We start from the raw sequence: 72,089 nt of genomic DNA, 5'->3' as shown, positions 1-72,089 counted from the left end.
TCAACACAGCCGTACTCTAGGGGAAACTTGAATTATGGTCTATAACTCTACCTGCTAGAGATGGGGCCAGAGGAACCACATGGCTGTCGCTCTGCCTTGAGTTTGTCCAGCCACAGTCTGAGTCTCAGTTCTCTATCTTAAAATGAGGGGAAATTCCTTGGAATTTCCTACTTCCCACAGGCAAGGCTGGGGATTCACAGGAAATCAGCATGAAACCAAAAGCAGCCTAGAAACAAAGTCATAAAAGGAAAAAAAAAGAATAAACCAGTATTTCCTGAAGCCTGCACCTCACTTATTTGAATTTTCCCAAGGTGCTTTGTCCCATTTAAACTCCCATCTATGTTTGGGAGTGGGCGTGGCAGTGGAATGACAAAGGCCATGGAACAATGACTGAGTATAAGGGAAATGGGAAGGGATCCCAGGCTAACTTGGAGCCCTTGAACAAGGAGAAACCCATTCGGGATCTGTTGGGCAAGAAGGACACTTTGGAGAACTTGGTGGTCTACTAGTCTGGAGAAGAGTCAAAAGAAAATCTAAGAGTAATTAAGTTGAAATCCCTCTTCTAGATTTTTCTCTTTGGTAAGTCAAAGCAGAAGAATATGGACCCAGCAGACTGTTTCAGAGCTTGAGTGTAATAGAAGATAATAACCCTCAAGATAAAAGGGGGAAATAGAGTAAAATTCATTCATTCAAGACTAATAGATTGGATATGGAAGATAAGAAAAAACGTTGAATCAAGAATGATTCCTAGATTTGGGGTTCAGGCAACTAGATCGAAGGAAATGCTATGAGATAAGGGAGGCTGAGGGAGAATCAGGGCAGATGGTACATCAGGTTCCTTTCTGCACAAGTTAAAGCTGAGAAACTTGTAAGGCATCCAGATAGATACTAAGTCGACTGTTGGTTATACAAATGTGAGGCTCAGAGAAGAGGTCTGATTTCAAATTATATTTTTGGGAGTCATCAGAATAATGGTGGTATTTAAACCCATGAGAATGGATTTGATCATCTAGGAAGAGGAGAAAGGAGGGGAGGGGAGGAGAAACTAGAGCTAAAAGACCCAAGGATTTAGATCGCAAGCGAAGAAGCCAACACCATGTTCAGTGACTTCATGCTGGCAGCTTGAAATCAGTCATGATGGGAGTATTTACACCATGGAAACCAGCAAACACTACTAATGGGGACTTTTACCTCCTCCTGGAGAGCCAGTTGTTAAATATTTCCAGCACACCACTGAATAGTGTCATGTAAGATGTGACACATTATGTATGCCAAAGGGGAAAAAAGTTAAGGTCAAATAAACTTTGGGGAAACACAACTTACCTCTCTTGGAAATTCCTAATGCACATTAGCAGATTAAAGACTCAGAGAAATCCTTCTATAAAGAAATCTATTTAACGTTTTTCTTAATAAACAAAGAGTTTTTCAAACTTATTTAGCAATAGAATCCTTTTTTGTAGAATCTCTGTCACTGTCACATGAAGTTCATGCTGCTTTGGACTTTTCTTTTTACATAAAACTAAGTTGTTAGCATTGACATAGAGAAAGAATTGGCCATAATAATTCTGCTGTTCATTCCCATGGCTATTTCGAGAGGTGTGCAGATGATGAATGTTTGCAGCCATCCTTGTGACTGCTGAAAGACACTTATTATTTACGGCCAGAGTTCTGGGTGGTGATTGCTGTCATTAATAATGATAGTTTAGCCCCAAGGCTGGGGAGACAGCAGATCTGGAGTCTCTCTGCTTAGCCTGACATTCCTGTGATACAGGAGTAGAGCCTGTAAAGCTCAAAGCACTTAGTACCAGCATGGGGAGTGCTAGATTTCAAATTCTTTCCTCAGTCAAGAGCCGGCGCTTGGGGGCCCAGGGCAGGGGTCTCATTCTAAATGTGGAAACCACCACTGGCTAACAGATTGAAGCAAGGAGCTCCTGGGGACCCGGTGGGACCGAACAACTATGTTCATTAAGGGATCCAGGAAGTGGCCATGGGGGTCTTGTCCATCGACAACTTGGCAGGACACAAAGTATTTTACCAAAAGGAATCTCACAGCTGGAAGGAGCAGGTGCGGGCAGAGCAGAGCCAGTGCAAACGCTGGAGAGAGATTAAGGCAGGAAGGAAATTGGATTTTCCCAAGTTCCAAAGGGGAGGAGGAGAAAAGTGGTGAGAGAAAGAGAGAGAGGGACTGAAATTGATTTAGGACTTGAAATAAATATTCTTAACCAGCAAAGGGGGTTGTCATTTTGCGTTTTAACAATTTAACAGGCCCAAAGCCCCAGCATTAACTGAATCCATGCCTTCAACAGAGGGGGAGGTTATCAGTTGCTGAACAGGAACAACTAAAACTAAACAGAAAATTTTCACATCCTCATTCCCCCAGGAGAAGGACCTGGTGCCAGGAAAATTGCCTCTCCCAGCTGACCCTCCGCCCACCCAGTGTTCCCTGTCTCTGGACAAAGTGACTCGCTCCCAGCCCTGGCCTTGGTGGTGGCCCCATCCTGTAGCTCTGAATGGATATCAGCAAGTGGCAGGTTCTCGCCAGGGCAGAGAAGAAGCAGGCCAGTACCAGAAACCAACAATCTGCAAGGTTTTCCTTCTAGACAAGGATAAAGTGGAAGGTGGCCACGTTTCCAGAAATCTATGGAGTTCTGTCTCTAATTTCCTTAGGTTCAACTTGGGGCCATGTTTCCTCCCCCTCTTCCTCTAACTCCAATTATTTGGAAGTAATGTTTTATTTTCTAGATTTGATTCACAAAACAAAACAAAGCAAAACACACACACACACACACACAAACCAAACAAACAAAAAACATAAGAAGGTCAGCTAGATACAATGGCACAATAAATCATATTTTAAAAACCAATAGAAGGTCATGAGATGTGAAAATAAAGACCTGTGCACATTCCAAAAAAGGCAGGGTGCTTCATCCATACACTCGTGAGTCACCTTATGGCTGAGAACACAGCCTTTACTTATAAATACTGAGGGTCCCAAATGGTCTTTTCCCTCCTGGATGTTTGCCCCCCAGATGTTATCACCGCAGAAGATTTTGGAAGGGGGTTCATGTGCTTGCATTTTAAGACAACAGCAATTACATTGGAAAACTTCTCGTTATTATTCATATTTAATCTTTAAATTGTGATTGACATTCTAAAAGGTCATTCTCACATACATTATTGTGTTTAGTCCTCAAAAGAATCCCATGAGTCAGGTGATATTATGATCCTCATTTTCCAGTTGAAGAAACTGAGGCCCAGAGAGCTTGAAGCAAGCAGGGCCCAGGTCACACAGCTGGTAAGCAGATCTGTGTGACTCTAAATCTCATGCTCCTTCCCCTTCCCCTCGCCATAATCCTTTGGAAGGCAAGCATCCTGACAATGTACTCTGCAGGGCCCCCAACACAGAGACTTGTGCAGGCAACTGTTTAGTTAAAGATGGAAGAGGAGGGCCCCTTTTCCCACTGCCCCTAACGTTACCCTTGGTTTTTGTTCACCATCAAACCCCTATTTGCTGTGTCTCCTGTCTCTTCATATACAATGTACCCTCCTCAACTCCCAAACCCATTCCATATGCCAGATGGCTGAATTTGCTGGAGTGGCCAGAAATGTGCAAAATATACAGCCCCAAGACCCAGACCCAGTCCTTCCTTCCCTAATAGTCCTGCCAGAAAGCACAGGGCCCTTTGGGCTGGAGGGTGGAAGAAAATGACAGGGAAAATTGAGAGTACCCAGCAAATATTTGTTGAACTGATTATTTTCCAGACAAGTCCACTGAACACATCACATCCTATATCTCGCTCTCTCAGGCTTCTAGCCAATGTTTACCTCCTTCTCATTTTTGTCTGACCCCTTTTTAGTCAGGACCAGAACCTGGCTCCAGACCCCAACCAGAAAAGAGATGAATTCAAGCTCACCTGTGAGACCTGTGAAAGGACCACATCTAGACTTTGCCCCTTAGATCTCTCTTTATGCGGCCTCACTCTCCTTGAATCCCTTCCCACATCTAGCCACTCCCTCATCCAGGAATCTGCAGTGGCTTCTCACTGACTCTAGGCTTAACTCCAAATTTCTCAGCGAGGCACTTTACAACTCCATACCATTTGAACACTATTCATGCCGTGCATGCATGAATATATTGGATGTATGTATAGATGCATGGATAGATGGACAAATGAATGGATGGATGAAAGGACAAATGGATCTAATACTCAATTTCCTGTTAGAACATTTCCCCTGTGCCCATGAGGGAGCAGCAGTCTTCTGCCTCTGAGAAAAATGAAGAACCCTATCCCCCTTTCCTGCATATCCCCTTCCCACACGCACACACATTTACCACTATTGACATCTTGGTCTCTATAGTTTTTATGGCTTGTAATCTATCCTATCAGCCAGGGGAAGAGCCACCCCCTAAAAGGTGAACTATCCTGGAGCCTCAGGCCCTAAGACTTCTAAGAGTCATAAACAATGTTGACTCAAGTAACTTACTCTCAAGCCTCTACTGCCTGGTTTATAAAATTGAGGTCTTCATATGGAGCAGAGTTGAGACCTCAAAAGCCCCTCTTTGCTTGGAAATAAACAGTATTCCTCCATTTCTTAGACATTAGCCATCATTAGACATTAGAAAATACAGCTGCTGAAAGATATTTGGAAAATCCCCCAAAGTATCTATTTGCAAACGCAGTACCCTTGAGTGTAGCTGATGGATCATGACCTCTGCCTAAGGCTGGGAGTGTCCAAACTGAGCAGCTCCTGAAAGGGGCCCCAGGGTGTACCAGTAGATGAGCAAGATCAAGCTCACCCTGCTGCTGCTCCTGCAGCTGGGGCCATGTAGGGAGGTGGTCTGAGCAACCTGAGAGAGGCATAGTCTTTCATCACCCGCCTCTGCATTCCCTGAACTTTGGTATCTCTGGACCATAGTGCACATTCTCCTCCATAGTCAAATTAACCTAATGTCTCTCTTTTATCATTCTTAATCTTTTTAATCATTCTAATGAAGAGCTTTGGGGCCTCTTTACTGCTCCCCACTGATCAGGAGTTGGATTTTTATTCTTGTGAATTGTGAACAAGAGCTCTATTTGTTGTTGCTTTTTATGAGTACACACTCCTTCCCTGATGACAGTTGCTTAATAGGCCAAGGTGAAGAAGTAAGTGATTCTACAGATGCTCCCTTGTTTCCTTCTCAGACTTCTCACTCACACACTCCCTATGATGTTTCCATCTGTGAAACAGGAGAGACCCTTACATGACCCCTCAACTACCCCGAGCTCGAAGAAAGCCTGTTCCCAGACTGGTCCAGCACTGTTCTAGTGGATGCATGAGCATTGGCCTAAAACAGAACACTGCATCCTGAATCAAATGGAAGCTGGCCTAGAGGCTCTAAGTGGCCAAGGACAGAGCATGAGGGTTAGGAATCAGAGGCCTGTGTTCCACCAGAGCCTGCTCCCAGATAAGTCCTTTCCCTCCCTGGGCCTGTTTTCCTTCTGTAGAGGAGGGACACTCGACTTACTTCCAATATCAATGACAATTATAAAGCAGCTCTGAAAGACCTACTACCAGGAAATGTAAAAGCACATTATGAAGAACGGTGTAGAGAAGATCTGGTTAAATGGAAAAATACTGTGTTCAGGTAAAGATGTCAAGTGTCCCAGATTAATCTGTAAATTTAATACAATCACAATCTTCAGGAAACTTGATGATTCTAAAATCAATATGGAACAATTGCATAAGAGTAATCAATACAATATTGGATAAAATGAAGACAAAGAAGAACGCAAAAGGAAATTCACCCCACCAAGTAAAATAATTATAACACCTTAGAAATGTTTAAAATGTGGTATTGGTTCAGGAATAAATGAATAGGTCAATGCAACAGAACAACTACAAATCAACTAATGTGTGCCCTCCCAAAGAAGCCCCTACCCATGTCTTAATCCCTGGAGCCTGTGAATATGTTATATTAGGTAGTATATTAGTTTGCTAGGGCTGCCATAACAAAACACCCTAGACTGGGTGGCTTAAACAACAGAAATTTACTTTCTCACAGTTCTGGAGGCTAAAAGATCAAGATCAAGGTGCCAGCAGAGTTGGTTTTCTCTGAGGCCTTTCTCCTTTGTTTGCAGGTGACCAACCTATTACTGCCTCTTCACTTTGTCTTTTCCTCTGTACTCATGCATCCCTGGTGTCTCTTTGTGTGTCCAAATTTCCTCTTCTTAAAAAGACACCAGTCAGATTGTATTAGGGTCCACTCATATGACTTCACTTAATCTTAATTACCTCTGTAAAGTCACTTTCTCCAGATACAGTCACATTCTGAGATACTGGGGGTTAGTGCTCCAACATATAAATTATGGGGAGACAGGAATTAGCTCATAACACACGGCAGTGGCAGCGGGGAATTAAAGCTGCAGATGGAATTAATTATCTGACCTTGAATGAGGTGAGATTATCCTGGATTATCTAGTTAGGCCCAGTGTAATCACAAGGGTCCTTCTAAGTGAAAGAGGGGATCATGAGACTCAACTTCAGAGTGATGCAGCATGAGAAAGACTTTACTGGCCATTGCTGACTCTAAAATAGGAGGGGGCCATGAACCAAGGAATGTGGGCATCTGGAAAGAGCAAGGAAACAGATTCTCCAGTAGAGCCTCCCCAGAAATGCAGCCCTGCCAATACCTTGATTTTAGCCCCATGAAACCACTGCAGACTCTGATCTCTAGAACTGTAAGATAATAAATTTGTGTTGCTTTAAGCCACTAAATCTGTGTAGTTTGTTACAACAGCAATAGGAAACTAATACATCATGTATATAAAGGAATTAAGATATGATAAAAGCATCATTTCAAATAACTGGAAAAGGATAGGCAATTAGCTAGTCATCTGGTTAAAAATAAATCAATGGAATCAGATTTCTATGCCATGTCATTCACAAAAATGAAGTCCAGATGGATTTAAAAACCTTAACAATCTGCACATAAAAGTATTGGAAGAAAATATGGGAGAATGTGTTTATGACTTTGGAGTAAGGAAGAGGAAATACATAACAAAAAATTAATAAACTTTACAATATTAAAATATAAAACATTTGTTGCAAAAGACACCATCAACCAAGTCAAAAGGCAAGCAAAAATGGGAGAAACACATTTGCAACATACATACCCTTTGAATTTTGTTGTTGTTTTTCCTTCTTGAAAAAAAAAACCTCCATGGGAACACAAGGCTTTGTTTGACTGAAGTGAAAAACAAATTATGGTTTCTTAGGACATTTCTTCCCTCTATCTTTCCCACCTTCTCTGGCTCGATTTCCTTGCACACACCTGTGGAGTCAGCTAAGTTCAGCCAGTGTTTACAGGAAAAGACTGCAGAAAGGATAACCTATTTAGGACTTGCTGAATGAGTGGCTGAAATTGGCTCTTTATTTCCTCTTTTTCTCTGCTTCCTGGGCACAAAACTGGACTGCATCCTCCAGGCTTGCTTGCAGTTAGATGTGTCCACCTGAGGCCTAGACAATGGAATGTGGGCACATGGTCTTTCTTCTGCTGCTGACTTGATACAGATGAGGGTGCAAACTTGGAAGCCAGTGCCGAAGTTACAGACCCAGATGGAAGGAACTTGCATCCCTGACTCATTGCCTAGAAGAAAGTCACCCAGTGATCAGAAACACCCATATTGGACTTATGAGAGCTAGAAGGAATTATATTTAAGTGACAAGACATTTTTTAGTTTGTGTTTCTTTCAATCGCTGAATTACGTTAATTCAGAAGCCAACCTGACTTCATTTGGCAACTTTCTTGGTCTGACATCTCCTCAATAGCCCAACTGAGCCTAACAATTCTTTGGGTTAAATTACCTCTTTGAGGGCCTCCCTGGTGGCGCAGTGGTTGAGAGTCCGCCTGCCGATGCAGGGGAAACGGGTTCGTGCCCCGGTCTGGGAGGATCCCATATGCCGCGGAGCGGCTGGGCCCGTGAGCCATGGCCGCTGGGCCTGCGCATCCGGAGCCTGTGCTCCGCAACGGGAGAGGCCACAACAGTGAGAGGCCCGCATACCGAAAAAAAAAAAAAAAAAAAATTACCTCTTTGAGAAACCACAGTGACGTTTTGTCTCATGACTGGGCCCTGGAGCTGCCTGCAGTTCCTCAGTCACTTCAATGGTCCTGATAACACAGAATGAGCAAAAGGGATGATCTTTGTCTCCCTCCACCCAGCAGCCTTGCCCTCCCTACCTCTTGCCGCACCCAGACAAGAAGCAAACCGTAAAACATGTCCCTGCCTCCTGCTGGCATTCAGTGGACCTCACCCAGGGCTGCAAACTGGAGATATGAGGACCCAGCAGAGTGTGTTTTGTCCCCTGTGTCCATGATGTCATTGCTTGGACAGCCACATATCAGACATCAGCTCCACCCCAAGAAAGGACAGGTGAGCCACAGAAACAAATTCCTTAACACTACCCTCTGACACCTCTTCCAAGTGGTCACCCCCTTCACCTACTCCCTCTGATCCAGCTTATACACCAGAACCAGGGACACACATCCTGGAAAAGGGGACTGCTGGAAGACTGGAAACTCCTCAAAGACCAGGCTTTGTTCATCTGTGTATCCTCCATCCCAAGGCACACAACTCCAAGTGCACAAAGACTCACTTGCATCTGTATAGCTCTTTAGAGAATGTCTCTTTGTGTCCAGTCTCTTTGCCTTACACATGGCAGACATTGAGTAAGTCTACCTGGACTGGATTGGAATGGAACTGGATTGGGACCGAGCTGTCAACTGAAAAGTTAACTCTTTCCCTATTCTCCCAGGGAGAGCTGCTTTTTATTCCCTCCTCTGTGCATCCACAGCTCTTTCTTGATGCTTTTGTTTGGCCCTCACCATGCAAAATTGCAATCAATCTGTTTCCATGTCTGCATTCCCAATATACAATGAACTCCCCAAATACAGAGTCGTCGTGTCTTTTTCATTTTTGTATCTCCAGGCCTGGTACCTAGGCATTCCAAGGACAAGTAAATAAATTAATGAACAGACCCTGGCCTGATGGAGCCATCTTTCCACCAAAAAGGAATTATAGCTCTAAGTCCGTTAACTTTTAGAGACAGAAGAATAAGAAACAGAGTATCTGAGCACTTAAGGGAACCTGAAAGGGCATCAATTCCATCCTTCCAATGCAGGAAATCCCTCCAGAGGATTCCAGATTTGAACCTTTGATTTAAATAGCCCCCAAAATCAGAAGTTACTGCCTTAATAAAACAGTCCCTTCCACTGTTAGACAGCTTTGGTTGTTAAAATGTTCTTCCTCCTAGTCAGCAAAAGCCTTCCCCCTGCTAACCTCTCTGTGGGATCAAGTTGTGCCCTCTGGAGAAAACATCTCTGAAATACTCCTAACTCATCACAGAGATTCTAGAAGCTGCCACGGTCCTGCTCCCTGGGCCATCTCAGATCTGTCACTTCTGGTAAGTATCATGCACAGCCAGGGAGTTCCTTTCTCTGCCTCCAGCTAGGATTCTCAAAGATATATCCTGTTCCTTTTGGAAGAATACCCAGAGGAAAGAAATCCAGCCTGTTCCTCTTTGTTTGTTCCTGGTGCTGAAACATCCTAGAGAGCACTTCTAACTTAAATTCTTTTTACTGCAGTCTCTGTTGCTTCTTTCAGTAAAGAAAGAGAACTTTTGGCCCCTGTTCACTACATAAAGCCTAACCAATCCCTCTCTTTTCTTCCTCCCCCAGCACATGTCCTTGGCAACACAGTCTTCCCTTTTATGAGCTGATTCATAGGTTTTGGGTAAACAGAGCCCTCCCTTAAGCACCCTCCATGACCACGTGTGGCTGAGCCTGTAGCATCCCAGTGACCAATGCAGCCAGGAGGTCGTGACTCCGCGCACGGTGCCAGCAGGCCCCAGGACACATCCCGAGGCCCCTGTGCCCGCAACGTCACCACTTGGACAGCCACGTGTGGAAGCGCCACTTCCACTAGGGAATGGAAGGACGTGAGAATCAGCAGGTCCCTCTGGACAGACCTATTGTGGACTCCAACTCTCCCCTGCTGACCAACCCCGAAGAGCACTGGCCCCCATGCCATGAGCTTAATTACTTTGCAAGAGGACATTTGTAACTGGACTTCCTCTTTGTTCTCAGAGGAAGCTAGGAGTGGGCACCAGAACAAAGGCGGGTCTCTGCAGAACACGGGTGAAGGAATTCACCCATGCTGTGAATCTGGGTCTGGGCCCACGTGTGCAGAAGACCAGGAACACGGGGGCTGCGGGAGCATGAGGATGGGGCTCGGAGGGGACTAAATCCCCACCTGAGTGGTCCAGCAGCCCTCTCCCTGGGCTCCCACTACACCCAGCCCTGTCTGAACTGATTTGTGGAGCCCTAAAGGAAAAAATGCCTTGAGGGCTTCTTTCCTCCATCCCCCTGATCCTGGTAGGTCATTCTCTTAAAAAGGAGTCTCGGGCTTCCCAGGTGGCGCAGTGGTTGAGAGTCCGCCTGCTGATGCAGGGGACATGGGTTCGTGCCCCAGTCCGGGAGGATCCCACATGCCGTGGAGCGGCTGGGCCCGTGAGCCATGGCCACTGAGCCTGTGCGTCCGGAGCCTGTGCTCCACAGCGGGAGAGGCCACAACAGTGAGAGGCCCGCGTACCGTAAAAAAAAAAAAAAAAAAAAAGGAGTCTCTTTTCTCTTTTTGGAAAATGCATTGGGTTGGAGGGAGTGTGAGGTTGTGTTGCTGACCCAATCTAGGACTTTTACTCTCATTATTAGAATAATCTTCTTGATGTCTGGCCTCCATCCCTCCAGCTACTTGATGATGTGAGTCTATGGAGACTCATAAAAGGCTATCGGGGCACCCTTCAATGTACAGAATGCGATTGGTGGGCCCCTCACTCCCTTGACTCTCCCTCCTGACCTGTCTGGGAAGAGATTCCTTTGGTATAATAATTCTCTGCGGTAATTCTCTGCAGCAGTACTAGTGAGGGAGAGGTCTGGGTGTGATCAGTGCGCTACTCTGAGAGACCTGAACCAGAAAAGCCCGCTTCTGCTGAGGACTGAGGGGCTCCTTTGGTTCCAAGTGGCCAAGAGGGATGAGGAAAGAGGCAGAGAGAAGACCTAGATGTGGGGAAGAGAAGCGAGAAAGAGGCAAGTGTGAGAAGGAATGCCAAGATGCCCACCCAGCCTTGACAATCTACCAGCTGAAAGACAACACCTTAGAAATGGTCATCTTTGCCACCAGCCTCCCATTCCCTGGGCTCTATGTGTTTGTGGTTACCCAAAATTATTTTCTTTCTGTGATGGACATACCTGCTTTCTTTTCTGAAGGGCACAATCTGCACACCTGTGAGTCATCTTCCTGTGTATGTCACAGCCATTTCTAAATCGTGCGTTGGCTTGCTTTTCTCCAGAATGGCTCTCTTTCCTCTCACTTTCTTGCCAGAGATTTAAAAGGAAATTTAAAAGGAAAGGAAACTCATGAACTGAATGTTTAACTTAAGCTAGGACATGAGAGAAATGTTTTACATAAATGTTTTCATGTCCACCTGCTATCTACCCACAAAGGTGTATGTAATTTTATTATCTAAGGGGAATACACATTTCTCAGATGAGGAAACTGAGGCTAGGGAAATGAAATGAGTAGCCCTGGGTCACAGAGGTTGGGCCTTGGACCTGTGAGACTCCAAGGACAGGCCTTCATGGTCCCTCTCTCAGCTCTGAGTCCCTGCTACCAACCTTGACCTACCCTTACATCTCCCATATTCCTTTAGCCCTGATACTGATCTGAGCACTTGACCTGGATCTGAGCAGAAGGAAAAACAGCATCCTGTGGCCAACTTGAAAGGCTAGAGCTAGAAACCCTAGCTCTGGGTCAGAGCCGGGCCTGAGACTATGGGCTGTGGAAGCTGCCAGGAGGAGAGGAGGTGTCTGGATAGAAACGTTAGCCACATCACACAAGGCTTAAGGGCCAGGAAAGGGCCCCAACTCACTAACAGTTGAGCTTCTCTAAAAATCACAGTGTGCAGTGGCCTGGACTCAGCCTCTGTAATAACCAAAGTGATGTCAGGAAGACGTATTTCCCAAATGTGGTAGATTCTCAATTCTCTGTTTTCCTCTTTAAAGCACAACTGTGAATCCTAAAGAGATCTCTGAATACAAGAAACATGCAGAGGCTATAGAATCACAGACTACCAAGGCCAGACAGGATCTCCAAGTTCATCTAGCCAGAACCCCCTGGGAAGTTAGCAGCTCAGGGAGGGAAAGTCTCCCCCAGGTTAGACTGTGGCAGAAGGTGGACTGAACCCCGAGTTCCCTGAACTGCCATCCAATGGTCCCACCATCAAAAGACACATTTAGGTTCCCTCCAGTTCCGGGATCCCTCAACTGCCGTCCAGTCATCCCACGATCAGATGACACATTTAGGTTCCCTCCAGCTCCGGGATGCCATGGGGGTAGTAGACGTGGCTGTTATAGGAAACCCCAAGGAAGGCCCAGCACTCACCCCTATCTGGAAGCGAAGTCTGTCCCTGCCTCCCCCTCATGCTGCCCAGCTTCCTAACAACCCAGCATCTCCTCTTCCACAGGACCCAGCCAAAGAGGACTTATGTTCCCTTCCACATACACCAGGCTCATAAATACACAGCAGAAGCTTGTCTGATTCCCAACTCTTTCTGTGTCACCTGAGTCAAAGGAGACAGAACAAAGACCCTGTGTGTTGGGTTCAAAATGGGCAAGGGGTGAACTCAAGGGTAGAGTTAGGGTTCATGGAGTATGATGGGGGAGGCCAAGGTCTCTACCCAGAGCGATAAGAAAATTAAGAACCGAGCTTCCCTGGTGGTGCAGTGGTTGAAAATCTGCCTGCCAATGCAGGGGACACGGGTTCGAGCCCTGGTCTGGGAAGATCCCACATGCCGTGGAGCAACTAAGCCCGTGAGCCACAACTACTGAGCCTGCGCGTCTGGAGCCTGTGCTCGGCAACAAGAGAGGCCGCGATAGTGAGAGGCCTGCACACTGCAATGAAGAGTGGGCCCCGCTTGCCGCAACTAGAGAAAACCCTCGCACAGAAACGAAGACCCAACACAGCCATAAATAAATAAATAATCATATTTTTTTAAAAAAAGAAAGAAAATGAAGAACCATGGAGGGGAACCCATCATACTGCAGGGAGCCCATTTCTCGGTCTCCAGCCAGAGCTTTCTGTTCCTAATTCATAAGTGGCCCCTTTTTCAAGGCTCGGGAGCCCTTAACAGACTCTGGCTTCAGTTTCTTTTGTTTTGTTTTTATCTCAAGAAGAAAAGGACTAGAAGCTTAGCTGAGAAGAGACTCTTTTAATCCACCTGGGGAGGGACTAGACCACTTCACCAGGCCACTCTTTGCCCAGGAGGCCTTCCTGGAATCTGACACCCGAGAGCCCCCTTCCTGCCCTCAGAGAAGCCCAGTCCCCCTTTTCCAGAGGGCATGAGAGCCTCCAAGCTTGTCTGCCACCCACCAGCTGCCATGTCAGGGTATAAAACTGCCAGCCAGCACAGTTTCCCTAAACATGCTCCCACGGAGGGGTTATCTAACACAGAGATCTTGCTGCGTGGCTCAGGAAAGTATCCTGACAGCCACAGAAAGGTAAATTGAGACACAAACTCAGGCCAGCCAGGGCCAGTAGCAACATGGCCCTTGGCCTGGCAGTTCTCGCCTGTAAACAGCTCTCCTCTTCCTCTTGTTTTCCCCTCTCTCTGTTTTCTTTCCTAGGGATTGAGTTGTCATCTTCATTGTTCCATAGATGGAAAGGGAGCTCTATCTGAGCCGACGCCAAGCACTGTGTGTTCCTTACAGTTTGGTTTGGAAATAACTTGAAACTCTCTGCCCGCCCCCCACCCCATCCGCCAGACATCCCCCGCGGTCCCCCCAGCTCCTGTGATCTCTCCTATCAGAGCCCCATGAAGGCTGCTGCAGAAGCAGCGAGGGTTTTTCCAGTCCACCCTGACCCTATGCAAGCCGGAGCAGGCCAGTGGAAATATTGCCATCCTGTCTGAGATTGGGGGAGACAGTTTGTTGGGAAGTGGAGCGCTGGGAGGGAGACACAGCTCTGCTTACAGCCTGTCTGGGAGTCCTGAGGTCCCCGTGCACAGTTGAGGTAGAGTCCAGAGTCCCAATTTACTGAGTGAGGGCTGAGGATAGCTACAGGCATGATGCCATCCCTCTGCTCTCTTGGGTCAGCTGGCTCCTAGTAAGCTCCTGGAAGGACCAAACGTAGAAGATACGGAGCATCATGAGGAAGAGGAGCGGGGTCTCACCTGGTGTGTTGGTCATTCTCCATTTGCCCTCCACCCACCCCAGATCCACTCTCTGCTCTGTTCCGTGCCCTGGGACCACTGCAAACGACTTCAACCGCTGCTTTCCGGCACCCAGCAGGATTCAGCCACTGGGACACTCCAGGAGGCAGCTGGAGAGTGGAGAAGCAGAGGTCTCTTCTCGTGCTGCATTTCCGGCATATCCCACCACGCTCACCCCACCCTCCGGCCCCGGCTCCCCAAGACGGTCCTCACCCAGCCCTGGAAACACTGTCCCCTCCCTTGTTTCTGCAGCCCTAAGGTGGTCACCGCTCCTGCTGCTGTGTGTCTCCAGGTGCCTCAACTTCCCTTGCACACCCCATTAACATCCTGCCCACACCCCTGTAAGCAGCCCCTCAGCAGAGTCATGTTTGAACCATCCAAGATGGTTCTTGCCAGGACCCTGACTGAGGCACCCGGTATGTTCAAGGCAAGTGTGGAGGTTAAAAAAAGAGAGAAAGGGGCTGTTCTGCCTGAGAGATCATGTGTGGTCCCGGAAACAGCCACATCAGCACTGCCTGAGGACTGGGTAGAAATGCAAATGTGTGAGTCCTGCTCGAGACCTAGTAATTCTTCCTGAGCCCTACTGATTCCGAAACTCTGAGAGAGGGTCCCACAGCCTCAGTTTTAAGAAGATTTAATTTTAACAATCTCATTTAACATCTCAGGTTTAACACTCACTTCTGGGTGATTCTGACACACAGGAAAGTTAGAGAAATACTGGTCCAGAACCTCAGAAGCTGTGGGTCCCAATGAGAAACACCTCTCTCTCTCTCTCTCTCTCTCTCTCTCTGCTTTCCCTGCCTATTCCTATCCCATCCTAAAGGGAAGAAGATAAGGGAACAGAGCATCCAGATTTTCCAAAATCATGGAAATTGGGTTTCTCTCCCCTAGGTCATCCAAAGATGACCCTGCAGGTGGCATTTACTACCTGGATGGTAGCTTAGGCTAAAGAGGTCATTGTGAGTAGACAGTCCCTTGCTGTACTGTATAAAGGGAATAGATGCTTTTTGATGCAGTCAGTAGCTGGTACTTGCGTGCCTGCTACTCTCTCAGATTCTTGGCACATAAATGCTGAAGATCAGCCCAGACTCTTTGTTCTCAAATGCATGAATCAACGGCACGTTGGCCACAGAGACTGCCTAAATGCTACCTTCCAGCTGTGCCTGGCTGTGTCACATGGACTGAAATGCTGTGCTTCTTCATGGTGAGGAAAGTTTTCTTAGGCTCTTTCTGCTGGCATGTGGCTCATTCTCACTCCCCTTATACCAGCCGCTTGAGATCTAGTTCACATTTGCAATGGAAACACGTGGATTCCGGGAGAAAGACAGACTTCAGTTGAAATCTGACTACCCATTGTACCAGCTGTGTGCCCACAACCAGCTACTTCATTTTGCATCCAGCTCCTTCTTTTGTAAAATAGGAGTAATAATCTGCCTTTCAGGATGGGGTAAGGATTAATCGAGATGACACATGTACAGTGCCTTAGCACAAGGAATGGCACATACTAGGTGTCAATAAAAACTCCCTTTCTTTCCATTCCTTCTCTTGGAACACTATAACCCTGTATTTTCTAGAATGAAAAAGTGGTATATGATAAATAGGGCAGAACCTGGAGGCAGATGGCCTGTGCTTGTCCCAGTGCTGACACTTACTATCTGTATGTCTTTGGGCAATTTACTTAACCTTTACGCACCTCGATTTTCTCATCTATAAAATGGGGATGATAATAGTACCGACCTTATGGATGATTGTCGTGTTTAACTCACGCACATATAAAACCTGGCATATCTATTTCACTCTGGATGTCAGCTGCTATTATTCATTATTAATAACATTATTATTGTGTATTCTAAGTGAAAAACTGAGATGCAAATGCTATCAGGGGGAGATCAGCAAATAGGGACAGTGGGGCAGAATATTTGCAATTGGGACAGCATTAATGTATCTTGCTCATCTCCAATGTTTGGGAAAAAATTAATATGTATTTTGAGTAAGAGTTTAGGACATTAGAGACAAGAAGAGCAACAAAGAAAGAGTGAAGAATCTGGAAATAAGAGAAAGAGAGCCTGGATTGGGCTGGTGGTAAGAGAAATGGCAAAACTGGGCCAGATCCAAGGACAGGGTCTTTGAAAGGTCTTTGTCACAGGACACTTCCCATTGGTGAGTTTCTCCATTGCCTGGGGAAGAACCAGTCTGTTTTCCTTCTCTGGGTCCCTGCAGAGTTGCTGTCACCACCAGCCACTTTGTTCATGCCCCTCCCTACTCTGTAAAGTCGTTCCTTCTTTCTTCCCCTTCCACACCCTTCTGGACCCAGCTCCATTCCCACTTCCTCTGGGACACTCCCTAGTGGATTCTTTCTCCTCTTACCTCCTCCTTGTCCATAGACCCCTATGTGGGCTGTAGTCATCTCCAGGCCACTTAGCACAAATTTGTCTTCATTCCTAGCCAGTTTGCTGTGTTTTCACACATGCAAGTTTTCTTCCCCAAACCATCATAGGATTCTTCCTGAGGGCAAGGACCACATCTTCCATTGCTTCTGGACCAAGGTTCTGAAAGAGGTTAGACTGAGCCCCCAAGGAAACATAAGAGGTCCATGTGAAAGCTTTGAATAACAATAGGATCCTTTGCACAAGGCCTTTCCATTTGGATCTCCATCCCTAGAGGCTTCCTTGTTCTCAGATCCCTGGGACAAGTGAAAATGGAAAAGGAAAATGCAGCACAGAGTTCTTTTTCCAGTGTAGGGACTCACTGTCAGCATGTTTGCCTGGACCCTAACCCCACTGTGACCCCCACTCCCCAGGAAGCTCTGATGCCCTGAAGTTCTTCCTCCAGCCTCAGAACAGCAACGGACAGAGGCGCCAACTAAGAGGACTTTCTCTTCAGTGTCCCTCCATTTTCTCCCCTAGCCGCAAATCAGCAGCAAGATGTAGACGGCAGAATCAGGTTGAAATACGGGTTATATAACAAAGATATACATTAATAAGAATTAACATAAAATTCTAAATTTCAAATCCAAAAACCAAGTGCAGAAGTATAACATGGTAGGGCTTCCCTGGTGGTGCAGTGGTTGAGAATCTGCCTGCTAATGCAGGGGACACGGGTTCGAGCCCTGGTCTGGGAGGATCCCACATGCCGCGGAGCAGCTGGGCCCGTGAGCCACAACTACTGAGCCTGCGCATTTGGAGCCTGTGCTCCGCAACAAGAGAGGCCGCGATAGTGAGAGGCCTGCGCACCGCGATGAAGAGTGGCCCCCACTTGCCACAACTAGAGAAAGCCCTCGCACAGAAATGAAGACCCAACACAGCCCTAAATAAATTAATTAATTTAAAAAAAAAGAAGTATAACATGGTAAGACCTAATGTAAGTTGACTTCAGTCTCAATATAAAATAATAAATGTTATTACAAAAGTTAATGCAACCTAGATACACTGATACATACCTAATGTCCAAAACAATGGAAGTGATACTTCCACTCTACTAAATGCATTAGTCAGAGCAGAATTAGAACACTTGGGATTTTTTTAAGAAGGGCATCCAACATAGACAGGGGAAGACAAAGCCAACAAAGGGTCTATAAGCTGAATCACAAAGAGAATGCTAGAAGGAACTGGAAGCATTTAGCCTGGAGAAGAAATGTCTCATGGGGATATTATCCCTGTTTTCAAATATTTGAAAAGTGTTCATGTAAGAAAGAGACTATTCATTCTGTTACTCCAGAATAAGGGAAAGCAGATTTCAATTCAAGCAGAAATTTCCTTTTATGTTCTTAAAAGGATAATGGATTACTTGGTGAGGTGGTGAGTTTCTCACCACTGGAAATATTAAAGAAACACAGTTCCTCTCAGAAACCTGTTACTTTCTCCAGGAGTCCACTGTCTCCTTGCTGCTCTTGGACTGTTCAGGATACCCCCACGGGGACACTCAGGGACAGGAGAGCAAGGTTGCTCCAGCAGAAGTGACTTATCCAGCTCTCCATCCCTTGGCCCATGAGGATGCAGAGTTGCTAGATAAATCAGACAGAATTAGGCTTGCTGATTGACAAGCTGATGGAAGACACACACACTTCTGCCACCAGGAAACAAAGAAGCATAGATAAGGCAAAATGTTTAATGGTGACCTGAAAAAGATTTCACTTTTGGGAAGAACTCCAGGCAACGAGCAAGGTGATGGTAGAGACTTTCAGAGGTCTTAGATGTCCACTTTGGTCTGATGAATCACACCAGGAGTAGTTGCCTAGTCCCCCTTCCATGAGAGAGATAGTAAGGTCAAAGCTTAAGAAAGTCAAGCAGCGGCTACATAAGTTCAAACTCCTGCTCTGCTACCTACTGCTGTGTGACGTTGTGCACAAGACTTTACCCATCCATGCCTCCCTGCCTCTTCTACAAAATAAGGATGCTGATGCTCTTAGTACTTGTGATGGTTAACTCTATATGTCAGCTTCGCTGGGCTACAGGGTGCCCAGGTACTTGGGAAAATGTTATTCTGGGTGTTTGTGTGAGGGCATTTTTAGAGGAGATAAACATTTAAATCAGTAGACTGAGTAAAGCGGAATGCCCTTCATTATGTAGATGGGCCTCATCAAATCAGTTGAAGGCCTGAGTAGGACAAAAGCCTGACCCTCCTGCAAGTAAGAGAGAAGTTTCCTGCCTGATGGTCTTTGAACTGGGACTTCAACTCTTTCTGATTCTATAGCAGCCTGTTGGCCTTGGGACTTGAACTGGGGCACCAGCTTTGCAGATTTTAGACTTGCCAGTCTCCATAATTGCATAAGCCAATTTCTTACAATAAATCTTTATTGTTACATGATAGACAGATAAATAGATGATAGATAGATAGATGATAGATAGATAGATAGATAGATAGATAGATAGATAGATGAGAGAGACCTTATTGCTCCTCTTTCTCTAGAAAACCCTGGCTAATATGGTATCTATCTCAAGAGATTATATTAAGATTAAATAAGATAATGTAAGTGAAGCTCTTTTGATATATATCTGGTATATAAATGCTCAATAAATGCAAGCTTTTTTCTATAAACCCACTCTTAAAGAGCAAAATCATCCAATCTGTTTTTTTGTTGGTTTGTTCTTCTTTCTTTTTTTTTGAGGGGAAGAGAAAGACTTGTAGACAGGGTTGTAAAGACTGTGGACACTTGTGATCACTCCCCTAGGAGGGGAATGGCTGCAGTCTGGACATCAGCAGTGTCCTCCAGAGCTCCTAAACTCTCCTGTCCAAGGACTTTCCTCAGTGGCAAATGTACCCACCAGGTCTCTGGGGAGTTGCAGCCATATGCTCTGGTCTAGAGAAGATCCCTCTTTGAGAAAGATAACAACACAGCCCTGAGACAAGGAGGAGATGAGAGGTTTCCCAGCAATGCCTTGCATCCGTCTACTACATTTCCCAAAAGACTGCCAGCTGTGCCCATCCTCCCTGACTCCAACACTGAAGCCTTGGTCCAAACTCTGGATACATCACACCTTTACCCTGTAACCTCCTCCTCCTTTGGTGGAGTCCCTCCCTACTGAACTCATACCCATCATTCCAGAAGGACTCACATCTACCTCACCCCTCCCCTGACAGGTTCTGACCATCACAGCCACTATAATCACTTATTTGCCACTTACAAGACCCTCGTGTATGATTTACACAGTCAATTCTCTTTTAATTTGCACCCACCGCCTTTTCTGAACCCCTTTATAAGCCTCTTAAGAGACCCCTGTGTCTTACACATTTCCCAACACCTAGTGTACTTCCAAATCTAGTCAATTTCTTTGACTAAGTGATCAGTATCCTTGCTACTCCACAGCCATCAGCACCTCCTCAGTTTTTTCTAATCTGGGACCCTGATGCCTAAACCTGGATGAGTATCAGAATCACTGGGGAACTCTTGTGAACTGAATATTCTTGGACTTTACCCCAAACCTATAGAATCAGAACCTCCAGGGATGGGGCCTTGGAATCTGAATATTTTTAAGGGGCTCAGATGATTGTGATGGTGGCTAGGTTTGGGAATCACTGCTCTTAGAGATATAAAAACATTTTCCTATAGCTATGGATCTCCTCTCCAAATGACTCAACTCATCCAAGACTGTGCTTTTAAGCCAGCCTCCTTATGGCACCCACACACCATTCTCCTGTCCCTTGCCTTTTTCAATTCACCAAACAACCTTTTTTTTTTACCCTCCTTCCTTCTACTTCCCTTCCTTGCCATGAACTTGCACATCCCTCCCCTCCCCAGCACCCCAGCTCCAGCTCCTCCTGAATGGACCCTCATGTGGGTACTGTCTCTGCTTTAGCCTTCTAACTAGCATGCTTCAGAGGAGCTACAGAAAATTTCTTAGTTTATAGGCTGACTATTTAAGGATGGTTCATCCATGTGTTTGTTCCAAGATAAACACTCAAGAATATGGCTGATTAGGTAGAATATGCCTAAAATTCTACTTGTAGTCTGTCTCTTATCTTGCAATAAATCCTCAAATGGGATTTTAAAAATCCTCATTTAAAGAACTTTAGTGCCTTTGAGAGCATGAGAAGAGTTTCATAAAGATGTAATCTTCCTAAATTAGGTCTCCCATCCAAAGAGCCAACAGCCTTAATCCTTGCCTTTCAAGAAATATTTACTGGGCACTAAGTTCTAGAATACCAGATTTGGAAGGAAACTTCAATACCATCTTCTCTGAGGGCTAACAGAGTCACAAAAAGTTCTTAGAACACAAACCAAGTGTTTGTAACTTTCTTTAAAATGTCTGTTGTTGGGCTTCCCTGGTGGCGCAGTGGTTGAGAGTCTGTCTGCCGATGCAGGGGACACGGGTTCATGCCCCGGTCCGGGAAGATCCCACAAGCCGCAAAGCGGCTGGGCCCGTGAGCCATGGCCACTGGGCCTGCGCGTCCGGAGCCTGTGCTCCGCAACGGGAGAGGCCACAACAGTGAGAGGCCCACGTACCGCAAAAAAAGTAAAATAAAATAGAAAAATGTCTGTTGTCAAAGGCCACACGCCTTGTCCATCCACTCAGACGTGGAAACATTTAATGCTCTTCCCAGACTGCATTAAGCCTTCACACATGTGCATCAGCTGTTGGAGGAATTTGACCACAGGTTATTGACCCTCTATGGCAGGTCCCTCAAAAGAGGTACTATTGATATTTGGGGCCCCAAAAGTATTTATTGTCCTGGGCATTATAGGATATTTAGCAACATCTCTGAAATCTTCCTACTAGAGGCCACTAGCACTCCTCCTCTCCCTCTCAGGGGGTAGGAGACAAAATGGTCCCCAGTGAGAGTCACTGCCCTTTAGTGTTCTATACAGTCCCCATCCTCCAGGAGCTCACAGTCTAGCTGGGACATCGATCCCTACAGCATTACCCACCAAAACCCAGGACAAGCTCTCTAACAGGCCCAGGAACAGGAAAGAGGGAGAACCAGCTCTGCCAAGGAGAGTCAGAAAAAGCTTCACAGTGGGGGTGACTTTGGGGGCAAGTCTCAAAAACATAAGGCATTTCCAGAGGAAGGGTGTTTCAGGCTAAAGGAACAGCTTGCACCAAAGGCATGGAAGAGCATGGTGTATTCAAAGAACAGAAAAAGGTTCGGAGGACCTGGAGTTCAGAGCCCCTGGTGAAAACTGACAAAGCTTGAAAGGCTTAACCGGATTGCTGCCAAGCCCTCTGACCCTTATGTTATCCTCCCACACTTGATTTTTAAAGTGAATTTGTTTTGGAGCAAATGGAGCATGAGTACTAGCGACAGTAAGTGGAGATCAGCAGGGCTGCATCACACGCTATTAAGTCAAGCCTTAGAGTTCCCATTCATCAGGCTCCTCCAAACCAAAGAGGTTGGAGCCACTATACTGCATGTTAGAATGCTGACCTTAAACAACATCACAGTGAACACCAGCTCCATTCAAATACCTTTCCAGGTATTTCTGTCAATTCTCGGGAGTTGGGAGTGAAGTCTGGGACAGACAGGCATTGCTGCTGCCTGACACGGATGGGGAGGTTAAGGAGGCAGCACTGGCACAGCAGGAAAGATGGGCATGAACAGAGGAGGCTGGGCTGAGAGCCCGGCTACCAACTCTAAGCCTGGCTCTGCTGCTGGCTGTCTGAGTCACTAGAATTCCCCAGGCCTGTTTTATCGTCCGTAAATGGAAAGAATTACAATAACTCTCTACAAGGCCTTAGTTAAGCCACATCACCTTGCTGGTCCTCAGCTCCTCCAGATGGTCAATGTGGGGGCTGAACTGGACCAGTGGTTTGAGAATATCGGGATCAGAGTCTCTTTCAGGAGTGATGAAGGCTATACCTTTTCCCCACGCCCCAGAAAAAAATGAACACTGATGTCATTTCTTTCCTTTAAGGGCATTCTCAGAACTCTCAGAAACTCCAGCTTAAGACCCCAGAGCTAGATCATCTTTTCTAAGATCCCAGCGAACTCTGGAATTCCGAAGAGCTTGCATCCAGGTGTGCTTGGGTGGGGCAGTTACCTGCTGATAAAAGGATGGAGCTACCCTGATGGAAGGCACTAAAGGTTTTTCCAAAAAAGAGAAGCTCCCTGTGAGTAGCCATTGCCACTGCCCTTCCCAGCGTCCCTGTGCTCCTTGCTATCAAACCATCCCTGCCCTCCTCACAGCCCCTTCTACCAGCCTAGCGGGCCGGCCTCTGTGCCCCTTCCTCTCATCACCCATTCACTCTGTGTCCCCCTGTGCAGGACAGATCACAGTGAAATAACTGCATATCTGTATCTGTACATGTTCTCCCTGTGTTTAACTCTCCTTTTCTTTGTCTCCTCCCTAACCCCTCACTCAATCCCTACCCAGATCGGGCCCATTGGCCATGTGTCCAGGGCAGAGAGAGGTGACCTCTGGAAGACACCATCCAACTGACACATCTGATTCTATGTCACTGAGGAAACCTAAGACAGGAAAATGTTTATTAAAATCAGTGAAATCTAACAAGGGGGTGGGGACAAGCGAGAATGCCTAAATTCCAGCACTCTCCCCATGGACGGAGGGTGGAAAAACCCAGGCCTTCCTGCCTGGACGTCCTCAGATCCCAGCCTCCCCAGAACCAGAAATCAGTGGAAATGTATATATATTTTAATACACCCTCATTACAAATAAAAATAGTGTTACATCAATTCAGGGGTTGGTTGAAATACATTCCAACTTTGCTAAACAGGGAATGCATCAAAACGCCTATAATAATAACAAGCAAGGCAGTCCCTCTGCCAAGCTCGGACGGAAGGGAATTCACACAGCCAGGGAAAATCTGTTCTTCATCAATGTTTCAATATTTGAGGAAGCCGGGGACATTTTTCTGCGATTGAAGCAGATTGCCAGCTGCCAATACTATGATTTAATTCCTTCTTTTCTTCCCTCTCACTTGAAAAAATTGCCGCAAGCATTTGGTGGGCCATCGAGGCCCTTGTGTAGCACAGATCGTACCTAGATGGGGGGATGGGATGTGGAGGAAATAAGGGAGAGAAAGAGAGGAGGAGCAAGAAAAAGCAATGGGGGGCATTGAGAGAGTGGGGAGAAGAGGGAACGAGGTGAGAAGAGCAAGGGCGAACGTGGAGGAAGAATGAGGAGGGGGAGGGGAAAATACCAGCCAAGTAGACAAATGAGAGAGGGAAGGACTGAGGGAAATAAGAAGGATGTGGGCTGAGGGAAGGCGAGCAGAGGAAAAGGCACGTACAGAGAAGGGAGAACAAAGTCTCAAAGATCATAGAAGTCAGCTTCCTCTTAGGTGTCAGGTACGATGTGCAGGGGTGAAGTTATTTGCCCTGTTGAAGTACCAGGCCCTCCTGACTCCAGCCTGATCCTCTCCACTCTTCAGCAGGTAGAAAGCAGAGCGAAGAGAGGGGAATTAAGAAGACCAAGATGAGAACTTGCATGTATGTACGTCTGCATGGGGTGTTTGGCTTCTTCAAACACCCCCATTATCTAATATAATCTAATATTCTAAAATCTAACAGGATCTGATATTCATAGAGCCCTGATTCTTAGACCCTGGGAGCTTCTCATGAAATGTACCTCAGACCTAGAGGACACTATCAGATCATAAATGGTAGAATCAGAGAGCTGAAGTTTATCAGGTTGTCACCGAGCTAAGGCCTGGTGAACCTCCAAGCCTCACGTCCAAGCCTCTGGTTTCCCAGGATGGTAAATATGCTGACAAGATGCACCCCTTGGGTGCCTGGAAATCCCAAACTCCAAGGTGCCAGTTCTAGCTTTGGAAGACTCAGTCACCCCCTCAGAGATGAGGGACTTTCTAGTTTAGGCATTAATTACCAGTTTTCAGTCTGTCATTTAGTTAATAGTATTGTCCAATGTTGATTTATTTTGATAATGGTATTGCAGTTGTGTAAGACGTTAATATTCAGGACAACTGAGTCAAAGATATACAAGATCTCTCTGTACAATTTTTTTAAGTCTTGTGAAATTCTCTCAAAATTAAAAAAAAAAAAAAAAACTTCATAATGATCTCAAAAGCCAGGTTTGAGTTTAGAAGTGTCTATCAGTATCTGGGCCCCAGCTTCTGGACTCTGGTCAGTGGCTCACCTCTCTCCTCTTCTGTCCCCAGCTCCTTCCCATACAACAAGGAGACCTACACAGACACATGTGGACGCTCAGGGCTTCTCTTTCAAGCTCAGGCCACAGCCCCCTGACCCTAAATATAACCTCTCCTTGGCCACCCTGGGGTCAAGGGATGTGCACAATGGCTGTGCCACCCCTGGGAGAACAGAAAGGCTCAGGGGCATTTGGGCAGGGAATTTCAGAGTCTTGGGTGCCAGGAACAGAAGCAGGTGTGACTCACAGGCTCCGAGGAGGCACATTTTTAGCATCAGTCCCTGAGAAGGGGCACAGGAAAAGAACCTGGAGGTTAAGGATGGCTTATCGGCTTTCTCTGTCTCCATAAAGACAGAGTCTCTGTACGCAGTGTGAGGGGGTAAGTCCCGTACCCTTCAGACCCTGCCCAGACATTCCCCCTCCACCCCATCTGTTTTTAGGAAGCATCCCCAGTTTCACTCCATCCCCAAACACAGCGGTCCATGCCCTTCCGATTCCACATCAACTCCTTGAACTCCTATTGATGCCCTGATTAGAATTATTTGTGTTCCAGTCTGTGTCTCATCCACTAAACTGAGAACTTCTCAAAGGCAGGGAATCTATCTCATTCATTCCGGTGCTACCAGCCCCACATTTAGCACATAGGTAACTGATGGTTCAATTTTTATATCCTCAGAGAGTCAGGAGAGCACAGCGAAGAGGTCAGATTACATTGTCTGGAATCAGGCAATCCTGAGTTCAAATTCTGACTCACACACCTAATCACGATGTGACTATGAAGAGTTATTTAATCTCTCCGAGGCTTATCTTCCTCCTCGGGGTCATGATCAGAATTGAATGAAATATTCCTGTTGAAGCACTTGTCAGAGTGTTCAGTAAGCACTCAATAAATGTGTTGAAAAGGCAAGATCAGGCTGCCAGTATCATAGGCCAGTCCATGGATGAGCCGGTCTGCTCACACCTCAATGGCTGTCTCACCGTTATCTTTTTTAGGTACAAGGAGAGCCTCAGAAGACAGATGAGGTAAATCCATCCAAGTGACCAGAAAAGCTAGAAAATCAGCCCCCTACCCACTCCCAGAAGAAATAACCCAGAGTATGTCCCAGCCCCAGCAGCTGCTCAGCGGCCTCTCTCTGTAAACTCAGGCCAGCACAATGCCACAGGCCCCCCAAGCCCGCTGCTGACTGATGGGGCCCCAGACACTTTCTAGAGAGCTGACACTCCACAATCTCTGGCTGAGGCCCCCGTATCTCAGGGTGGCTGGTGACAATGGTGAGATACATCGGGGAGCTGACAAGGAAGAAAAAACTGTTTTCAAGAGATCAACACATCAACACCTGCTAGTCAAAGCTAGCTAACTCTGGCAGCCTGGAATGCCAAACAAGAAAAAGGCATGAAAGATGGATCCCAGGATGGCAATCACAGAGACTGAGGTCTCAGAGCAGATGGCCCTGTGTGGTCACAGAAGGGGAAGGTGTGACAGCTTAAGTCTGGACCAAATCCATCCCCAATGCGATTAAAATGACAAAAAGAAGAAGGAGTAAGAAAGTAAGGGGTAAAAATCAAATCAAATTCAAACCCTAAAGCCAAAAAAAAAAGTTTTTTAAGAGAAAAACATCTAAGCAAATTAAGTTTACATGCAAGAATGTAACAGGATAAAGAGCATTTCTGAAATGTATAGTTTAAAGATTACGGATGTAACTAAGTATAGACAGTCAGGGTCTAGTTCTGGGAGAGTAAAGCGATGGTGTTCTAAAAAAGTTGTTCTCCCTCCAGACTTCCTTCTTCTGGGCCCCATTCGCACATTTGTAAATGTGCTAGTCTACTGCGACCATATATTTTCTAGAACAAGTTCTGATTTCAAATATTCTATCCTTTTCTGTCCATGGATACCAAATATTTCATGGGATCCTGATTTGGGAGTTCAGAAAATGTATCCAGTGTCATATAATACTGGACACATTATAGATTGACATTTATATACATATCTGTCTCCTCCTTTAGGTCATGAGCCCCTTGAAGGCAAGGATATATGCTAGTCTCCTTTATATCCCCAGTTCTTAGCCTGGGACCCAACATACAGTGGGTTCTCAATAGACATTAACTGAAGAATAAATGAATGAATGAATGAATGAATGAACCATTTTGTCCCTGTAACAGGATATTAGTGGAAAGACAAGACACTTTGGGATCAGATAAACTTGGATTTGAACCCTGATTCTGTCTGGCATTGGCCAGGCTACTAAGTGAAATAGTATATCTGTAAAATGAGATAATAATTTTTAACTCATGAATTGTTGTGAAAATAATGAGAGTGTTGTATGTAAAGCACTCTGCAGAGATTTTAAATTGCAGTGTAACCTACATAAAGTGGGCAAATCTTAAGTATATGGCTCAATAATTTTCTACACACTCGTAACCACCATACCACCCAGATCAAAATTTAGAATATTCCCATCAGCCCCAGAAAGTTCCTAGGGAAGTTTTAAAACATGGTTGCAAATTCTTTGACACTTCTGCCATTGAGAGGTGGGATCCATGTTGCTCTCTCTGAATCTGGGCAGGCTTGTGATTGCCTTGATGTGGAATCCAGCAGAAGTGATACTGTGTGACAGCCAAGGCTACACCAGTTAAAGGCCATGTAGCTTCTACCTTAGTCTCTGAACACTCATTCTCAATGCCCTCAGCCCAAGTAAGAAGTTTGACCGCCTGAAGTCACCATGGTGGAGAGGCCACATGCAGGTGCTCCAGTCAAGGGTTCAGCTGAGCCCCGCCTTCTAACCAGCTCTGCAGGTGTCAGATATGCAAGGAATCTGTCTGGGACCCTCAAGGCCAGCCTACACATCAGTGCCACACAGAAAAGAAAAATCTCTCAGTCAAACCCTGCCTGAATTCCTGACCCACAAAATTGTGGGATAGAATGAGCCAGTCGTTGCTTTAAGCCATTAGTTTAGGGGGAGTTTGTTACTTGACAACAGATAACTGGAGTTTATACGTGCCCCTGCCCAGTCAATAACATCTTCCCTCCCTCTCTGAGATAATCATGTTTCTAACACTTACCATCATAAATTCATTTTGGCTGCTCTCAAACTTCATATAAATAGAATCATCCAACATGAAGTCTTTGTGATTGGCTTCTTTTACTCAATATACTGCTTCTGAGGATTCTCTATGTTGTTGTTTGTATCAGCGACTTTTCATTGTTAAATAGTATTCCATGTTATTAATATACTATAACTTGTTTACCTGATCTCCTTTTGAGAGACATTTGGATTGTTTCCAGTTTAGGGCTTTTACTAATAAACCTGCTGTTGAACATTCCTAGGCAAGTCTTTCTTAAACATATATTTCCATCTCTCTTGGATAAATGCTTAGGAGTGGAATTGTTGGGTCATAGAGTAAGTGTATGTTGATATTTATTAGAAAATTCCAGTTTTCCAAATGGATTGCAGCATTCTGTACTACCACCAGCAGCTTATGAGAGTTCCAGATGTTCCACACTCTCACCAGCACTTCATATTGTCAGTCATTTTAATCTTAGCCATTCTAACATGTATACCTCTGTTAATTTATTTTGCGCTTCCTGATGTCTAATAATATTGAGCAACTTGTTGGCCACTTGGATACTTTTGTGGAAATCCTGTTCAATCTTGCACACATGATTTTTAATTTTTATTGGAGTATAGTTGATTTTTGTGTGTGTGTGCACATTTTTTAACTGGGTAATTTGTTTTGTTATAAACGAGTTGAAGAGTTCTTTGTACATTCTGGATACTAGTCTTTTGGCAAATATTTTCTCCCATACCATAACTTGCCTTTTTTACTTTCTTAATATTATCTTGTGATGAACAGAAATTCGTTTCTGAGTTTTGATGAGATCCAATTTATCAATTTTTTTTGAGGTTTGTAAATTTGTGGCCTAAGAAATCTTTGCTCACCCCACAGTTACAAAGATATTCTTCTATGTTATCTACTAGAAGTTTTAACGTTTTTGCTTCTGCATTTAAGTCTATGACTCATTTCAAATTAACTTGTATGTATGCTATGAGGTAGGGGCTAGGGTTTCTTTTTTTTATCCTCCATATTAATATCCAGTTGTTCTAGTACCACTCACTGAAAACACTTCCTTTCCCCATTGAACAGCATTGGTGCCTTTGTTGAAAACCAAGTGACCATATATATGTGGGTCACATATATATGGTCACTTGTCCATCATTCGAGATAATTATCTCTGTAATTTGCATGATTTGAGTCTTTAAAATCCCAAATACCTGTCCATGATATAACAAATTAAACTCTGTTCTTAATTTATACCTTAGAGTTCTGGAGTTCATTAAGTCTTGATAGCAGAAATGCCCTGGGCTAGAAGTCAAGAGACCTGGGTTACAGATAATTCCAGTTCAACAAACATCTGCTAAGGGCCTTCTCTTTGCCAGGCAGGATGTGAGGGTGCGTTAGGGGAGGGGAGAGTGTAGAATAGAAGACACGTTCCTTGTCCTAAAGGACTTCACAGCTGGACTGCAGATTGAATGACCTGAGACCACTTTTACTGATCCCATGTTGCACAAAGAACTCTGGAACCCAGAGTGGGGAATTTGGAGGATTTTTTACTCCTCAGTAGTTACAGAAATTTTAAGACACTAGTCAGTTCTCTACCAGTTGATGTTGATCAATATGTACCTTAAATTTCCCTGTTGTTGAAGAGGGATTAAGAATATCCTCACTCCTGCAGTAATTCATATAAATGCCTAGCTCTGAAGTTGATATTTAGTAAGTGCTTAATATGTCAGCTGTTATTATCATTATGATTCTTCACAGGGCTGTGGTGAGGATAAAATCATAGCATCACATAATCTCAGGGTCGGAAGGAGTCTTCCAACTGGAGATAAGCAGTTAATTATCAGAATTGCCTGGAAATATTGTTTAAAAATACCAGGCCCCAAGGATTCCCTTCTTTTGTCCCCTGGTGAGACCTGTATTTGGAACAAAAATCTCTGGATATTCTGTGACCAACCAAGTTTACAGATCACCAACTTCTGGCACAACTGAAGAGAAGTGGAGATGGGAAGATGCCTAAATTGTCTTAGAAATGCTGTTATTGTACAAGTGTAATTGGTTTAATCAGATAACGTGGTTATATTGGTAAATACTTCCAAGAGAAATAGCTAGCACTGGACAAAGCTAGGGAAGGAAAAGGTATGAGTTAGGAAGGGGCTGGAAAAGGAGGCGGTTGGGTGCCAGAGACACATTTCAACAATTTCACAATTACTTAAGACCCAAAACCAATTTACATCAAGCTAGTGATGGAGGAAACCAACAGGTCTGTTAGCCAGTTCAAATTTCAATATGAAAAAAAAAAAAAAATCAGAGCCAAAAACAAAGTGAGTGCAAGATAAGTCAAGCTGAGCCCACACCATGGCTGTGAGTCCATTCTTCCTGGAGGATTCACAACGCATGGAGCATGATTCCTAGATGTCTGGTCATTAGGACAGAAAACAGCGTTTGCCAAGGTGTGCAACCTGCAAAGAGGGGTGCAGAAGATGGCTGTGCCTCCCATGTATGCTGATCTTGGCAAATCTGCCAGGGATGTCTTTACCAAGGGCTATGGGTTTGGCTTAATAAAACTTGATTTGAAAACAAAATCTGAGAATGGATTGGAATTTACAAGCTCAGGTTCAGCCAACACCGAGACCACCAAAGTGACGGGCAGTCTGGAAACCAAGTACAGATGGACCGAATATGGTCTGACGTTTACGGAGAAATGGAACACTGACAACACACTAGGCATGGAGATTACTGTGGAAGATCAGCTTGCACATGGCCTGAAGCTGACCTTCGATTCATCCTTCTCACCAAACACTGGGAAAAAGAATGCTAAAATCAAGACAGGGTACAAGCGGGAACATATCAACCTGGGCTGTGACGTGGATTTCGACATTGTCGGGCCTTCCATCTGGGGTGCTCTAGTGCTGGGTTACGAGGGCTGGCTGGCTGGCTACCAGATGAATTTTGAGACTGCAAAGTCTCGAGTGACCCAGAGCAACTTTGCAGTTGGCTACAAGACTGATGAGTTCCAGCTTCACACTAATGTAAATGATGGGACAGAGTTTGGTGGCTCCATTTATCAGAAGGTGAATAAGAAGTTGGAGACTGCTGTTAATCTGGCCTGGACAGCAGGAAACAGTAACACTCGCTTCAGAATAGCAGCCAAGTACCAGATCGACCCTGACGCCTGCTTCTCGGCTAAAGTGAACAACTCCAGCCTGATAGGGTTAGGATATACTCAGACCCTAAAGCCAGGTATCAAACTGACACTGTCAGCTCTGCTGGATGGCAAGAATGTCAACGCTGGTGGCCACAAGCTTGGTCTAGGACTGGAGTTTCAAGCATAAATGGATACTGTACAATCGTTTAATTTTAAACTATTTTGCAGCATAGCTACCTTCAGAATTTAGTGTACCTTTTAATGTTGTATGTCTGGGATGCAAGTATCGCTAAATATCATGTTAGACTTCCAGGTTAAAGATGATTCAGCTTTAGGGTGTTACCCTTTCAGAGGTACAGAAGAAACCCAATTTCAAAAAAGGTCCTTTCAGCTGTAGACTTGAGGGGGAGCTTGCTGGCCCCTCTAGAGATGTCAGGTTTCTTTTTTACCTAGAAATGGCTGCAAGTGGAAGTTGATAATTTGCAGGCACTTTGTAAATTCGTATTGAGTAAATGAATGAAATTGTGACTTCCTGAGAATTGAACTTTGGTTTCCTACCCTGATTGAGGAGAGGCTGTTGGATGGTGTATACAAACTCATCTGAAAGGGACTTTTTTAGGCAGGGACTTTTTCCACCCCAATCCATCACCTCTTTTACACCAAAAGTAGTCTGCAGGGCGTGGTGGCTGTTTCTTTTGTGCCATTTTGGGGTGGAGAAGGTGGATGTGATGAAGCCAATAATTCAGGACTTAACTGTGTTTTTTCTCATGTTGTGCCCTTGCACCAGAGTATGAAATAGCTTCTAAGAGCTCCAGCTGCAAGCTGGGAAGAGTCTCTGTGACTGTAATCACATGGTGACAACACTCAGAATCTAAATTGAACTTCTGTTGTATTCTCGCCACTCAGTTTATTTTTTAGTTTAATGGGTACATTTTAGAGTCTTCCATTTTGTGTGGAATTAGTTCCTCCCCTTCAAATGCTGTAATTAACATCACTTAAAATAAAACTTGAATAAAATATTGAAATCTTAAAAAAAAAAAAGATAAGTCAAGCTGATAGGGCAAACCCCGAGAAAAAATGATTTTAAGAAGAGTAGCAAATTTCAAATTCTGACTGAGGTATGGAAAGCCAGCAGGACTGCTGGGAGTCAGGGCAATTCCAATGTTGGGAAAACCTGCAGATGACAAGCCAAAGAAAACTGACTTCGAGATTGCTAATGGAACAAAGCAGGGAGGGGTTGGGGCTGGTTTTGTCTGCAGTGAAATTTTCCATGGGTCACACAGATTTCTCCTTTCTTTTCTGAGTTTCAGGGTGGCTGAGCAGATGGCTGGAGCACTGAAGGAGAGCAAGTAAAGAAGGGTCTGGCTGACAAAAGCAAAGTGGTGTGAAAGTCTCTAGGTCAAGACTGAGACCAGGAGCCAGAATGACTCCACCCCAAAATCTCCAGAGGACATTCCACAAGCACACAGCCTCATGGTGTAGGAAGAGAAGTCCAGGGCTGGAAGGCAGGAGGCCTTGCTTCAGCCACTGGCAACCAGAGTGACCTTGGGCAAGCCAGTTCCATTCCCTCAGCCTCAACTTTCACATCATCTCTGGCCACGTGTCATTAGATCCTATAGTCATGACCTAGAAGTTCCCTTAAGTACTAGATGGCATTTTATGGCTCCCCAAGTCATACTGAGAGATCAGGGGGCCCACTGGGGTCACTAAAAAATGCTTTGTCCACAAAGCTTCACCCACTTTTCCTCATATCCAGCTGTGCCTCTCAGAATGGCTGGCTGAGCCCACAGTGGGAGCTGGGGAGGGACAGTGGGGCCTCCCCAGGTCTTCCCCCAGCAGCAAGCCTTCTCTATGTCTGAGTACCAGAGGACCTTGGAAACACTGGTGGAGTCTCTGCTAACATTTCCCCTCCTCCAACCCCACCCCCAGTCCCCAGCGTCACCTCCTCATCTGGCCTGGGGAAATGAAGACTTATCCACCAGGGGCACTTCTGCTCTGGAAAAGTCAAAGAAAGCACTGCCCTGCGTGTCCAGAAAGCCAGTAACATAATGTGTATTTCATCTGACAGTCTGAAAATGCTTAGGCAGGTACTAGAACGGCAAATCCACAGTTAAGGGAAACTAGAGTATTTGGGAGATAACTCCCAATCCTACTCTTTTAGGATTCACATTAAGAACGAGAGTTATCTTTAAGAGACAAAACTTGGAACTGCTGTTCTCTCTCTTTCTCTTACACACACACACACACACACACACACACATTGTTGACACCATGCCTCACCACAGCCACAAAGTCCAACAAGACTCCCCCACCACCCAGTAAGGCTAAGGAAGAAGTTGATTTTGTTCTTTTGAGCATTTTCTCTGCCTTGATTTAATGGCTTCATGGTGAGGTGACATACATCTTAAAAAGTCCAATTACTGACTAGGCTGCCCGGGGGACTTCCTAAACCCTATCAGCTTTATGAAAAGTGGCAAGACCAACTTGCTCAGTCAAAATCTCTGGAAATGGTGATGCCTCTTCATTCTCCCTTCCCATAAAAATCATGCCACCATTTTGGAGGCCTGGAGTTGAAGATCAAATGAAACATAATAATAGTAACCGTGATCGTGATGTTATGGATGATTCATTTAACCCAGCGTTTCAGAAGAAACACTCCCTGGACCCCCTTTCACCCTTGAAAATGTTCCTGTATTTCCCTGGATCAAGCCCACTGTCATAGGTGGGTGGGACACAAGACAGAGCAGTTTCATACTTTGAGCCTCAGGGCCCTCTATTGGCAGGTCACCAATTTGACTCAACTTAAGAGAGACCTGAGGTCGTATCTATCCCTGTTTTCAGCACCTGGCTCAATGTAGGCAGGCAATTGTTTGTGGAACCGATTTTCAAGTTCAAGTTGAAGGCCAATGTTTTGGACACATCAGTGCAATATAATTTCAGAAGACATTAAGACATAGACAAATTTAACCTGTATGGAATACACACAAAGGCAACCAAACCAAGAATAGATTTCTAGCAGAGTCATCTTTTGTCCCTCTCTTAAGAACAAAGTTACAGTATTTTTCCTTGTTTTTAATTTGAATATGCTGACTATCATAAAAGCCCACTTTCTCCTTTTGAGGGAAGGGAGGGGGTTTCCTAGTAAACAGAGAATAACCCAACAAAACCTATAACATGAAATAATTCATAACCTAGAAAGACATACAGAATTCCTCAGACTATATTGCCTATAACTTGAGAAATATCTATAGGTTCAATCTTCTAAAATTACTTCTTTTCCCATGTTTTGAGAGATAAATCCCCCAAATGCATTTTTATAGTCACAACCATGTCCAACATGTTCCTGAGGTCTCAAAACCTCAAATCTAATATTGTTGGTAGTGAACCCAAAGGTTCTTCTTCCTCTACCATGAGAAGGTCTACACAGATCAGTTCCACCAAATAAGCATTCTTACCCAGGAAGGACAGGATTCACTGTACACCAACAGTGAGCATTGAATATTTTAAACATTTGCCATTTTTTCAGACAAGAATTCAACCAGCTAATTTCATACCACACCCAGTCTTCTTCATGCAATAACAGCCAAATGGTATATAGGCATCTAAATTGTTGGAGCTTGGTACAAGATACCCCACCCAATGGAGATTGTGTGTGTGTGTGTGTGTGTGTGTGTGTGTGTGTAATGGTGAAGACAGAGAGGGGAATTTTTGCCATCCTAGACTTTCTGGAAATGCCGTGATTTGTTTTGTCCTCATCTTAAGTAAACTGAATTACAAGCTGGCAATACGTCAGTTCCTTGAAGAAGGAGGTGTACAAGGTACATTCCATCCCCAGATCAAATTAAACAATTTGCTCCAAAGAGATCCACTTTCACACACACTGAAGCTCATCTGAACTTCCCTGCAGTAAGCAAGGACTTTGCTGGGCAGAGAAAGCCCTATTTTCCAAATACCCAGTCCCTCCTCTGAATCATGTTCATTTTCCCCTGAATATTTTGCCCATTCTTACAATTGAGGGATTATTAAACTAATATTTTCTCCTGCTTCTTTTTTCCCCTCACTCTACTTCTTTTCTAAACCACAAAGGAGAAATTTATTCTCAAAGTTCAGAGAAACTAGGCAATCTGAGGAAAGATCTTCTGACTTTGAAAAGTATGCCAAGCCCAGGAGAGTTCTAGAGAATTTTCACCACCGTTCAATTCACATGTGGCTAGAGCTGATTGCTCCAGTTGGCTTCACTTGCCTTCACTCTGGGTTTCCCACATTTGAGCTACTATTGGAGTGTAGGAGACCTCTCCCAGCCTTTTTGAAAACCAGTTCTGAGAGCTGGGTGACTTATAGGACAGCTTTAGACAGCTGTACCAGGACATGAAAGCTCCCTTGGCCATGTGTGATTGGCTTCACCATTTTAGTCCTTTTGACGGTTTTTAAATCCATGTTCAAACATCTTTCCAACCTACCAGTTTCTAAAGTTGTAAATTTCAGCATTAAAGATTCAATTATATTCAACAAATCATGTACATACAATTTGATTCCTTAGCATCAGAGAACTTCTCTGTTGGACTATGAACAGTCTGAAGATTGAAAGCATGGCTTTTATCTCTGTATCACCAGAGCTTAGCCCAGTGACTGGTACATAGTAGGTGTTTATTAAAGACAGTTTAGCGAAAGAATAAAGCAATGAGTGAAGGCTCAACATAGACCCAGCACTATCTAGGCAGACCCTGTAGAAGGAAGTAGAAAGGAAGAGAGAAAGGAAGAAAAAGAAGGAAAAAGGGAAAAAAGGAAAGGAAAGACGTAGCAGCAAAATATACAACACTGGTTTTTCAGAAATATAAGATTTTCCTGCATGAAATAATTGGGGAACAATGAAATTCAGCATATGTAGTTCCCTGAGCTGAAAGATAAATAAATCAAATGAGACAGTGAAACTGAGTTTTTGCAGGCGTGTGTGTGTGCGTGTGTGTGTGTGTGTGTGTGTGTGTGTTTTAGGGGAGGGATGGCTTGGGGAAGGAAGGTAAAGACCACATAGGCTACTGACAAAGAGTTGCTGATCTGATTTTGCCAGGTCAGCTATATCTATTCATCACACTCAGTTAATTGCTATAGTCTGGACTCCTTTTTGCCTGAGTAAACAAAACCTAAAAGATTTTTAAAGTTTATACCTTTTTTTTCTTAGCTCTTCTGAATGTACTGTCAGCCAAAGGCATTGGCCGCACCCCTCTCTTTCAACACTCCCCAGGGCTTTGCTTTGTTTATCAAGCAAATAACTGGTGTGCAGCAAAGACTGTCTCCAGCTCTGGGGAAGCTGTTCTGTTGACTTGCTAACCTGTTTGAGGAACTGACAAAATCAGTCTTCTCTGTAGGAATCCACAGAGGTGATGGAAGCTCCTCAAGTCTCCCTCACTCTTTGTCTCTTTGAATGAATTAATCCAGCCCCTTTCCAGGTGAAGGACACAACTGATGAGTCTCCCTTCCCCATTTCTTTTTTGGCCTCCTCACTGTCATTGCTTTGTCAATTTAATTGTCAATTTAATTCCATCCCTAGATCCTGAAAATTTTGCTGTGTGTTCACGGAAAACCCATCTATTTGACTTGCATTTCTTACACAAATGTTGGGTGTAAGGGCATTTCACTTAAACATCTAGAAACCCATCAAATGTCACAAGTGCAGACACACACACACATACAAACAACCTGAAAAATCCCATTCTTAACAGAATTCTGAAGCCCTGCTTCTCCCCAAGAAACCCTTACACACTACACAGGGTTTCTGCCTCTTATGCCCTAGAAATCAGTTTGAAAGAAACTGCTTTGAAAATTGAGCAAACCAAGAAGATGCTGGTAAGGAGGAAGGTCCCCTTGTACCATAGACTAAAAGAGAATGTGTGTTCCAATGAAAGGCCAACATAGTTTGTCATTGTCTAGATTGATTATGACATTCCAGTAACACAAATATATCTTTGAGTTCTGCACAATGTATATATAAATCTTACACATTTGTTCAACATTTACTGTCATTATTTATAATGGTCTGAGAGTACTGAAGATTTTAAGACCATGCTATCTGTTTTACATCAGAAACTTCTGGAAGATAAGGACCCAACTCTGAGCAATGTCTTCAGACACAGAGGTTTGTAACCCCAATCACACATCAGATTCATCAGGAAAGCTTTTTTTTTTAATATTGACTGCCAGCCCACTCCCAAATTTCTGAATTGGGGGGTCTGGGAGGGGGAGGTCTTAGGATCTTTGCTTTTAACCACACCCCTCAGTAATCTTCAGCACCCAACCCAGCCTTGGTGCAGGGAGTGGAGTCAGGACTCACAAGCCAGCTAACGCAGCTGGGGTTGTTATGAGGGTCTCCTACATGGCAAAACACCTGCCAGCCTCCAGATCTCTCTGAAAGCAGTATTCCCCACAGTGTTTATGAGAACTAGGTGAGGAAAACCCCACATTCCCAGGGAGTGGAAAAGATCTCAAAGAAGGCATTTCCTGAATCCAAAAGATATTCATGGTAGAGATCAGCGCACCTTCTCCTTCCAGCAATGTCAACCCCTTCTCCCACCTACCCTTCCCCCCACTGTCTTTCCACCTGTGGGCTTCCTGTGGACACTAGGGGGGAAATGCAATCCTGAAAGGTTGTTCAGGATTGCTCCAACGACCCACCCAGTTTCCAAAATTACCCCTGCTGATGTTTGTTCCTATCCAATATCTACTCAAGCTCTAGCTTCTCACCTCTTCTTTATCCCCAAAAGAAATGTTGCTCCAGCTAGAGCCATATGCAGTGAGGACAATCTTGAGCTGTACACAAGTCTCTTCCCTTATTTCATTCTATGTTATAAAACCCAGGGGAACCCTGGAGGCTAAAACCACTCATCCCCCACCCTCTATATCACCCTCCTCCTGGACACTGAAAGAGAATAGACACGATGGGCTCTGAAAATCCTTCTAATTCTCACTTCTTTATCCTCTACTCTGGCGACATTAGTGTCTCTTTTGCTGCCTTGGTTTTTTTCTGCAGTTTTCCCTTTTTAGGCTGTGCAGACCCCCAGCAAATCCTAAAATGCTATCCTTTAGCAAAGCAGAAAGACCTCAGTCATGATGCTAAACCGACCTCATGCTGGACTTTCAGACCCTTTCCTCTTTGAAACTCTTCCAGAATCTATCACTCCAAGGACATGAACTCTTGTCTCTAAGTTCTGTACAGCCATGGTCTCATTAGTGTCTACAAGAAGATCACTTACTGCCCTTCCCCACGACCTGCAGCTACATTTGTCTGCAGCCCTAAATAGTACTGACTTCTCCTTCTCCTTCGCCCACCCACCATTCCTCATCCCTCAGCCCTGGGTCAGCCAGTGGTAAGTCAAGGTCAAGTACGAAACAAATTTACAGTCCCCCTCCTCCTGCCCCAGGTCTCTCTTAGTGCTAATTTTTTCCAGCTTTCTCCCTATTGTTAGCATATTTGTATTTGGGATTCCTGTCTCACAGATGTATTTGTTTGTCCAGTTCCGGGCTGGACTTTGTTAAGTTCCTGTCTCTTCCCACTAAGGAAGGATCTTTAAATTTGGAAAGATCTGTCCTGGAATCTTTGCTGCTGTCCACCAACACCTCCTGTTCCGGAATCCATACATGGCTTGGAAAGGAGGTTGGAGAGAGGTGAAGCTCTGCTCTCCAGTGGTTCAGTCTGCATGTAACCAGCCAGTCCCCTCCATCACACACACCAATATTGGTGACCAACGTTGCAGCTGCTACGATCACTCCTCCTGGCCTCTGGCCATTTCTCCGGCAGGGAACTGGTTTCAGTGCCTCCCAAAATAATCTGTCCACATTGTGAATTGAAATTTACAAGGAGTCCTATCACATTTTTCCTAAAATACCAAATCTATAACATCTACAGAACTCCTTTCATCCTATTATTGAGTAATTCTGCAAATGGAAAAAGAATAATAGAAAAGAAAACCAACCCATCCTCCACCCACCCACTGAGGTTTTGAAGTTTACTCTTCAGTTTGTCTGCAGGACTGGCCTACTGGCCTCCCTACAGAGGCCTTTGCACTTTCCCCTTTGTGATCCCAGTTCTGTTTTCCATGGTGCTCTGGTACATATAGCAGAGATCATGTTTGATTAGAGCTCCAAACATTCACCATGCTCTTGAAAATTTATGACACCTCCAGGTTTCCATACTCCCCACCAGCTAGGGTCTTGGTGCCTAATGTATTTATCCATTAGGTATTCACTGAAATGTGGCACTCAAGGCGTGGCCTGAGGGTCTGGGACGGGGTGGGGGGGGCTCTGAAAAGGTGGCTGCAAATTGCACTGACTCCTGAGCTCTCCCTTGTGACATCTGTGGGGTTCCAAGTTCTTTTGTACTAAGCTAAATATGAATCCTTTTAGCTAAGAAAATAAAATCCTGCCATACAGCAGTTTTAGAGGAAAGAAAGTACAATGAATCCAGTCTCTACCATTTCACAAATTCTGAAATTTGGGGAATTTCTGTTCTCTAGAATGTCAGTGGACCACGCTGACAAATGGATTGTTCTCTGCCATCTGGGTAGTTGGCATCCTGGGGACATAATTGGTATCTGCTTCTACTGTCTTGACAAGTACTGAAACTATGCAGATCAAATCCTATTATAGCATCCTCCAAGGCCTGTCCATATATATATATCATGTTGAATTTTGCTGCATTAAAGGCTTTATGAAAGAGGCCAACTGCTTTGAATTCTTGCTGCTGCCCAGAGAGTTTCTAGGAGTCCAGGGAGGGCCCCCTGAGAAGCTAGACTCCTGGTGGGCTTACCCTCATGTGCAGACCTACGAGGCCTTCAGAGGAGCAGCACATGCCAGCCACATTTTCCAGCCCACGAGAGAGACAGAGAGATGGAGAAACAGACAGAGAGATTAAACCCAAGGCATTCAGACCCTGGGCTCAATCGTCACACCCCAGTTACCTGGAGCAGAGTTTAACAGGCTATTCCCTGACCCAGAATGTGTCCCAAGTATTCTGGTCTAAATTCCATGGGCTACCTAATTTTCTTATGCTTAACTAGAAATCCCAAACTCATCCCAAGCTGGTACTCTAGATTCTGGGCCTGTGTGAGGCCTGGTGACTGGTGTGCACCTCTCGTCTGGAGTGACCCTCACCTTTCTAGTTTGGATCCTAGATCTTGCCTGTCTCTTCCAACTTGACAGGTTTCCACCTTGCCCTCAGGACTCAAGGCGCCCATGTAAATCCAGACTGTCCAGGGCTCCCAGGCGTGAGGCTGCCTCAGTTCAGTGACCTAGAACTGGCTATTTTTGATGAAGGCCTTAAGTTGTGTCATACCTTTCCTGTATTCCAGCCCAAACTGTTGTTTTTAGAAGCTCTGTGACAAAGAATACACAGCTGGAGAAAAGTATCTCCTTTATTCATGTTTTATAATTTCCAAATTAAAAATTGCAAGTCACAGTTCCAATGAGGTATCTTGGCCTCTTGACAGGGACACACACACGTACACACACACACACACACACATTGTCCATTGTGAGATGCAGTAGAAAAAATGCAAATGTTTCTAGATGTCTAGAAACCTGGGTTCCACTACTGGCAGTACCTTGCTGGGTGAACTTGGGAAAATGACTTCACCTCTCTGGGCCCAGGCATTCTCTTTCAACTTTAATATATGAGCCTGTGAAATCCAAGAAGTTATAGCCTTGCCACCTTGCCAACCTGACCACACATTTAGCCTAAAAGCATGATCATGATTTGCATAAAATCACTCTTATAGTCCCTGTAATAGTGAATTTGTGTGTCAACTTGAAGGGCATGGGTTGTTGGTTTTGTGTTTTGTTTTGTTTTGGACAGGTTTTATTCATTGAATGCAGCTTTACACAGTATTTCTTATGTGCCAGACCCCGCTCAAAGTGCCTTAGAAATATCTGACTCATTAACTCCTTATAACAATTGAAGGGTGCTTTTAGATGAGATTAACATTTAAATCAGACTTTGAGTAAGCAGATTGCCCTCCATAATATAAGTGGGTCACATCCAATCAGTTGAAGGCCTGCATAGAACAAAAAGAGCTGCCTCCCCGAGTAAGAGGGAATTCTTCAGCAGACTGCCTTCAGAATTCATCTGCACCATCAGTTCTTCCTGGGTCTCCAGCCTGCAAGCCCACACTGCAGATTTTGGACTTGCCAGCCTCCATAATTGCCTGAGCCAATTCCTTACAAAGATCTCTTTCTATATAGACACATCTTATTTGTTCTGTTTCTCTGTAGAAAGCTGACAAACACAGTCCCCAGGGACTGAGCATCTGCCATGTACTTAGCCCCATGGCAGTCACTGAGACAAATTGTTCTGCCACCAATAAGCACAGCACCTAGTTGGAAAGACAAGACTAACTTGGATAAAATAATTCATAACAACATACACAAGTGGCAAAGGGTATGGGCTATTTCCTGGTGCTAGGGTTCAGAGGAGGGTTCAGAGGGAAAGTCAAGAAGGAGATGGCACTTAGTCTCTAGGGCAGTTGGAATTTCCCAAGGGAAAGAGAAAAGAACGTGCGGCTCAAAGATGACGACATACTTGGTATGTCTCCTCCCCCTGGCTCTCCCATCTCCATGAATGCCATCACCACCCACACAGATGCCCAAGTAAAATGGGCCTCATCCTTATCTCCACCAAAGCCTCACTAAGCACTCCAGCACTCCACTTTCCCTTGTAGTCAATCACCTATCTTTAGACCCTGCTCCTAAATATTAATGAACCATTCCTATGCTCTCCATAACCAAAGCCACCTTCCTAGCCCAGGCTGCCATCTTTGCTCTCCTGGGCGACCAATATACCCTTATATGTTTACCCTTTCTTTAGTCTTGCTCCTCCAATCCCTTGCTTCCCACAAAGCAGAGTGATCCTTCAAAAGTGAACATCAACTCATGCCTCTCTCTACTTATAACTCTTCAGTAGCTCTCCATTTCGTACAGAATAAAATCCAAATCTAGTATAGCTTCGCCATGCTGTGCTCTAGGCACTGCCGTATCTCCATCCTCATCTCTTGCTGCTAGCCCTCTTGTACCTACTAAAGTTCCACGTCCTCAGAAGTGCCATCATTTTTCCCACCTCAAGGCCTTTGCACATGCTATCCCTTCTGCCAGAACTCTTTCCCTCTTTCTTTTGGTTAATTTCTACTTTCTTTGGGTCTCAGGGCTTCTATTTTCTGGGAGGAAGCCTCCTCTAACTTCTGCAGGCTTGTCTGGGTGTTTCTCCAGCAGCCCCCTGTCCTCCCTCTCTCAAAGCACTTATCACAAGTGCTACTGACAAATTTTCTGTCTTCCCAACTAGACCTTAAGATTTAAGAGTCTGTGTCCAACTCACATCCCCAGAAATTACCAAAGTACTGAAGTGTGCATGATAGACTTAAATATTCTAATTATAATAGGTTGGTCCTGTACCCTGAAAATACAGCAGTGAACAAGACAGGCTTGCCCTCATAGAGCTCACACTCTGAAGACAACAAACAAGTGAATAATGCATAAATGCAATTAGAGTTGTGAAGAGAGTCAGAAAAGAAAGAACTAGAGGGCTGTCCTAGAGCATATTGGGGGAGGTAGAGCTGAACACCTACTTTAGACATTGAGTGGTCAGGGAAGGCTTCTTTGAGAAGCTGACCTTGAGCAGGGACTTGAAGAATAAAAAAGAGCCAGTCATGCAAACACCAGGGCAGTGGAGTGTGTAGGCAGGAAAAATCCTGGTATATTCTAGAGATGTCAGAAAGTTAAGATGGCTGAGGAAAGAAGGCAAATAACATATTCTTCATAGTATCAAGCTTACTGCACCAGAAACTTAGACCACAGCCACTTTGTCACCTGCAAGATGAGTCACTTTGGAGGAGTGGTTTCATTCCCTCCAGGGGGAATGGCATTTGGTAATAGAGGAGCCCTTACAGCAATGCCTTTTCTACAAAACTTTTCAAAGTCCTAAGTTCCTGCCTTTCAAGCCCAAATTCCATTTCAGTGAGGTGAACCTGTTCTTATTAAAAATGTTCCATAAGCTAAAATTAATTAATAATCAACAAGGGAAAAGGAATGAGATTATTCATGGTCCTTTTTTGCCTGGATGGGGAAAGGCTGGGATGGGGAGAAGACAGAACTTCTAGTGTCCTTCTAGTCATCAAATTAGGATGTGTCTCTTTGTGAAGATAGGCCCTGAAGGTATACTTGGGATGAACATGTCTCTTTCCAAAGATTAAATTTAGGGACCTCCTATAAAGTCATGGCATCCCCAGCCACACCCACTGTATTCCAAGGTCAACTTTATACCTATGTACCAGATCTGGAATGTGCCTTGTCATTTGCTCCTGGTTTGGCTCCACTCTTTCCCTGCCCTAGAACAATACCCACGATACATAAACTGTGAGTAACTGTGGATAACAGCAAGGATGCTGGATTCAAGGACTGCTTACATGTCCTTCTAGACAACCTGTTCTCTTGTTCCACCACCGGAATCAGAACTCCCTCCCTCTATTCCCCTCTTCCTCCAGCCCTCAGAGACAGTCCACATTTCTAGCTTAGGCAATGCATTCTTGCTGCCCTGACACATACCACCAGAGTGGGCCAAGCAAGCTCTTGAGAGAGACAAGTAGGCAATGCATTCTTGCTGCCCTGACACATACCACCAGAGTGGGCCAAGCAAGCTATTGAGAGAGACAAGCTACCCACCCAACACTTGGCTTTGGCTGAGGGCATCAAGCCAGGCTATGTTGTCATAGTAACTAAGGTCCCTTGATAAGCCACATCAGCTCAACTCTTAAAATTGATCATGGCATTGTTGATGAAGTTGATGAGGGTTACATCAGACTGTATCCCACCAGAGCCCAGATTGAATGACTTTTAATTAGAACAAATCTGATGTTTAACTCTCTCTTCCCTGTGGAGGCAGCTGCTAGATCCAAATCTGGAACGGGTTCAGTGGGCACAAGTTTGTTGGTTACAGGATACATCATAACATAATGAGAACTTCCCCATATGGAAAGGTCTCTAAGGAAGTTTTGGGGTTCAATTCCATCACTTCTAAATCACCACTGATTCTGAATTATTTTGAACCAATGTTCAATATCAATGCCTTCCATGAATAGGATTCATTTATTCATTCAAAAGTGTATTTAGGGTTGTCTTTTGGTCTTGTTTATGGTTTCCTTTGCTGTGCAAAAGCTTTTAAGTTTCATTAGGTCCCACTTCTTTATTTTTGTTTTTATGTCCATTTCTCTAGGATGTGGGTCAAAAAGGATCTTGCTGTGGGGCTTCCCTGGTGGCGTAGTGGTTGAGAGTCCGCCTGCCGATGCAGGGGACATGGGTTCGTGCCCCAGTCCGGGAAGATCCCACATGCCACGGAGCGGCTGGGCCCGTGAGCCATGGCCGCTGAGCCTGCATGTCCGGAGCTTGTGCTCCGCAATGGGAGAGACCACAACAGTGAGAGGCCCGCATACCGCAAAAAAAAAAAAAAAAAAAAAAAAAAGGATCTTGCTGTGATTTATGTCATAGAGTGGTCTGCCTATGTTTTCCTCTAAGAGTTTCATAGTTTCTGGCCTTACATTTAGGGCTTTAATCCATTTTGAGCTTATTTTTGTGTATGGTGTTAGGGAGTGTTCTAATCTCATACTTTTACATGTAGCTGTCTAGTTTTCACAGCACCACTTATTGAAGAGGCTGTCTTTTCTCCTTTGTATATTCTTGCCTCCTTTATCAAAGATAAGGTGACCACCTTATCTTTGATAAAGGAGGCAGGAATGTACAGTGGAGAAAGGACAGTCTCTTCAATAAGTGGTGCTGGGAAAACTGGATAGGGACATGTAAAAGTATGAGATTAGATCACTCCCTAACACCATACACAAAAATAAGCTCAAAATGGATTAAAGACCTAAATGTAAGGCCAGACACTATCAAACTCTTAGAGGAACACATAGGCAGAACACTCTATGACATAAATCACAGCAAGATCCTTTTTGACCCACCTCCTAGAGAAATGGAAATAAAGACAAAAATAAACACATGGGACCTAATGAAACTTAAAAGCTTTTGCACAGCAAAGGAAACCATAAACAAGACCAAAAGACAACCCTCAGAATGGGAGAAAATATTTGCCAATGAAGCAACTGACAAAGGATTAATCTCCAAAATTTATAAGCAGCTCATGCAGCTCAATAACAAAAAAACAAACAACCCAATCCAAAAATGGGCAGAAGACCTAAATAGACATTTCTCCACAGAAGATATACAGACTGCCAACAAACACATTAAAGAATGCTCAACATCATTAATCATTAGAGAAATGCAAATCAAAACTACAATGAGATATCATCTCACACCAGTCAGAATGGCCATCATCAAAAAATCTAGACACAATAAATGCTGGAGAGGGTGTGGAAAAAAGGGAACACTCTTGCACTGCTGGTGGGAATGTGAATTGGTACAGCCGCTATGGAGAACGGTATGGAGGTTCCTTAAAAAACTACAAATAGAACTACCATATGACCCAGCAATCCCACTACTGGGCATATACCCTGAGAAAACCATAATTCAAAAAGAGACATGTACCAAAATGTTCATAGCAGCCCTATTTACAATAGCCCGGAGATGGAAACAACCTAAGTGTCCATCATCGGATGAATGGATAAAGAAGATGTGGCACATATATACAATGGAATATTACTCAGCCATAAAAAGAAATGAAATTGAACTATTTGTAATGAGGTGGATAGACCTAGAGTCTGTCATACAGAGTGAAGTAAGTCAGAAAGAGAAAGACAAATACTGTATGCTAACACATATATATGGAATTTAAGAAAAAAAATGTCATGAAGAACATAGGGGTAAGACAGGAATAAAGACACAGACCTACTAGAGAATGGACTTGAGGATATGGGGAGGGGGAAGGGTAAGCTGTGACAAAGTGAAAGAGCGGCATGGACATATATACACTACCAAATGTAAGGTAGATAGCTAGTGGGAAGCAGCCGCATAGCACAGGGAGATCAGCTCGGTGCCTTGTGACCGCCTGGAGGGGTGGGATAGGGAGGGTGGGAGAGAGACGCAAAAGGGAGGGGATATGGAAACATATGTATATGTATAACTGATTAAATTTGTTATAAGGCAAAAAAAATAAAAATAAAAATAAAATTTCCATGGTGTAAAAAAAAAAAAAAAAAAAGAATAAAAGATTAAAAATTGTTCCCAAAAAAAAAAAAAAAAAAAAGATAAGGTGACCATATGTGCGTGGGTTTATCTCTGGGCTTTCTATCCTGTTCCATTGATCTATACTTCTGTTTTTGTGCCAGTACCATATTGTCCTGATTACTGTAGCCCCCAGAATGAGAGAAAATATTTCCAAATGAAGCAACTGACAAAAGATTAATCTCCAAAATTTACAATCAGCTCATGCAGCTCAATAACAAAAAAACAAACAACCCAATCCAAAAATGGGCAGAAGACCTAAATAGACATTTCTCCAAAGAAGATATACAGACTGCCAACAAACACATTAAAGAATGCTCAACATCATTAATCATTAGAGAAATGCAAATCAAAACTACAATGAAATATCATCTCACACCAGTCAGAATGGCCATCATCAAAAAATCTAGAAACAATAAGTGTTGGAGAGGGTGTGGAGAAAAGGGAACACTCTTGCACTGCTGGTGGGAATGTGAATTGGTACAGCCACTATGGAGAACAGTATGGAGGTTCCTTAAAAAACTACAAATAGAACTACCATATGACCCAGCAATCCCACTACTGGGCATATACCCTGAGAAAACCATAATTCAGAAAGAGTCATGGGGCTTCCCTGGTGGCGCAGTGGTTGAGAGTCCGCCTGCCGATGCAGGGGACACGGGTTCGTGCCCCAGTCCAGGAAGATCCCACATGCTGCAGAGCGGCTAGGCCCGTGAGCCATGGGCGCTGAGCCTGCGCGTCCGGAGCCTGTGCTCCACAACGGGAGAGGCCACAACAGTGAGGCCTGCATACAGAAAAAAAAAAAAAAAAAAAGAGTCATGTACCAAAATGTTCATTGCAGCTCTATTTACAATAGACAGGAGATGGAAACAACCTAAGTGTCCATCAGCGGATGAATGGATAAAGACGATGTGGCACATATATACAGTGGAATATTACTCAGCCATAAAAAGAAACGAAATTGAGTGATTTGTAGAGAGGTGGATGGACCTAGAGTCTGTCATACAGAGTGAAGTAAGTCAGAAAGAGAAAAACAAATACCGTATGCTAACACATATATATGGAATCTAAGAAAAAGAAAAAAAAAAACGTCATGAAGAACCTAAGGGTAAGATGGGAATAAAGACACAGACCTACTAGAGAATGGACTTGAGGATATGGGGAGGGGGAAGGGTAAGCTGTGGCAAAGTGAAAGAGAGGCATGGACATATATACACTACCAAACGTAAAATAGATAGCTAGTGGGAAGTAGCCACATAGCACAGGGAGATCAGCTCGGTGCTTTGTGACCACATAGAGGGGTGAGATAGGGAGGGTGGGAGGGAGGGAGATGCAAGAGGGAAGAGATATGGGGACATATGTGTATGTATAACTGATTCAGTTTGTTATAAAGCAGAAACTAACACACCATTGTAAAGCAATTATACTCCAATAAAGATGTTACCAAAAAAAAAGTGTATTTAGCATCTCCTGTGTGTTCTAGGTGTGCAGGATAATGAGATGAAGGGAACATGTTCCCTTCCTTCAAAGAGCTCCATAAAGGGTGATGCATATATTTGTTTCTCTTGAGAAGGTGGCTAAAAGACCACCATATGAAGCTTCCAAAGTCAATAACTACCAAAAATGTCATCATGAGCTAGAATGAGCACTCTATCTGCAGGGACAAAGATGATGATGTTGGTGGTTGACCATCTCTGGATTAGTAAGTTATGGTAAATTAGACAAATGTTTTTCCTCCTCCACAATTTCTCATATGTCATAGGCAGTTAATAGTTGACAAATAGAATGAAATAGAGCTACAGAATCTACAGTCCCTACAAGACATTACTTTTTTATTATGATTATGTATTGTAATATTAATATTAATAACTAAATTTGAGTGCTTACTAAGTGCCAGGAATAGTTCTAAGTGCTCTATGTGCATTATCTCATTTAATTCTAACAACCCCAAGAGGTAAATATTGCCTTTCCCCTATTTTCATCCTGACTTTACAGATGCAGAAACTGAGGCTCAGACTGACTTGTGTACCTCATTCCCTGCAAAGATTTCCAGAGGCTTCAGCTGAGAAATGCTGACCTGGTTCAAGCTCCTCTCTTTATGAAGCACATTCACCCAGGCTTTATCTCTTCTAGTCAGAGGCTAATATTACTTTGTCAAGAGATGGCCAAAACCCACAGGTCCCAAATTATGAGATCATTTAGTCATTCAACAAATATCTATTTTGAATCCCCATGTGTTGAGAATACAATGGTAAACAAACACAGGCTCTGCTCTCAGGAGGATTTCAACCTGGTAGAGTAGATTTTTAAATGAGCAGAAATAAGATAGAAAACTATGAGCAGGCACTGAACCCACTGGGCTTCAGCAGCACAGGGTCCAGTCTGAGACTGGCCCTTCAGGTCTCCCACCTCAAACTACTGCAGCTGGACCCCTGAGTTCCAGGCCCTTATTACAGCTCACACCCTGGAACTGTGCCCTTCTGTGACCAACTTCATTCCACAAGCACCCATGTCATCAGCATCATGGGCAAAACAACACCAAAAACTTACTCTGTGAAGCTCAGTGGAACTAAAGACATAGAGGAAACACCCAGTGGGGATGGCAAGGAGGAGTACCAGATCCTGAAGTACAACTGCTAGGAACTCATAAAGAATCACTAGAAACAAGAACCCAAGAAAGAATTCACCTAGATGATCAGAAATTGAGCAATAAGGAATTGGAAGAGAACTATGGTCCAAATGAGATACAATGCTGTCCAGCATGAGAGCTGAAGAGCTCTTGGTTCAGGACAGCCCCAGTACACTAAGGCCTTTCAAAGAAACATGAGGGATTGTCAAATTTCTCAGTAGATGGTATGGGGCTTCCCCATCCTTCTATGGACAGGAGCTGTCCTATGCTAGCTTGCATTTGGAATTCAGTACTCCAATGATAAGTGTGCATCCTTAGACAGTGTGTATTTGGGTTCTGTGCTTGCTCTGATTAGGGTGATATTTGCTTATTTCCAATAAGTGAAAAGCACCAACATCATGTTAAGATTCAGTAAATTATTCCTCTCCAAGTTTTTGTCATCTGGGATGCAAGAGACAGTATAATCCCTGAAGAGCAGCTAATGGTCCGGAACATGGAGGAGATTAAGGGTGGAGACCAAATTCCTAGGGAAATCAGGTGGCTGGCTTCTCAGTGAGCTAAAATAGATAATTTATCTCTCACTAGGAGGTCTGAGCCCCACTCCTGTTCCCGTGACTTTACTCATGGCAATCCCCTTGAAACAAAGAACACTGGCTTCTCTTCTACAACTTATTTTAAAGGTGTGGCAACTGGCACAATCACCAACACAGGCAATGGCACCATCATTGGACAGATTGCCTCAATAGCTTCAGGAATTGGCAACAGGAAGGACAGCCATTGCCACTGAGATTGAGCACTTTGTTAGTATTGTGGCAGAAGTGGCCACTTCACCAGCATCCTTTTCTTTATTATCACAGTGCCCATGAAGTATGTCCTGGACTCCACCACCTTCCTCATTGGTGTCACTGCGGCCCATGCACCTGAGGACCTCCTGGTGATTGTCACTGTCACTCCATTAATGACAGAAAAACAAGTGGCCAAGAACTGCCTGGAGATGAACCTGGAAGCAGTGAAGACCTCGGTTCCACCTCTATCATTTGCTCTGACAAGATCGACCCTCAGACTCACAACAGAACCCATGCGTGGTGTGACAATCAGATCTATGTGGCTGACACATGACGAACAGAAAAACCAACTCCTTGCCTGAAGCTCTGGAATCTGGGCCTCCTTATTCAAGATAATAACACTGTATAACCAAGTTGAGTTCAAACAAGGACACAAGAAACCATCATGGAGAAAGTTGTGGTTGGAGGTCATTTTCAGAGTTCATTTTGGGGGATGTGATAGAAATTAGGAAATGAGACTGCAAAGTGCCTGGAATCCCTTTTGATTCTACTGACAAATTTCAGCCCCCATACATGAGATGGATGACCCCAGTGACAGATGTTGCCTCACGATGATGAAGGGGCCCCTGAGAAGATCCTAGAGACGTGCAGCACCATCATTATTGATGTCCTAGAGCAGCCTCGGGTCAAGGGCACAGCTAAGGCCTTCCACACCATGTACATGGAGCTAAGGGGTCTGGAGGAGCCACATTCTGGGTTTCTGTCACCTCTTTCTGCCAGCAATCAAGTTCCCAGAAGCCTACTCATTTGACAGATGTCATGACCTTTCCCACCTCCAGTTTCTGATTTGTGGGCTCTTGTCAAGGACTGATCCCCTTCGGTCCACTGTGCCTGAGGTACTTACCAAATACCAGAGTGCTGGGGTCAAGGTTGTTATGGTCACAAGTGATCATCCCTTCACAGCCAACACTATTGCCAGGTATCATTTCAGCCAACAGTGAGATAGATGGTGGAAGACATTGAAAAAGCCTCAACATTGCTATGGAGCAAGTACACAAATAGGGTAAAGCCACTGTGATGTACAGTATGGAGCTGAAGGACATAAATCAAGAGCATCTTCGATGAGCTCTTAACCAAGTATTTGGAAATCATCTTTGCTCAGACATCCCTCCAGCAGAAGCCAGTCACTGATGTGAGCTGTCAGAGACAGATGCACTTGTTCCTGTGAGAGAGGATGGGCTTAACACTTCTCCAGCTCTAAAGAATGCAGATGTTGGGATTGCCATGAGGGTAGCAGTTTCTAATGGATCCAAAAATGCAGGCCACACAGCCTTACTGGATGACAGTGATGTCTTTGCATCTCTAACCACAGGGTAGAGGAAGGCCACCTAATCTTTGACAACCTAAAGAAGATTATTGTTTATACTCTGACCCAGAACATTGCCAAGCTTTGCATTTTTTTGATTTACACTATTGTCGGGCTTGCCCTGATCACTGGCATCATTACTATCTTGTTCATCAGTTTGGGCACAGACTTAACTCCCTTATTGCTCTATCCTATGGGAAAGCTGAAAGTGTCATTTTGAACCAGAAACCCCACCATAAGAAAATGGACAGATTGGTGAACAAGTCACTTGCCACATAGTCCTGCCAAAACACTGGCCTCATGCAAGCCCAGGAGCTTTCGTTGTCTATGTCACCATGTACGCACAGAGGAGATTTAGGCCCAGCACTCTCATTAACCTCTGGAGCAATGGAGGAATAACAGCATGAATGACGGGGATGATTGCTATGCCCAAGAATGGACAAGGTATCAGAGGAAATACCTAGAAGGTACAGGCTACACAGCTGCTCTCACTGGCATCATGAACTACCAAATAGCATATCTGATCATGAAGAAGACCTGGAGCGATTTCATCTTCCAACAAGGTCTTTCCAGAAATAAAGCCATCTGGCTAGGGATTGCCTCACAGCTTATCATAGCAGTAATTCTCTCCTATGGCACTGGAAGTGTCACAGCCCTAGATTTCACCAGGCTCCTGGCTCAGGATTGGTTTGTAGATATGCCACATCCATATCTTCTGCTTTGGGTGTATAATGATGTGTAAAAACTTTTCATCAGACTTTACTGTGGAACCTGTTGGGATAATATATCACTAACACCATCTTTTTGCCCAAGTGTCCCAACTTCACATTGGTGATGATCTTCAGTTCTCTTGTGTAATAATGACATCATCCAAATTTATACCAGAGAAAGACAAAAACTATATGAAAGGCACTCAATTGATGTTTTGTACTTTACAGCTGAGATTTGACTATTTATGTGTAAATTTTATCTCTATCTCCGGTTTTAAAATATGTAAGTTTCAAGGTGATGATGTAGAGAAGAAACACTTATTTGTATATACATAGATTTCCAAGATATTACGTAATCTTGTGTAACCCAGATATCAGCTGGGGTCTCCCTGTTTTTAAGCTCTAGGTAGGATTTCTCATACCTCTATTCTACATCCTGTTGAAGATCAATGCCTTTCTCAAGATGTCTGTGAGTTCCTGGGGAAACTGGCCACTTTGCTCAAAAATCCAGCTCAAGGTTTGCAGGAAATGGAGAAGGGGGCAAGATTACATCATGAGAACATGGACATGCCCCACTTTGACTCTCAGATGTTGCCACAGCATGCTTTCCCTGCCATGTCACCCCTCACCTCCAACTCTCAGCATCTCACTGGTCCATCCATTTTTGCCTCACCTCTTCTCCTCCCTCCCAGATGGTCCTTCACCCCTACTACTGGAATGCCAGTTGGACTTCTTCCAATTCCTGCTCCAAATCCAAACTCCAAGTCCACTTTGCATATCCTAACTCAAGGGGCTGTACTGAACAAAAGGGTCTTTCATTCACCAGGAAGCCATATTGGTTTGAAATAGTAGTATCTATTTCTTGTAAAACATTTGCAAAGCACTTTCCAGCACCAACGTTATGCCAATCATTTTTCATGCTTTCAACTTAGGTTTATTCATGTGTGGAACAACATCTATGTTGACAGGCCCAGAGAGACCTCATTTTAAAGTAAAAGACATTTTAGAAAACAAACAAACTGAGATAGAAAGTATTAAGTGACATAAGAAAGGTCCAGGAATCAGATTATCTGAAGTGACTTCTTTTTTTTTTTAATATATAGTGAACTTTTTTTTTAATTTATTTATGGCTTCATTGGGTCTTCATTGCTGTGTGCGGGCTTTCTCTAGTCACAGCGAGCGGGGACTACTCTTCGTTACGGTGCATGGGCTTCTCATTGCAGTGGCCTCTATTGTTGCAGAGCACGGGCTCTAGGCGTGCAGGCTTCAGTAGTTGTGGCACATGGGCTTAGTTGCTCTGCAGCATGTGGGATCTTCCCAGACCAGGGCTCGAACCCGTGTCCCCTGCATTGGCAGGCAGATTCTTAACCACTGCACCACCAGGGAAGTCTCTGTAAGTGACTTCTAATGTCCCTTCTCAATCCTAATTTTCCGTGATTCTAGGTCATGTACCATGATGTGCAGTCAGGGACATAGAAGAGGCTTCAAGGAGCAGGTGCCTCTGCGCTAGACTTAAAAAAGAGACAGTGTCAAGATAAAGGAGACAATGTTTTAAGAAAAGTTTAACAGATCCCATTTTCCTTTGAATGAATCAGAAAACTTTACAAGAAATCAATATTGGGACTTTGAAATTTCTGAGACAGTCTCAATTATCTTTTACTCTTTATTACTTGCAAAATTAGAAGATTTTACTTCCTATTTTTCCATCCTTCTTTCTTTTAAACAACATTGATTGAGGGCCTTTTATGTTTCAGGCAATGTGCTAGGCACTGGAAATGCAAAGGTGGAGCCCCCAGAGGAAGGAGTTCAAGTTCAACGGGTGAAATAAACAAAGAAACAAATGTAACTCAGGTTCAGACTGATAGTTCCTGCATCCCTGCCACAGTCTCTGGCCTCTACCCCTCACGTTTAGGCACAATATTCAGGCCTTCTCTAATCTACTCATCCCTAAGTCCATAATGTGAGTTTAATAACTTACTTATACATTAAACATTCCAGGAGTTAGGATCACCCTCCAGGTCTATTCCAGATCCTGGCTTCTCTCTCACCTCTTTCTACTCTTTTCTCTCCTCTCTCCCCTCCCAGGAACAACGCAAACCCCCCTCCTTGTCCTACATGCACGAGTTCCGATGGCCTCTTTTGTTACTTGAGCATATCCTTGGGTGTCACCCTGCACCCATAGTGACTCAAAATATTTCTTCCCCTTTGAAGAGGGAGGAAAGGGGGTCTCCATCTGTGCTCAGACAATATTGCTGTGCTCAGAATGGGGTCGGTCTTGTCCAATAAAGACAAAAGAGGCAACCTGGGTGGTAAAGACTAAGAGGAATTCTGATCCATAAAATGTATTTCTAATTCTCAGTGAGACCATCCCAGAAATGTAGGGAGTTGGCCCCTGGACTCACCAACGTTTGGGTGATATTTCAACCTTGATTGAGCACCAAAATTGTACACCCAGTACCAACTCCCATGTGCTCTGAGGAGGGCTAGGTACACTACACCTCTCTGTTTTCTTGTTGGGGTCTTTTCCCCACATGTCTGGGGTGTTTCTTCCATTAAAGCCAGGACTTTTCCTCCTTCTAAGCCTCTACTCTAAAGCCAGCCTAAGCTGATGCTCCTAGGAGATGCTAAATTCCCTCTGGGGCCAAAAAGTAAAAATAATCTCTTCAAAAACATGCCAATAACTCCACGGAAAAATTTCAGAGGTAGTATCATTTCATTCCAGATTCTTTGATGGGAAGGAGATTTTGTGCTCAGTAATGATGTGGCAAGGACAGGTTGTTCCTGCATAGGAAGCAAAGGTGGGTCCAGGGCTGTCCCTCTTCCAGGGCTGCTGGTGTGGATGCCTCTGCTTGTCCTTTGCTGAGCCACTTCTCCCTCTCTTTTTTTCTATTTTCTTCTCTCATCCAGGGTCCACATCTTAGTTCAGGGCTCCAGATGAAGTCTTCTCAACAGACATGGCCTTCTTGCTAAGCCAGCCTGGATAGAAGAGTCCAGAAAAACATGATCATTGTCCTCAAGTAGCTGAAGCCCTCTCACCAGAAGAGGCATTAGATTTTCTCAGCTCAGCAGAAGAGGAGAAGAATGGGGACAATACACAGAAGATGCTAGAGGCAAAAACATCTTCACTATAAAAAATTTTTTTTAAAAAAGGTTTTAGCCAAAATTAAAATTGAACTATCGCAAACATCTGAAGTTAGGTATACTCCTCCAAGCCCAAAATTTATTTACAACACTAATTTGCATAGAGTGTTAGAATATTCTGGGGAAAGAACTTGAACCATAGAAAACCTTGGTGTTCAGACATAGAAAAGGGCATGATGAATTTGGGGTGTGCCTGAAGCACATGCCAAGAGAAGCTAAATTTGAAAGGAAGAAGCAAAGGAGAATCTACAACGAGAGTAGAACAACCCTGGAGTGCTGGACATCGCCCCAGGGTCTGGGCGTCAAGGGTGAGAGTGAAGGTACTGAGAATAGCATAGTGGTGGCCTTGCTTTAATCTGCCTCAGTCCCAGGCACCCTGGTGACATGTGTATAGAGAGCAAAATGTCTTGTGTAAACATTTAAAAAGCCATGATATTTAAGGACACAAGCAATTCTTCAGAGAGAACCGCAAAGGAGTAGACCGCCAAGAAAAAAAACCATTTCCATCTTGGCAGGAAAAAAAAATTACTATCAAGAAGCTTGGGGCTTCCCTGGTGGCGCAGTGGTTGAGAGCCCACCTGCCGATGCAGGGGACACGGGTTCGTGCCCCGGTCCGGGAAGATCCCACATGCCGCGGAGCGGCTGGGCCCGTGAGCCATGGCCGCTGAGCCTGCGCATCCGGAGACCGTGCTCCGCAACAGGAGAGGCCACAGCAGTGAGAGGCCCACGTACCGAAAAAAAAAAAAAAGAAGCTTGGAGCACAGGGAGCAAGCACATCAGCAGCCTGGGGTGGAAAGGCCTTGACACAGACTTCAGACCAAATGCAGCTTCAGAGATAGAGCCCCGAACAGAGCTGCTGGAACATTAGAATTATTGGCCCATAAGAGAGTAGTGGCCAGGTTTTGGCAGCGGCTGCATGGATTCAGGCCCTCGTGGACGGAAACCCTTGTAGATTTCCAGAGCAGGGGTCCTCTCATTACCATTCTCACCATGAGGACCAAGCTTTTGCAGCCACACAGATGGAGGCCATCCAGTGATTCTTTTGTATCTGTATCTTTTTTTAATATTTTCCTTAAGTCAGACTTAAAATTTAGCTTTTCAAGATGTACAATTTAATAAATCTTCACAAGCGCATGAAGTTGTAAAATCACCTGCACAATCAAGATACAGAGCATTTCCATCACCCCAAAACATCCCCTCATGCCTCTTTGAAGTCAGTACCTCGCTTGCATCCTCAGCCCCTGACAACCACCAATCTCCTTTGTCCCAATATATGTATATGCTCTGTTTGTTGTCTCTTCCAGGATGTCATATAAATGAAATCATAGCATAGGTAGCCTTTGAGTGTGATTTCTTTCCCTTAGATAAGGCTCTTGGGATTTATTCATGACATTGTACATATCAGTCCTATGTTCTTTTTTTCTTGCTATGCTAGTACTATCCCAGGTATGGGCACACCACAGTTTGTTTATCCATCTGCCAATTGGTGGACTATTGTTGTTGATGTTTCGTTGTTTCCAGTTTTTGATGATGAGGAATGAAGCATTCGCGTACAACTTTCAGTGTGGACAAATGTTGTTGTTGGGGAAATACCTAAGAGTGGGATCACTGGGCCCTATGGTAAGCATATATTTAACTTTATAAGAAATGTCCAAACTGTATTCCAAAGTGGCTAGACCATTTGGCATTCCCAAAGGGTCCCAAAGTGTCTGACTCTTATGGTGGCCTCATTTGCATCTAAAGGAACTCAGGCTGAGAATACTGAAGTTCTACTTCTATTGACCAGAAGTCAGAATGTCCAGAAGCAGAATTCACAGGCCCTGAAAATGTGAATTCCCCTTCACTATGTGTATTGGGCAGGAACTGGGCGATGGCTTGTCAGGGATGCAGTAAGGGCTAGACCCTCTGACTTTCCAGATCTCTCCCTACTCTGGAATCTGTGATACTATGAATATGAGTATCACCCTGGCCAGCATTCGAAGACATCACCCACCCACATTTCTTACACTTTGTTCACTAGACAAACATGTGTCTTGATGTTTGACACCTTTATCAGTTTGACTGATGTGTTTCCCTGAGTTGATATTTTTCATGCAATCAATTGGATCTCTTGGCAGTTTTTGCAAAGAGGGAATGAATTAATGGACCACCTACATCTTGTTTTATTCTGTTGACCTGTTTGGGACCGTAGACATTTCACTCAAAATCTCTATGCTCTAGCTTCTCCATCTGGGGCTAACAGCACCCAGCACGCAGAATCCCACAGATCACACCAAGCACAGGGATAACTGAGCAGTGATGTTGGTATTTATGACTAGAAAGACCACTTCTACTCTATCCTCTTTGCTGTGGGTTCTGGAACCCATCCGACCTGAATTTGGATTCTGACTCTGTTCCTAGCTATGTGACTCTGAGTAAGTCGCTTAACCTCTCTGAATCTTGGTACTGTAAAATGGACATTCATTCTCTGCAGAGGGTTAGAGTTAATGTACATAAAGCACTTTGCATGCCTGGTGTGGAGCCCACCCTCTGGGGAGCATTATTTTTGTTTTGACTGTCCTTGAAACTTCTCTCCCTGTCACCACTACTTAAGGGGACTGTGGTTATCTCAGGCTAGTACAATGGGAAGACGGGGGCCGTGAAGTAGCACTAGTCATAAAGCAGAAGGCAGGGTTGGGAGTGGGGAAAGTGGAAGACAGGGTTGGACAGGGGAGGGTCCAATGTGCTGACCCATCAGCAAGCATTGAAGATTTTGTCTCCTCAGGGTGAAGCTGACCCCAGCTTCCAAATCTGCAACCATTTCCTATCACTGTCTCTGAGCTCCTGGCTCAGGACATCTTTCTGGTTAGTGGCTTTACATTTCTTCCCAGGGTTCCTTGACTCCTCCCAACCATATGGGACCTTTGGGAGATTTCCCCCAAATCCTCTGGGGACACCAGGACCACTGATGGTGGCTAAAAGGGCAGCTGAGCAGTCCTAAAATGCTCTTACAACCCTGAGATATAAGTGAATCTGACCAGGCCCTGCTGACCAGTCTTCATCAGAGAAATCAGAAACCTTTAATACTTGTAAATTTTGTTTTTAAAGAGAATTCCCTAGACCAGGCCTCCATCATCTCTGAGAACACAGGAAAGACCGAGTGGACATGCCCCTCACCTTGAGAAATATCTGTAAACAGTTCTCTAAACCAACACAGCCAACTTCTCACCTCCCATCTCCACCCCTGATTCCTCCCTTGGCATCCCTCTGCCCAACCACCTCTACCTTTCCAAGGTTTGGGAGACAAATTAATCCATTTCCTCTCCCAGCCAAGCAGTAGATCAGGACAATGGATTCCAGCCAAGAGCTGTACAGTGAAGGAGCCAGGAGCTGGGTGAGCAGTGGACATCTCTCTTCCCTGATCCTGACCTGTCCTGGATCTGGGGTAAGATGGAGATCGTGAGTCTGTCCAGAGCACCATGGGAAAAAGCACTCCTGCCTTGGAGTGAACATATGTCCACCTGGATCCCAGTCTCAACATTTCTGAGTCATGTAAATTTGGGCAAGTGACAACTTCTTCTAGACTCTTTGTTCAGACCCTTCGTCTATAAAATGAGGGTAATGACAACTCCCTCGCAAGAGTGTTTGGGGATTAAAGATTATATGTATAAAGCATCTGGTGCATAGTAGGTGCTTAATAAACCATAGATACTCCTGTTGTTATTGTCTTTCTTCTTGTGGTAAGAATTAAACAAGACAATCCATTTGAAATTCTAGCACCAATTTCACCAGATTCTCAGATGTACACCTGGAAGGAAGCGTAAGGGCTGGGCTCTCTCTCCTGTCTCTATTGCCTGAAGAGGGGCAGAAACATTCTTTGCTTCTCATCAACTCTGTCCTTGGAGGGCAGCCTCAAAGTGATGGACGAGTTAGAACTGAAATCGTTTGAATGTCACTGTTCAGCTACTTGACTTTAGAAACATCTTATTCAGGGGGAAGTTAAGGCAGGTGGCTGAGTTTTCATAACCATTATTAATTCTGGATTACAGACATCATTTTTCTGGGCTCTCCACATGTTCCCTCACACTCCCACCCCCACCCCAAACCGTAGAAAATCAGGAGTTGGCCTTGGACACCGTGTTCTGCCTCTGCTTGCAATCCACAAGCAATACCTGTTTGTGGGACAAACAGAGGAATCTGGTTTCCAAGCCTGTCAATCTGGAAGCCAATCCACTTGCTAAAATGATTGGAAATGGCGTCTCAACAACCTGCAGCTAAGCACAAAGGCCTTGGCCTCCAGAGAAGCTCTCACATTACAAAACTTGACAGAAACCACTTGCGTGGAGGCTTGGACAGACAAGGACCAGGTCACTTTGTTCCTGCTGCAGAAATCTGGATGGGAGACAGACTTGTGTCCAGATCCCAGCCTCAGATACCACCCCAGGCAGCAGGCTGGCCCAGTAGAACTGGCTGCTTTTCCTGAATCAGCCACCTCCCTCTTCCCCAACTCCCCACTGAATCTCTGTTTCCAATCACCACATTAGAAATCCAGCTCAGCTCCTCGTCAGGTCACCAGGGGTAGGCCCCAGTAGAACAGCATGCTTTGAGTGCAAAACAGGGGGAAAGAGCAAGATGGTAGCAAGAGTTTAGATGGATCTCAGGGAATGCCATCTCCCTCTGCCCCATGTTCTAGGGTCAGGGTCATAAGGACCCAGGTCCTTGGAGATTCCCTGATGGTCTCAAGATGGACGAGGAGGGACAGACCATAGCAGAATGCAGGGGAACACTTAAAAGCAGACTCAGATATGGGAGTCACTGAAGTGGACATGCTTTCAGACCACTGAGGATGCCTTTTAGACCAAACCACCACCAACAAAAAACAGAACTGGAAGGAGCAGGCTGATGAGAGTGTTGACCCTCTCAAATCAGACACGCCTGACGCACACTCCACCACATTATTCCCAGGAACGCGATCCAATACATCTGCTGATGAAGGTGGTTTGAGTTGGGATTCTGTCACTTGCAAACATGAAAGCTCCAGCTATGCTCTAAGTCACTTTCCAAAGTCACAGTGTGAGTTAGAAAAATCTAGGCTGTTAACTGAGCAACTCTAGGCCTGTCTGATCCAAAGTCATGATTTTTTTTCTGTTTTCCATATTGCCTTCCATGTCCGTCTTTCCCAATGCCAAGTTCATCAGCTCCTCCATCAGGGGCAGGGGAAAGAAAAATTAAGTTCAAGTATTTTGTTTAATAACCAACTGCCAAGAATTGCTCTAGTGTTGGGACTATAATGAGAGGACCACATCAAAAGACATAGGTGAATATGGAACAGGTTTGTGAACAGAATGGATGGAAGGAGGAGAGGAAGGAGGAAGAAGAAAGTGGGAGTGGAATCAGTTATGGATGTTCTCTCCTCCGCAGAGCCAGGAGAGCTGAGGGTACTACCTTCCAAAAATTGCATCCATTTGATTTTTTCCAGCGTAATTTTCCTCAGATTTCTAGTTTGGCAGATACAGTACATGTATGCCCTTGTATTGACCCTGTTCAAGTTCTACAGGATAAAGGACAGAGGGACTTCCCTGGTGGTCCAGTGGTTAAGACTCCGTGCTTCCACTCCAGGGGGCCCGGGTTCGATCCCTGGTCGGGGAACCAAGATCCCACAAGCTGCAGGGTGCAGCCAAAAAAAAAAAGGATAAAAAAAGATAAAGGACAGAGCATAGGTATAAGTCCTGGCCTCTCACACTTAGACCCACTGTATAGATGAGAGAACAGTGGCTCACGGAGATTAAAAGTAACTACTGGGGCTTCCCTGGTGGCGCAGTGGTTGAGAGTCCACCTGCCGATGCAGGGGACACGGGTTCGTGCCCCGGTCTGGGAAGATCCCACATGCCGCGGAGCGGCTGGGCCCGTGAGCCATGGCCACTGAGCCTGCGCGTCCGGAGCCTGTGCTCCACAACGGGAGGGGCCACAACAGTGAGAGGCCCGCGTACCACCAAAAAAAAAAAAAACTACTGTTCCATGCCTACCGCTCTCCCAGATCTGATGAGAGAGCAGACTAAACAGAGGTCTGAAAAGCTAACAGCCCCACATAAATGCAAGATGGTATTATTCAAGGAGGTGGAGCTGATATATCTCTTTGGTTGGATCATCTTTTTGCTATAGTCTGGGTGGAATCTGGGACTGAATGATACATGGCTGATTTCTATAAATCCTTGTTTGGTTAGTAGTGGTGACAAGTTAAGATTAGCCTATCTCTGTTACATAAACCCTCTCAACAGGAAAACCCCAGGGATCATAAAACTCACAGCTCAAAATACCTAGACTCTCCAAAGCCCACTTTACAATTGGGGCATAGGATAGAATTAGGGCCTCCAGTGACAAGTCGTCCCAGCATGACACCTGGAAGCAAGGAAGAAAAGGGTTATGATATATTCTCATTTGGGAATGCAAGTTTCTGTTCTTGAAAAGATTAACATCTTCAAGAATATACTAGTCCAGGTTCTTGGTTACAAATTATAGACATGAGCTAAAGGTGATTCTGCTTGTTTCATCCTCAGGAAAGAAGTTAATGGAACAACATTGGGTAACTCAAAGAATCAACAGGAAGGACAGATAATTCCGCTCTTCAGGGAGAATAGCCAAGTTTCTGCCTCAGAAACCATCTGCTTAAGGTGCCATTCTTACTGTCACTTGTCCTGGGACACCACCACCATTGCACTATCACTACGACTAGACCCTGGATTCTGGGAGTCACCACCACCAGAACGAGTTCTACACTGTCCCTGCTTCTTTCTGTCAACCTTCTTGAGACTTAAAGTCCTCCAGTGGGAGCACTGAACATTGCGTAGCCTCCAGGGCCACAGGGGAATAGGGTTCTGATTCTTTGAGCTTTCTATGGAGGGACAAGAGCCGCGCTTCATACCTAAGACTCACAGTGGTAAATTCTCCTAGCAGAGGAGAGGGTTGGGATGAAAAGCAGCCAAGGTGGTAACTAGTGTTCCCTCCCCGTGTGTCTTCTTGTTAATCCCTCTACCTCTCTGCAAAGCTACAACCAAACCAGTCCTGCCAGGACCACCTCTTTCCTTCTGAAAAATAAATTCTCTGGGAGAGAAAATTCCACTGGATACTGATTGCCATGTCTCATGATTTTCTTCCTGGTGTCTTATCCTGTTCTCTTCTGCAGATGGAGACTGCCAGTAAGGAACACACCACCGCCAGCAGTCTTTCACTGGGGTCCATCCCATCTTCTCTGGCAATTTAGAGGACCACTGCTCAGTCGGGTCCATGCCACCCAACCCCCAGTTGTATCTTATGCTATTCTGTTCACTTGCCCTAATCCTTCAAATTTCTCACCCCAACCTCTCAGCTTGCTGTCCCATCCTGCTCTTCTTCTCCTGCACATAGCCAAGCCCTAAATGAAACCCAGAATTTAGCAAGTGCTCTGATAAGGAATTCACACATTGCTGTGAGGCCAGGATTGCAGGGGAGCAGGGCCCAGTCTCACACCAGCCCAGAAACCCCACACCAGTGTATCTTCCTGTTTTTAACAAAATCGCTCTGCCTTCTCTAGAGAACATGCCTACCCAAGCCAGAAACCAAATGCTCCATCCTTTAGGCCTTTAGCCTTTACCCTTCAAGACTTTCTTGACTGTCAGGAAGATTCCTGATCTCAGAACAAAAGTGTCTCACACCTCCAGGCTCTGCATGCTAACTCATTTCTCATAGACAAATTAAGTTCCTCTGGAAAAGAGAACTAAGCTACAGGTACACTAAACTCAGTTCCAAAAACCCTGCAGGAACAAGGCTCAGAGAAAGCCAGGAAAAGTGGAGACAGGGTGGCAGGGCTGGGAGGACGGGAAATGAGCTTCTGCCCTTGGGTCAGTTCCCAAGAGTGGCTCCTTCCAGGCAGACTGATTGGGATGGGTACAGCTGCCTCCCTGCTGGGGTTTCAATGTTTGTTTCCTCTCCAAAGCTGCAGCTGGAAAGGACAGTCATGCAAAAATACAAACAGGACTAAGAATCCCTTTTCAGCTTTCCTTCAGCCCAAATGAAGTAGAAATGCCATAAACGAAAAACAGCAGAAAATAGTATCATTGGCAAATTAATAAATTCAGCACAAGATTACTCAATAATATGTCTGAAGAACTAATTGTTTGTGTTTTATATTTCTAGAATCCTGGGAAGCAAATCTATTCTAAAGAGAAAGAAAGATAGAGACTTTGGGATTCTGATGGAAATGTCAGCTGGACACTATTTAAGTCTGTGTTAATGGTCTTGATTCTATTTAAAATATTGTGATTTCTTTATTAAAGAAGCAATATATGTTTATTGTAGGAAAAAAATAATCAAAATTCAATTGAACAGAAAAGTTTCCTTTAAATTAAATCCTGCTTAATTTCCTCTCCCATAAAATCTGCATAACTTCCAGATATTTTTTATGCACTTATTAGTACTCTGTTTATATAAAAATTATACATATTTTGTAATCTCTTCTCTTCTCAGTTTTAACAATAACATCCAATCCAGACCATCATTCTAATTGGCTATGTAGTGTACTATCATATGGATATTCCATAATCTAGTCAACAAATCCCTATTATTGAATATTTACTGTGTTTCCAATTTTTGGTATTTATAAACAATACTGTAATAAGCTCCCCATCTTGCATATACAACTATGTGAATTTGCCTGGTCACTTCTTCAGAATACATTCCTAGATGTAGAATCATCATGTAGGAGTTTATGAATTTTTGATACATATGCCAAATTGCCTTCTAGTACGGTTGGACCAAACTACATTTCTACCAATTCATGAGTGCCTGTCCCGCACACTCTCAATATCATGAGTATTGTCATTCTTTTCCTTATTTCTTAACTATACCCAGGTTTACTGTTTTCATTTGCTTTGATAAGCGTATTATGAGAATTCCTTTTCTTTTGGTTGTGTTTGCAACATAGATCAAACTTAATCATTGTCAGTTAGTAGAAAAAAGAGAGTAGGAAGGAAACAAGGTAGAGGCCACTCAGGTAAAATGGAAAGACCAAAAATCCCCCCAAGGGAAGAAAAGGAGGTACCAAAAGATGCCTTTGGTCAAACAGTTTTCTGTGTCTTTGCCAGGTAGCACGTGGGAACGGAACTCTTTCAGTGTCATCCAAAGTGACAGGAGGCCCTGTGCCAGTGATTAGTCTTATAACTCCATTTTAAATTGATGTGTCCAATTCAAGTGATGTGTATATTCAACCTACAGATAATGTGCACTTGAGCAGAGTTGTATTTGCTTGGTCTGCAGAAAAAGACAACCCAAGAAACATGATGAAGATTCTAAGGGGGTGATGGAACTGGGCTGCATCCTCACCAAATACAAGACCCCAGCCCTTCCATTGATTAGAACTCTCTTAATGACACAACTAGAACTCTCAGCCCCAAAATACTAAAGACTTGTTGGAACCCAGGTGAAAGAAACGACGTCATCTTTGACGTGCTCCTCCTATGCTTATGATTTCCTTTCTTTTACATTTCACATTCATCATCTCTTTTAATTCTCACAACAAACTTTTGAGGTAGATTTCATTATTTTTCCCATTCACAGGGAAATAAACTGAAGCCCAGAACACTGTGACAAAGCCAGAATTTGAATGCAGGTTCTCTAACTGCAATCTTAAGCCCTTTATGCTATCAGCATCTGGTAGGGTTTGTAGTAACACTACTTACCTCTAGTACAGTTGGAGTGAAGTCTCAAACAGGAGTCCAAAGATGGCTAAACTTCCTGTTGCACCAGATAAGAAAGAAAACAGCAGGATGTGACAATACCCAAAGTCCCTCTCAAGTTCTGGGCACAAGCGAAGGGTATCTTCCTCCACAGGGGAAGAGACTGCAATGCTTACAGGCCTTCTGAAAAGTGTTAAGAAGTCAATCTCTTGAAATAATAAATGCTGGAGAGAATGTGGAGAAAAGAGAATCCTCCTCCACTCTTGGTGGACATATAAATTGGTGCAACCACTATGGAAAACTGTACGGAAGTTCCTTAAAAAACTATAATAGAGTTACCATATGATCGAGCAATCTCACTCCTGGGCATATATCTGGAGAAAACTCTAATCCAAAAAGATACATGCACCCCAATGTTCATAGCAGCACTATTTAACCTAAATGTCCATTGACAGATGAATGGATAAAGAAGATGTGGTATATATATACACATATACAGTGGAATATTACTCAGCCATAAAAAAGAATGAAATAAGGTCATTTGCAGCAACATGGATGGACCTACAGATTATCAAACTAAATGAAGTAAGTCAGACAGAAAGACAAATATATATCACTTATATGTGGAATCAAAAAACATGATACAAATGAACTTATTTACAAAACAGAAACAGACACAGAAAACGAACTTATGGTTACCAAAGGGGAAAAGGGGGTGAGGGATAAATTAGGTGTTAGAGATTAGCAGATACAAACTACTCTATATAAAATAGATAAACAACAAGGTCCTACTATATAATACAGGGAACTATATTCAATACCTAGTAATAAACTATGATGGAAAAGAATCTAAAAAATATATATATATGTATGTGTGTGTATGTATATATATATATGTGTGTGTATGTGTATATATATATATACACATATATATATAACTGAATCACTGAGCTGTACACCTGAAACTAACACAACGTTGTAAATCAACTATACTTCAGTTCTTTTAAAAAGTCAATCTCTTTTAGACAGTTAAATCTAAATGAATAACACCTAATCTGCTTCTCCCTGGAAAAGCCTATCCCAGGCTCACATGGCTTAGAATGAGTTGCTTAGAAATTGTGAAGATCACTCAGGGACACAGGATGCTAACGCAAGACACCAATCATTTGGTCTCCTCCTTTCCATAGCAGCTTTTCTCCAGGAGACTGTGAGAAGGTCATGGCCACCAGATGCTGCTGAGGGTAAGAAGGCTGAGCTTTGCCAGAAGTCTACCCCCGACCCTGCCACACCCATGGGGCTCTCTGATGATCTCCGTGGTGCTCACATCAAGAGCAGCTTCTCCAGTGCTTCAGACTGCCCATCTGCCTGGGCTGCAGGGCTCAGAGGGGGTGTGACATGGAGACACAGATCATCTGGAACTAAGTGTTTGCTGAGGCTAAGTTGAGTCTGGTAGGCTGCTTTGAGGGCTGCTGTCTGAAACATCAAAGCAATGAAAAAATTAAACAAATAAGCCATTTTAAGATGTTCTCCGAGGTGGGTGTGCTCTCATAAGCAAAAGCTGGTAGAATTCCATCATCCCATCCACCTCCCCTTTCACTCCACCCTCCCCATATTTTGCTGAATTCTCTACCATTAGCCAAAGCCTCTTTCAGCCTAAATTAAAACTTCTATGGATGGAGCTTCAAAGCATTCCATCTTCTGGCCTCCCCCACCTTCTTGAATTTCTTTTAAAGGGCCATAAAACACCACCTCTACCCCTACAAAGACAAATGCCACACAACTTCATTCTCCAGCCTTCCAGCACTTTCTCAAACCATCTCACATGGTGAATTATCCCTCCAGCTTCCCGCTTCCTAAGATGCTAGAATTGTACTGAATCCCCAGTGCTGGGAGACCTTCTCAGATACCTCCTTTGTCCCACACACCCACTCCAACTGCCATCATCAGCATGCACTCAAGCTCACATTCCAGGACAGGTACTGACCACAAGTGCCCCGAAGCCACATCTGCTAATCCACAGATTCACATGTCACGTTGGAAGAACTCAATTACTCTGTGACTAAAATCAAGTTCAAAAATCTGGTCTTCTCCACATTCCATAGATTCTCTCTTCCTCACTCACCAAACAGCCTCATTCCAGCAGATTTTGAGACTCTCTACGTTCTAGGAACTTACAGGTCCTCCTGAAATCTTGATAACAACTAGATGAGTTAGATATCATTATCCCCATCTTACAGGAGAATAAATTGAGGTTCAGAAAGATTGGGTGATTTGCCCAGGTTCACGCAGCTGGCTGGAGCCTGCCTGCAGAGATTGGAACTCAGCTCTAGTCATTACAGCCTGAAACACACAAGACATGCCCAAAATCACACAGGTGTTCACAGGGGTTAGAAAATAGAAACAAGAGGAAGATCGAGGCCTGAGAAAGGGAGTGGCAGGGATGAGATAAGAAGGTAGCCTTACTGGCAAGGTAAATAGTTGAAGTTTTACATCATAGACATTTAACCAGGGCAGTTTTTAAAGCAGAAAAGTAAAACTAGTCAGAAGAAGGAAAAACATAAGTAGAAAATAATCTCTAAAATCATTCGGTCTAGACCCCTGCCTCCAGAAAGGGCTTTCCTTAAGCCCCCCAGACTGGGTGGAACCATTTCTCAGAAATCTAAGCTGCACAGTGCATCTGTGGCATGAAACCCCATGCAAATGCCATTCAGCCCTCACCCAAGTGTCCCTCCTGTGGGCTTGTCTCCATCTCCGGCTGTCCCAGGACAGCCCAGCGGCAGCGCTGGCTTGGTGGGGGCAGCTCTGGTTGGAAGCATAAAGCTCGACACTCCCACCTGACTCTCAGCCCTGACACAGCTTATAGGAAATCCCATGCCTCCCCACACCAGAACTTAGGTGCAGGATAAATCCCACAAAACCTCCCACCCAAACCTGCATTTGGACCAAAATCCTGTGCTGTTCCTGTCAGAAGGCAGAGCTGAACTTCTGGGTGCATATTTGCACAGAAATCCCAGGAGCTCAAAGTACCCAGAGGCAGAGACCCTATGGCTGGGAAGCCAGCATCCCTCAGTCTCACTGGCCAAGCCAACACTCTGTCCCCAGGGCACCTGTGGTCAACAGGACACTATGACTGGGAATCAGGAGATCTTGGTTCTTACCCCAGGCCAGTCACCAACTAGCTGTGGGTCCTTGAACAAGTCACTGACATTCGCCAGGTCTCAGCTCCCTCATCTCAGGGGTACCAACCCTCCCCACACTGCAGAGCTATCCAGAGAACAATGATATAGAAATCACCACAAGCTTCAGGTCTTTTTATACTTCCTGCTTGGTGGGATACTGGAGATGGGGGAGGAGAGGGAAGATAAGTAGATAAGTAGATAGATAGATAGATAGATAGATAGATGATAGATCAATACACAGACAAATAACAACCCAGATTTCTGGAAACAGTGTGGATAACAGATGTTCTTCCTCAGATGCCTCATTAGCACATTCATCCTTTTAAAATGGCATCTCCTAATTTCTTGTCCAGAGAATAGGGAAGATAACCCAATCCCAGAGAGACAGTCACAGTCCAGAGTGGTGATTAAAAATGTGTGCTTTGCAGTCCTAACTCTACCTCTGGTGAGCTATATGACCTTAGACTAGTTATTCAACCTCTCTGGGCCTCAGTTTCTTCATCTGTAAAGTGGAGATGGTAACAGCATCAACTGGTTGACCCAGTCCGCAAGTAATGGCGACTGGTGATGTTATAAAGGAATTCTGACTTGAAGGCTCTGGCCTTCCACTCCTCCTCATACCACACGCCCCAGTTATATCTTGTAGGTCTGACCCTGGTTGTGCCTTGGAGAGTTTACCTCTTTGTCCAATGTCCACATCTTGGAAAAGAGCAGACCTCCTGAGGCAGCCTTAGAGATAGCTTTGTGCTGCCTCCAAACTGCTGGGACTATAAATGGCTGCTGGAGAGACTGCCCAGAAAAAGCAAGACCCCCGGAGGGACATGCTGCTTCCCCAGCATCTCCCAGCGAGCTTCTGAGTGTGCAGCTCCACTGGGCTCAGTCACTGACCATCATCCGTGTTCACTGCCACTGTTGTCTGTGTCACTGTCAGCATGAGAGGCTCCCCGTGTGGCTTTGTCTGACTCTCTAAAGCCCTGAGAGGCAAAGGTTGCACCCACCGCGTGGAAACAACCAGTCGAAATGCGAGACTTTGGTCAGACTCATAATTCGAACTCACATAGTGACTCCACACATTTCACCCTTGGAGAGTTTTATTCTTCATTTAGATCAGCTAACTTGTAATTGGTCCTACAGCCCAAACATGGAACCACAAACAGTCAAGATCCCAAGCCACCTTAGACACCATCTGATCCAAAACCCTCATTTTCCTGATGGAGAAAGAAAGTCCCAGAGAGGGGAAATGACTTGCCCAAGATTATACAGTTAACCAGAGAGTAGCATGAGAATCTAGAAGGGTAGAGATGTCTTCACAACTCTCTTTTGGGAGAAAAGACAACCACAAAGAGGGGGGAGGGGGTGGGGGATAAGGATGGTGCTGGTTGAATTTCAGGGGCACCAGGGCAGGGTGGAGTGGGCAGCGGAACAAGGGTTAGAAGACAGCACCCCCACTTGGCTCCGCCTCTTAACCAGTTGAGCCCCTCAGTGCTGTCACTGCACCGCTCCCACACCTCTCAGAACTGTTGAGGAGCCCATGAGAATGTGTCTTGAAAACCATAAAGCTCTACATATGTACAAGCAAGTTCTGCCCATCTACACAGCTGCCTTTAGGACTGGGGGAGAGTTAGGCATCCTCTCTGAGCATAGCCAAGGATGGGGGTGCTTCTCTCAGCAAAGGGAGCCCAGAACACCAGGTTAAATCCATGTCATTCAAGCAGGGCTCAGGTTGTGTGTGTCTAAGCAGCTTTGGTTTGAAAAGATTAGGAGGGCAGTGGAGTGGAAAGAAAAGCTGATGAGGCAGCGGAGTCCTGCCCGCGGTACCACACTGCCCTCTGCAGGGCACCAGGGAGAGGTACCCAGGCTGGGCTGGGGCAGGTGAATGTAATTCAGCCCGCCCAGCGTCATGGGATCCATTCCCCTGCCTCCTCGCAGGGCAAGCCCCCTCCAAGTTGAAGCAGGGACAGGGAATGCCCTCACCCCCAGCAATCTGTTCCGCCTGGCCTGAATCTTCCGCCTGCCCTGATGTTCACCATTCTCCAATCTGCTCTTGGAGGAGCCGGCAGGCAGGCCTGGGTGTTTCTCACTTGTCAGCCAGAATCCAGACAGTTCTGGGAAACACAGCAGCCCCCAGCTCCTGCCCGACTCACTGTATCCTCTCTGCTGCAGAATGGGGTGGCTTCTCCATACTCTGGACATTCTCCAGTCCATGGGGAAAGCTGCCTCAGCAGAAGGAGTCTTGACCTGCCTGGATCAAGGAACCAGCCAAGATCCTGCAGGTTTCAGGGATGAACCAGATGTTCTGTGACTCAACACCATCAGACACAGTCCCCGCAACTGATCTGGGATTTGGAGAGAGATGTCCAGGGTCCCAGAGCCTGCACCGTGGCACCAATGTCCTCAAGGGCCTTGCTGTACAAGGCTTTCCCCCACCCCCAGCCCATTCGCTGTCCTTTCCCTGGCTGTTCGGTTCAGAGCAGGGCACCCTGCAGCTGGCTCACCAGCCTCCAGGCGTGGGCTCAGGTCATGCTCCCCGAGTGCCCTTGTGTGTCCCCGGGGAGCCGCTGCAGCAGGCCCAGCCACGTGACATGAGTGATTCACACGTGCAGACGTCCAACCAGCTTCTCCATTCTTCCTCTCCCAGGCCATCACAAAAGGCACAGTCTTGGCTGCTCAGTCTGAAAACCCTTCAGCACAGAGCTGCTTTGTTCCCAGGGTCAGCAGGGGCTGGAGGCTGAAGGGAATTAGGAAGACAGGGAGCCTGGGCCCAGGGTGGTTTTCCATGTGGCATATGCCCCTCGTGCAGGCCAAGCCCACTTCCTGTCCTGGCCCCAGTTCCAGAGCTCAAGTTCACATCACCCTCCTTTAGAAGTGACTTCGGGTTGGGTTATTGGTTTCTTTTATTTTCCACTCCCTGCATGTGTGCTTTTCTTTGAAAAATATGTACATGCTGTTTCCTTTCTCCTCTCCAATACACATCTCTCTTTAGAGACCATAGCGTAAATTTGGAGCCCAGCAGCCTTGGTCTTTGGAAGCATGTTTTATCCTCTCTCTTCTGCCCTATCCCTGACCAAACAGAGCCCGGGCAGGTGCATGGGACTAGAGGGTGTAATTATGGGTGAAAGGGAAAGAGAGGAATCTGGTCAGCATTTTGGTGGGGAGGGGAAGGAGGGATGGGGTCAAGACTGGGGCTATCAGGGATTTGGGAAATTATTCCAGTTCTTCTTATTCTCAGGGTATGAAAATATTCTACTCCGGGTTGTTGAAAATAAGGTCCTAAGAAACACTTGGAATTAAAGGGCTTCTAGAAGCTACCCGGTCCCATTCTGATCACCTGAGAGGTAGTCCTTCCTCCAGAGCAAGCCCGTGGTGGGCGGGTCTGTCTGCCCCACCACTGAGCAGCTCTAGATCATTTAGAAAGTGTTTCTGAATGTCAAGTCAGAATCTGTACCCTCTGTGGTAAACTGTAAAAATGGTCATCGTTCTCATCGTTCTCCACTCCGTGTTTCCATGCCTTTCACATGTGACTTTGCAGGATTGATCTTATGACTTGCTTTGACCAATAGAATGCAGCAAAAATGATGTCATGCCATTATGGAGCCTAGGCTTCAAGGGGTCTTGCCTTGAAGTAGGTCTTGCCTACTCTCTCAGAACCCTGTCAACACCATGAAAACGAGATCAGGGTAGCCTGATGGAGGATGAACAAACATGTAAAGGAGAACTGAGTCATGCCAGCTTGAACCATCCTAGACTAGTCAGGCCACAGCCAACCTGCTGGCTGACCACAGATGCACCATTGAGATCAGCCCAGCTGGTCCAGATCAGCAGAACCGCCCTGCTAAGCCCAGCCCTAATTGCACACCCTCAGAATCATGAGCTAAATAAATGGTTGCTTTAAGTCACTAAGTTTTGGGGTGTCTTCCTATGCAGAAAATATAAACTGATGCCCTCCATAATAGCCCTCTAGAGCTATACAGGATAATCTTGATTCCTTGGCCAGGGGGAAAGAACTTTAAATATTAAAATAGCTAATTATCATTGCCTCTAAACACCAGAATGGCTCTTGGGGAGGTCACGAACACTAGCCCCTGTCTTAGAGGAAAACCACACCCCAAAGCATCCTTTGCCACTTCTTTCTCACCCAGTGCCAGCCCCGGGAGCTGCAGAAGAAGCTCTATTGAAGTTGGTGTCAGCATCCTTCAGTAGCATCATGTCCACTCACCAGGAATTCTGAGCACCCCAGCAGTCAAATATTCTGGTCTTTCTAGCACATTTCATTATCAATTAAGAGAAATTGAAAGATCAAAATGAGGAGGGTG

At 44.7% G+C, this 72,089-nt stretch overlaps 1 protein-coding gene and 2 pseudogenes across 3 annotated transcripts; all 3 read left to right on the top strand.

Moving 5' to 3' along the window:
* The first annotated feature begins 30,400 nt into the window (after positions 1 to 30,400).
* On the top strand, positions 30,401 to 31,836 carry LOC309809702 (non-selective voltage-gated ion channel VDAC1-like). Its single transcript, XM_082631074.1, has one exon. It carries the CDS (start codon positions 30,403 to 30,405, stop codon positions 31,252 to 31,254), a length of 852 nt encoding a protein of 283 aa, XP_082487200.1. The 5' UTR covers positions 30,401 to 30,402; the 3' UTR covers positions 31,255 to 31,836.
* Positions 31,837 to 49,038: 17,202 nt separating this feature from the next.
* Positions 49,039 to 50,025, top strand: LOC309809338 (potassium-transporting ATPase alpha chain 2-like; annotated as a pseudogene). Its single transcript has one exon. The product of its transcript is annotated as a potassium-transporting ATPase alpha chain 2-like (transcript).
* A 111-nt stretch (positions 50,026 to 50,136) lies between these two features.
* LOC309809337 (potassium-transporting ATPase alpha chain 2-like) lies at positions 50,137 to 51,799 on the top strand (annotated as a pseudogene). Its single transcript has 2 exons — positions 50,137 to 50,158; positions 50,218 to 51,799. The product of its transcript is annotated as a potassium-transporting ATPase alpha chain 2-like (transcript).
* The last annotated feature ends 20,290 nt before the right edge of the window (positions 51,800 to 72,089 follow it).

Source organism: Mesoplodon mirus (genome assembly GCF_964341445.2).
Source record: "Mesoplodon mirus genome assembly, chromosome: 8".
NCBI lineage: Eukaryota > Metazoa > Chordata > Mammalia > Artiodactyla > Ziphiidae > Mesoplodon > Mesoplodon mirus.
The sequence above is the reverse complement of the archived record's forward strand: the minus strand, read 5'-3'. Positions and strand labels throughout refer to the sequence as shown.

Coding starts and splice junctions, on each gene's coding strand:
- LOC309809702 (XM_082631074.1), top strand. CDS start 30,403: ATGGCTGTGCCTCCCATGTATGCTGATCTTGGCAAATCTGCCAGGGAT.